We start from the raw sequence: 72,089 nt of genomic DNA, 5'->3' as shown, positions 1-72,089 counted from the left end.
GCCTGTGCTCCGCAACAAGAGAGGCTGTGATATTGAGAGGCCCGTGCACTGTGATGAAAAGTGGCCCCTGCTTGCCACAACTAGAGAAAGTCCTCGCACAGAAACGAAGACCCAACACAGCCAAAAATAAAAATAAATTAATTAATAAACTCCTACCCCCAACATCTTAAAAAAAAAAAAAAGAAGAAAAACTACAATGAGATATCATCTCACACCAGTCAGAATGGCCATCATCAAAAAATCTACAAATAATAAATGCTGGAGAGGGTGTGGAGAAAAGGGAACCTTCTTGTACTGTTGGTGGGAATGTCAATTTGTACAGCCACTATGGAGAACAGTATGGAGGTTCTTAAAAAACTAAAAATAGAACTACCATATGACCAAGCAATCCCACTACTGGGCATATACCCTGAGAAAACCGTAATTCAAAAAGAGTCATGTACCACAATGTTCACTGCAGCTCTATTTACAATAGCCAGGACATGGAAGCAGCCTAAATGCCCATCGACAGATGAATGGATACAGAAGATGTGGTACATATATACAATGGAATATTACTCAGCCATAAAAAGGAATGAAATTGAGTCATTTATAGAGACATGGATGGATCTAGAGACTGTCATACAGAGTGAAGTAAGTCAGAAAGAGAAAAACAAATACTGTATGCTAACATATATATATGGAATCTAAAAAAAAAGAAAATGGTCAGAAGAACCTAGGGGCAACACGGGAATAAAGATGCAGACCTACTAGAGAATGGACCTGAAGATACAGGGAGGGGGAAGGGTAAGCTGCGACAAATTGAGAGAGTGGCATGGACATATATCCACTACCAAACGTAAAACAGATAGCTACTGGGAAGCAGCCGCATAGCACAGGGAGATCAACTCGGTGCTTTGTGACCACCTAGAGGGGTGGGATAGGGAGGGAGATGCAAAAGGGAAGAGATATGGGGACATATGTATAACTGATTCACTTTGTGATAAAGCAGAAACTGACACACCATTTTAAAGCAATTATACTCTAATAAAGATGTTAAAAAAAGACAAAAAAATAAATCGTGTTGGGAAAACTGGACAGCTACATGTAAAAAAAAATGAAATTAGAACATTCTTTAACACCACAGCAAAAAGACCTAAATTTAAGACCAGATACTATAAAACTTTTAGAGGAAAATACTGGCAGAACACTCTTTGACATAAATCGCAGCAATATGTTTTTCAATCTATTTCCTAGAGAAATGGAAATAAAAACAAAAATAAACAAATGGGACCTAATTAAATTCAAAAGCTTTTGCACAGCAAAGGCAACCATAAACAAAACAAAGAGACAACCCACCGAATGGGAGAAAATATTTGCAAATGATGTGACTGACAAGTGATTAGTCTCCAAAATGTACAAACAGCTCATGTGGCTCAATATCAAAACAACAAACAACCCAATCAAAACATGGGCAGAAGTTCTAACTAGACATTTCTCCAAAGAAGACATACAGATGGCTGAGAGGCACAAGAAAAGATGCTCAACATTGCTTATTATTAGAGAACTGCAAAACAAAACTACAATATCACCTCACACCAGTCAGAATGACCATCATCAAAAAACCTACAAACATTAAATCCTGGAGAGGGTGTGGAGAAAAGGGAACCCTCCTACACTGTTTTTGGAAATGTAAATTGATACACCCACTATGGAGAACAGTATGGAAGTTCCCGAAAAAACTAAAAATAGAGCTACCATATGATCCAGCAATCCCACTCCTGGGCATATATCTGGAGAAAAACATGGTTTGAAAGGATACATGCACCCCAATATTCACTGCAGCGCTGTTCACAGCCAAGACATGGAAGCAGTCAATCGACAGATGAATGGATAAAGAAGATGCAATACATACATACAATGGAATAATACTCAGCCATTAAAAAGAATGAAATAATTCCCTTTGCAGGAACAGGGACGGACCTGGAAATTATCATACCAAGTTAGACAGAGAAAAACAAATATCATATGATATCACATATGTATAATCAAAAAAATGATACAAATGAACTTATTTACAAAACAGAAACAGACTCAGAGAAAGAATTTATGGCTACTGGGGGAAGGGTGGGGGGAGGGATAGATTGGGATTTGGGGATTGACCCATACACACTGCTGTATTTACAATATATAACCAACAAGGACCTACTGTACAGCACAGGAACCTCTGCTCAAAATTCTGCAATAACCTCAACGTGAAAATAATTTGAAAAAGAATAGATACAAGTATATATATAACTGAATCACTTTGTTGTATACCTGAAGCTAACACAACATTGTTAATCACCTATTCTCCAATATAAAATAAAAATCAAAAGAAAAAAGGAATCAGCCCCTGTATTGAATAATCCATAATCTATTTCAGAGCCATAGCAGAACTTTGTTTCCTATACCATCTACCTCAATGGAGCAGACTCAACTGAGGAACATTTCCATCAGGACTGGCCCCTAAAGTGGACTGCTAATGAGAACATGCATTTACTTTTTCAAGACAAAAAGTCATTTCTTCTTATGAGAAATTTTTTGTGTTCAAGCTAAAATGCTGTTTATGCAAATGCAGTTATTTTAGGATTTATCCATTTGTCTTCTCTGTTGCAAGTGACCAACACTTGGTTCCTGTCATGGACTAAATGTTTATGTCCCCCACCCCCCAAATCCGTATGTTGAAATCTAACCTCCAATGTGATGGTATTTGGAGGTGAGACCTTTGGAATGTAATTAGGTCGTAAAGGTGGTGCCCTCATAAATGGTACTAATGCCCTTACAAGAGTTCAAACAGTTGACCTGCTCTCTCTCCACAATGTGAAGACACAATGAGAATCTTTCAGTCTGCAACCTGGTAGAGGGCTCTGGCTCCTACCAGAAACCAACCATGCTGGCACCCTGACCTCAGACTTCCAGCCTACAGAAATTGTGATAAATAAATTTCTGTTGTTTGTAGGCCACCCGTTCGTGGTATTTTGTTATAGCAGCTTGAACTAAGACAATTCCAGTGGACCAAGTAAATCCATGACCTCTCAAGGCACAAACTTATGAACTCATCCTTACTTTTTTAGGATAAGTGTGTGTTTCTGAAGCTATTCAGTATCAAATAGTGAAATCCACTATAAATATTAAGTAGCTTGACTTTTCCAACACTCTCATCCTCTGCTTATTGGCCTTGTATGTATTCTGTACTAGGAGATAGGATGGTATGTGGTGAAGTGTAGTTTCTCGACCACATTAGCTGTCTTGTAATGCTGTCCTGTCATGTGATAACAATATGAGCTTGGGAAAGTTAATTAACCACTCATTATCTGCCCCTTATTATCTACCCTTGCAATTCTTCAAAAGCTGGTACACAAGCACACCATGTTCAGCCTTGCTTGTGAGGTCATGTCTGGAGCCTTGCCCTCCAGGACTCCACTATGCACCAGGAATAAGAGGAAGGTACATCATTTAATTTATATAAAAGTGACCCAAATAAGTGCCATAAGATGCACATAAAAATAAAGACAATGTTTGCCCGAAGCAGGAAGAGATTATCTTAGACTCAGGAAATTACAGAGGATAGATTCACAAGGGATGCTGCAAAGAACAGAGCTTTATCATATAGTGGTTAAAAGCAAGTATTTTAAAATTAGATATGGACTGGAATTGAATTTCTACTCCTAACTAGCTTTATGATCCAGAGCAAGCTATTTACTTTCTCTGTCCTATTTCCTTAAGTGAAATGTGAATATTATTATTTATTTCCCTTGTAAAGGGCTTGATACGGTGCTTGGCCCATAATTCATGTCTAAACCCAAATTGTTTTTTCTTCTTCTCCTTCTACATAGTTTTAAAATATTTGTTCTGCTTGGTTAAAAAGTGGAAGGATTCCAGGAAGAAATATACCAGCTGACACAAACACACCTACATACACTGGATGTCTCTTATCTGCCCTTGAAGATACTCTCTCTGTTTCTCTATTCCCCTTTCTGTACCCTGAAAGGCTGAAATGTATGGGCTACAACAGGATTCCTCATTCCTAGGTTTCATGATGGGTTTGGCAAAAAGAAGTCCTGAGAGGAGACAGGAGGGAGATAGGAGAGTTAATTCAGAACAATGATTACTCCAGCTCTATCCTGGTAGGTCTGCTTCAGTCTGTTAGTATCCCTCTTGATGAAAAGTTTTAGCTCTTGTCAAATGATCCTCTCCTTCAAACCATTTTTCTTTTTGCAGTGTAGTAATGCATCTTGTCTTTTTTTTGACTGCGTTGGGTCTTCGGTGCTGCACGCAGCCTTTCTCTAGTTGCGGTGAGCGGGGGCTACTCTTTGTTGAGCTGCACGGGCTTCTCATTGCGGTGGCTTCTCTTGTTGAGAAGCACAGGCTCTAGGTACGCGGGCTTCAGTAGCTGTGGCATGCGGGCTTCAGTATTTGTGGCTCGCAGGCTATAGAGTGCAGGCTCAGTAGTTGTGGTGCACAGGCTTAATTTCTCCGCGGCATGTGGGATCTTCCCGGACCAGGGCTCAAACCCGTGTCCCCTGCATTGGCAGGTGGATTCTTAACCACTGCGCTACCAGGGAAGTCCCTGCATCTTGTCTTAACTTGCCAAATAACTAATATCCCTAGCTTCATCTCTTCAGGACCAGGGGTCTTAAAGAAATCCGGTGTTACTAGCTTTTGGGTACAATACTACCTAATGTGGTGTCTGCATGGTCACACCTTTGAAAATAATCCTTTTATTAGCTCTTCTCTGAATTATCCTTAGAGTGTGCCCTTTGGGTTTTTTGGGACCCTGAATAATGTATGTGTACATGCATAGAAAAATGGGATTGCATATGTACTAAAAAGAAATGAGAATAAGAACCATACAAAAGAAGGACATGTTTTAAAAGAAAAACAAACAAGCCAAATGAATAATGAGGAAATGGTTGTAGCTATCTTTACAGCTTCCTGGAATTCCTCATATATTTTCAAGTATTGTTAGTACATAATTACAATGATTAGCATGAAGGATTCATAATAAGTTTTACATGTGATGTGGCTTTTATTTTTTGAATCAAATGTTTCTTAAGTTTTTGTGACTGTGTTTCTGAAAATTATTATGTCTACTTCTCTGTTTTCTTAAAGAATTTAGGGAATTTATTTTCACTGAGGTGGGATTTTAATTCTCTTAAATTATAGTATACTAGAGGAAATTGAATGTGATTTTCAAATGTAACCAGGCCATCAACTGGCAGTACTCTTGCGAGCACTGCTTTCTGTTAAGGCATGGGATTATAATCTATGAGTTTCTAGAATAACTAAAAATAAAGAAACATCAGGAATGAACTCCCCTGTTCATTATGGCTAATATTTTATTCTGTGGATAGTATTCAAGTTTTCTCCTTAAATATCTCATAAGACAAATACTATGTGTTTAAAAATAGACTAAATGGTAATTCGTATGAGTAACAGCCCAGAAAAATTAAGGTTGTCTTTGAAATAAAGTCTTTTCTTCCCACTTTCCAGTGGTTTGGCTATCATTCATACATTCTCAAGAGTAAAGCACAAGGAACATACAAGTTTTGAACCATACTTCTTCCTTTAATTATCATGTCCTTTCCTGCCTGCCTTGAGGAGTGAGGTCAACAGAGTCTCCAAAGCATAAAGGAGTTCCAAAGTCCAGTATGCCAGCAAAGCCCCAAATTCCCCACAATAAAAAGAGTCCTTGCCAAATTTAATTTCTTATGTTTACAATCCTTTACTTATCATCAAAGCAAAAGTCCTTTAATTTCTGTGAAAGTTGGGAGAGAAGAAATGTCCATTCTATAGTAACAGAAGATAACCACATACCCATTCCAATAACAGACATTTCTACACTGTTAGGGGTGCTGTGGATTTTTCTCATGACTTTTAAACACTTTTCATTTTTTGTCCTTGTCAACTACTTATCCCATCTCAGAAATAGATGAGATACATATCTGTGAGGAAATGTAGGGAAAAGGGTTTGATCCTAACACAGAAAAGGCATGCTTCTGAAGTCCGAATAAATGTCTTTGTTTCTAATTTCCCATCTAACTCAAATATATTTAGTCTATGTTTATACAACAATTCCTTAGGATCTGTTAAATAGTATATACTATTTCTTCTGTGAGTAGGAGGAATAATACAGTTAAAACAAAGCTCTAATTTAAGAGAAAAATAGCTCATTTAATAATTAGTAATTTGGAATATACTTCTGAATGATCGGGAAGTATTACTTTATAGACAAAAGTCTTCCCATCAAGAGAATAATTTCTTGGGCTGGGTTATTTAGAGGGTCAAGATATGGATGAACTGTAAATGAAGTAGGATCTAAATGAAACTAAATTTAGGAAAAGAGATCAGTAATATTATTTAAGTGATGCTGCTTTTTCTTAATCTCAGTCCAAAGATGAATGTATTATCTTCTAAAATTAAGGCTTCTCATTTCTAATGTTTTGAATTTGAAAGCATGCACGCTTCTTCTTTTCCCTCTTCTTTTTTTTTCCTCCTCCTTCAGCAGCGTATATATGTGGGTGTGTATTCATTTATTTATAAAATATTTACCTTTTTATTAAAAAATCAAAATTTCCTAGAATGATTTAAGAAATAATAAAGGAGGTAAAATTGGTAAAGACAGCCCAAAGCTCCAAGTATGGATTCACCTCTATCAGTTGGTCAAGGTTCAAGAATCAAATTGGAGGTTCAAGGAGAATGCTTAATCTGAGAAAGCTGGATTTGGAAACACATTCTGGAAGAGGGTCCATGGAAGGTGTAAGCACCAGCTTTTAAATCATTAATTTTAGTTAATACAAGGAGACATGAACAAAAACTATTGATCTTGGGGACTGGTAAGAACATTGAAGGTTGCACGGAATTACAAAGAAATTCCCTTTGAATATTGATACCATACATAGTACAAGAACTCCTGAATTACTAAGTTGCCTGGAGACAAGGAAGAGCCTGATGACCTCACAAGCTAATATATAATGTAAACATCTGGCTGGGCATTCCGAGTAGCTAAAATCAAGATAGATAGGAGCAAGGGCTTGCTTGAGAGATTAAGGTAGAAGTAGATATATTGTTATATATGATATTCTAAATATCTGATAAACATTTTGATCTTTATTAATATAAATCATTTTATAAGTAACTCATACTCATATATGAATTGCTAATCAAATTGTCAATGTTCTAATAATTCATTGTGTAAATTGTATACGCCTTTACTCTTTGACCTATGCTTATCCTGCTTATAGTAATGCCATTGCTTTCTCACTTATCTAATACCATACATCTATCAATCAATGAAAACAGAAAATTGCAAAAATAATTTACTTTGTCAGTGGCTATACTACTGACAGTGTGCCATAAAGACATGAACAGTAATTCATTTCCAAGAGGGAGCTGATTCAAGGTTTTACATTTTTGAGCTCATGCTTAAACTTTCCTCAAGTTTTGTCTTATATCTCTCTCTCTCTCTCTATCTGATAGATATATCCCATGTAATTTGACTGAAGGAGATATTTTTACTGGGATATATTAGAGAAACTAAAGAATAGGCATATGTAGTCAAGTATAACTTTTGCTTAAAATATCAAAATAGCATAAATCATATTTAAGAGAATTAATCTATGAATAGATAACAGAGTGTACGGTCTGGGCTTACTTCCACTGCATTGTCTGCTTTTAGAAATTGCTTTTTTTTAAAAACTGTAATGGGAAAATATAGTCAGGCTTTAGGTTTAATGATGTGTACTGAAAGAAGCTAATTTTCTTGACCCAAGCTTTATTTATTACAGTAACAATAATATGTAAGTTAGAACAAGCTCCAAAATGTAATTAGAAGACTTATATAAGTTCCTCTTTCAAACTCACCTGCAAAATAGTACAATTATTTTAATTTAAAATACAAATTTAATGAGTATTTTTGAAAAGTGCCCTCTTTAAAGAAAAAAAAACACACAACAACTTGCTGACTGCTAAATTGGTTAATGGAGAAAAGTTTGGTTTTGTAGTGCATCATGGTGATTTTCATGAGTTTATTATTCAGACTAAATGAAATAGTGCAGCACAGCCATGTTTGAGGCTCAGAACTTTGTTAGTTGTGTCTGGTTTTGATTCTAAAAATAACAGAACTAGCACTAGTGTTTGCTGTTATTTTTTCTACATTTTTCTTACATTTTCTGCCAATTGCAGAGTCAAGTGTGTTAAAATCTTCTTATCAATATTGAATTTGTCAATATTTCTTTGGAAAGAACTGCCTGTATTTTTTCCCTTCATATTTTTTGAAGCTTACTATTAGGTAAATAGATTGTCGTTGTCCAGGATGAAAACTAAGAAATATTTCCCCAGATTCTCTAGACAGTAAGTCCCAGAATAAATTCTTCCAACGAGAAGAACTACCACGAGTTTTGAAGATAGGCATGTTGGAGAAGTTGCTATTTTTCAGAAGCAACAGCAGGCAAGCACCTGGTCAACCAGGGCACAGTACGTGTGCTGCCAGCAGGAAGGTCCACCTAAGAATCTCACACATCAGTACTGTAGATGCAACTTTCATTTTTATAAAATGGCCTTTTTGAATTTAGTAATAACTTTGGTCTTTCAGTCTATCATTTCTAACATAAGTGACTATACTAGCTTTATTTTGTTTACCTGTTACATGTTGTTTGCATCCATTTTTCTTTCAATTTTTCTGTTAACTTTGGTTTCAGCTCTACTTTTACAAGCAAAATATAGCTAGATGTTTTTCCAGTAGATAATTATTCATATTTTGAATCGAGTAATTGGTACTGTTACATTTAGTCTTGTTTGTGATATAGTTAATTTATTTCATCTACTTAATTTTATAATTTTTTAGATAAAAATGACAAAGAATACAATACAAAGATGCTTAGTATAGGATTCAGTAAGTTTTGATATATGTTTATCCTTGTATAACCTCCACTCCAATGAAGATATAGGGCTTATTCACCACCTACACGTAACTGTAGACAATCATTATTCTAGTCTCTATCATCATAGATGAGTTTTACTTGTTTCTGAACATTATATAAGTGAAATCATAAAGTGTGTAATATTTGGTATCTGGATTCTTTCACTGAATATATTTATGAGATTCAATTGGGTTCTGACATGCATCAGTAGTTTAAATTCTTTTAACCATTTCCTAAAAATGTCCTTTGGGGCTTTTACAGTGTTTAGTTACTATGAATAAAATTTCTATGAATATTCTGTACAATGTTTTATGTTTTTGTTTCTCTTTGGTAAATATGTAGGATTGGCATGGATGAGTCATAGAGTAGATTTCTGTTTAAGTTTATAAGAAATATTCAAACTCTTTTTTCCAAATTGTTCTACCACTTGACATTCCCACAATGTACGAGAGTTCTAATTGTTCCACATCCTCATATGATGGTCCTTTCTGCCAACGCTCACTTGTCCCATCTGTATATAAAGGAAACAATTGCAATGTTGAGCTCTGAGCAGTCAGAGAAGTGGAGTTATTTCCTTGCATTCTGTTCCTGTAATCCTTCTAGACACCCTTTGGGAATGAAGGATACTACATTGCAGATGCCTGTGATCTGGGAGAAGTCCTCCAAATTGGAGCTGAATCATGTAGACACCTATTGTGGCAAAGAGTCCAACCTTCTTACTAAACAACCTTTGGAAAAAGCTAGCTAGTTCTCCACACATGCTCCCTCCATCCCCAAGGAATTTTTAAACAAAAATAATTCAGAAAGCATCTTTCTTGTGAATCTACATAACAGACTATTATATGAAATACTTTAATTTTCTGCTTATTTGTAACCCCCTGGCTCACTTGTGAAGGACTGACTACACAGACTAGACAAATATGAAATTATAAAATATTTTATTCATTGTTTATTAAGAAATTATGAGATAAATGCAGAGTTTAAAATTAACATATATGATGTGAAGTATCAAGTAGATACCTATGATTTCACATATGGACATCTTATATAAAGATCAAGAAGATCTCAGTCAACATGTATGATTACCAAACAGATGATAAGTTCTTTACATAATGGTAAAAATGATAAAGACCCTACTGACAAACCATATAGATCACTAGGAAAAAAAATATATATATATATATACACACACGTGTACTTTTAATACAAAACTTTTAGAATACAATAGAGAGGAGAGAATCATCTCTGATGCATTATAGTCTTTGTACACTAGATGTAAAATTGTTAATTTCCTTCAGGTTTATTGCAAACCATTAACCATAGGAGTGTCATGCACCTTTCCTAAAGAGTACAATAGTTTGGGGGCTAATTAGATCCTTCTCAGTCTCATGAAGTATAAACCACCAAATGTACCAAGTGTGTTCTTGACTTTGTCCACATCTATGTTATCTGGGTGAAAGCCTTAAAAGGGCCAAATAGAGCAGTTGCTAGCAAAGACAATATCAAAGAGTATGAAGCCAACCAAGAAGGAGGCAGATTTGCTGTGGGGGTCCCTATGATTGGTCTATTGTATGGTGTTTATAGAACCACCTGATATGCTATTAGAAGGCTCTGATCAGAAGGAAGCAGAAATTAGAAATAATGCAGTGGCTTCCTTTTAAATATGGATGCCTTTTATTTCATTTTCTTGTCTAATTGCCGAGGCTAGAAACTCCAGCACAATGTCAAAAAGAAGTGATGAAACTGGTTATCCTTATTTTGCTGTGATCTCAGTTTTGATGTAAATATAATATTAGCTGCATTTTTAAAAATGTAGATATGCTTATCAGGTTGAGGAAGTTTCCTTCAATTCTTAGCTTCTTAAAGAGTTTTTATGATGAAAAGGTACTGATCTTGTCAAATTTTTTTTCTGAGTCTATGAAGATAATCATGTAATTCTGTCCTTTATTCATTCCAATACTTTTGAGGAGAGAGGTTATGCTAAATAATTTATAGCTCTTAAAGTGATTAAAAGGCAGAACTACAATTCAAAAGAAAATTACTTTATCTCTGATTCAACCATTTAAATATTTTGTTTGTTTGTTTGATCTTCGGCAGATCCTAAGAATCAAAAGAAGTATAAAATCTCATTTATTCATTCTTTAAATAGATATTTGTAAGCACGTCAAATTATCCAGGCTTGTGCAAAATGCCAGGATGCATAAAAGAAACTAGAGACCCTGGCCTAAACCAATTTATTACCTGTTTTTTTATGGCCTGAGAATCAAAATTGATTACGTTTTTAAATGACTGAAAAAAATCAATAAGAAGTATAGTATTTCATAATAGTTTTAAAATATATGAAATCCAAATTCCAGTGTCCATAAATAACATTTTTTTGGAACACAGTCAATCATTTATGTACTGTCTATGGCTGTTTTGTGCTACAGTGGCAAAGTTTGATAGTTGTGACAGAGATAATGTGGCCCCCAAAACCTAAAATATTTACTACCTGTCCCTTTAGAGAAAGGGTCTGACATGTGACGTAGATCACTACAGGCCTTAATTTGAAATAGCCTCAAGGAGAAGACAGCCAAAGAAATACACAATGCAATGTAAATATAGGAATGCCAATGGCATTATCACGATGGCAGATAATAGAACAGAATTATAAAAGAAGGCTACCTAATACTGCCTAAAATTGGCAGAACATACCTCAAGAAGACATTTCTTGATCTTAAAGATTGAGAAGAAAGCTCACAAGAGAAAATAATTTTGTGGCAGAGAGGTCAGTTAGAACAAGTCATGGAAGTGGGAACTACTGTGGAATAAACAGGAGGTTTATCAGAATTATGAAGTGTTATAAGCAACAAAAAAACAGAAGAAAGAAAAAGTCATGACAGAATTTTGAAATAGATTTGAGAAAAAGTGATATCATGAAAGTATTTTAAATCACTCAAATGAATGTGGATTTCATGTATTTAAACTCTATGATTTTAAATTCACAAATAATGTGACCAGGTATATATCAATAGATTTGAAAGGCACTCTGGTGACTGGATTTACCTGCATAGTAGATTTAATTTGAGTAATGAGTGTTGAAAGCAGGTAAAAGTGGCTTGAGTGATTAATAGGAAGTGAGAAACAATATGGTAAGTGCACTGTAGGATATTCTTTGAGAAAAATTAGATGAGAAATGGGGGAAATGCTGTGGCGTTTCCATGGAGTTTTGTGAGATTAGGAAAGGATTTTTATGATGGGAAAGATCTGAATATATGTGAAGCTATGCATGAGGGTCAGTAGCGTTGGAATGAGTCACTACTGAGAATAGTGAAGTCGTAAGAGAAGGAGCAGTATGCCAGAGAAGACATGAAGAAATTCAATCAAAGACATATGATGCACAGTTTGATCTCAAATATTATGAATCACATGAGACTGTAAGAGTTGCGTGAAAGCATATACAGACCTTATCCAAAAATGAACTCAAAATGGATCTTAGACCTAAGTGTCAAACGTGAAAATAGAATATTGTAGGGCAGTGTGTCACCTTGCTGCTTAGCTGGGGAAGTGATCTGAGGGTCTGCCTACTCCTGATACAGACTATCAGCCAGTTCTGTGGTTTTTCAGCCTCTCTTCTCACCCGTGCCCTCAGAGATCCCTGGGCCTTAGATTCCTGGTGATCTGGGTCTGTATTTATGCTCTGCCAAGGAGTTTGGGGAAGGACCAGAGTTAAGTGCCTGTGTTCAATCCACCAAGTTGACTAGATTCATTGGTCTCATTCCAAACACAGATGTTGTGAACTTGCAAGACCTTCGAGTTTAAAGGCAGAATAGAAGTTTTCTTCCTCCAATTCTACTTCACCTTCTTTTCTTTCCTCCTTTCCCTCCTTTATTTTCCTTACACATATTTGTAAAACAAAGGAAGCTACAGCCATTAAAATTTTTTTAATAAAACTTTTTAAAGGACGTGGGATCCAGAGAATTGGCGAAGCAACACAAACAAAGACTAAAGGAATCCCTGGTATACTGTAAAGGGAGATCTCAAATTGATAACTTTGGAGCAGGCCTGAAAAGTGGACAGCCCAGGTTGGTGCTCTGGGAGAGATCTCATCATGAAACTGAAAGAATATCTAAGGTATCTGTGCTGACTCAAAGAAATTCATACAACCGGGCAAGAATGTAGAGGTCAATTAGTCCTAAGTACATAGACAACTAGGTAAACAGCAAAACAAGACAATTATTATCTCCAAGAGCAACAAAAGATTATGTAGGAATGATGAAATATTACATGACTCAAGCCTGAGAATTGATCCAAACAAAACTGTATGTCTAAAGCAGGATAAGGGGGACTGGACGCATGTACATGGAATCAGGGCAAAGAATCATTTGGAAGCGAGCACAATTTTCATCTTCCATAGTGGAGGCCAAAATTAATGCTAGAAACTGAAGAACTGGGAGGTAGCAATATAAGCATGTTGGAGATACAGAGGGGAAAAGGAAAATATTTATGAGTTCAAACATTTAAAAGTGATGGCCTCAGGGCAGGAGAAAATGGGGAAGACTTTTTAAAAAAACCAACAATCTTGTTAGAAATGTTTGACTCCTTAAATGTATATGCCTGTATAGCTTTGATAAAAATAAAAATTAAATATATAAAAAATATCAAAGCATAAGAGGAAAAAAAGGAGGGCCAAGAAGAGTACAAGATTTGGAATCATGACATTCAGAAATGGTTGTATAAACTCAGGGTTTTTAAGTTTAAACGTGCACACACAGACACACACACACACCTCGGCACACATTAAGGCTGATTTCAGTTGTTTTACCTTCAGTTGTTCAGTTATTCTATATATCTAGTGGGTGCAGAATCAGAACCAACAATAAAGTTACACGGACAGTGAGGTCAGCTGTGCCAGAAAGAAATTTCTCATAACTACCTGAAAGGAGAGTTAACTGTCTCAGGAAGCAGTGAGTTCTCCGCTGACGGAGGTATTTCAGCAGAGCCTGAATAAAACCACTTAGTGGACGTCATACCCTCGTAGGCTGGAATATAGGCCTCTAAGTCCCCACCAGCTGGGGGATTCTGTAAAAGGATTCCAGGTAATCATCTCCTTTGAATTAGTACCTTCTGAAGTGGGACTAGAAACACCGGTAGGTGAAGCAGCTTAGGTACTTAGGCCACATGCGCTTCTTCTTTCTACCCCACCTCCACCTCCTTTTAGCTTTCAATTGATTTTTCATTTCAGAAGTCTTAAATATATTTACATTTCATTAAAAATATTTTATATAATATGTTGCAAGCAGATGAGATATAAATACTTAAAGAGTAGAAAAGAAAATGCATGTCTGAGTGGGAGAAAACTGGAGGAGAAACGAGAAGATGGTGTGGTAGGTGGTAAGAAATGAAGAATCCACTCTGGGTCCTGCGGTTCGGCGGCAGTGGGACATTAAACAGGTCTCGGTGCCCAGTTAGGTAAGAGAGCTTGGGGCCATGGCGAGAGCACCTGGGCTTCCTGACAGGGTGAAAGGGCAGAGATCTGTGGCTCAGTCACTAGATGCAGATGAACTGCAAGAGAGCCACCTGAGATTAGAGAACAACAGCAAAGGGACACTTCATTTGTTCTACTTTAAATAAAGTTTCTAGAACCTTGTTCCATCAAAGAACAAAAATAATACCTCAGCTTAAATGTTGCTTATTTCAAAGTGGAAATTAAAATATTAAACACATAATAGGTCCCATCTCTTTTATGGGACCACCTCAAGAGTCACTGTGACTTGTCTATAAACCAGAGAAGCTTTATTTTCTACTCAAGGACAGTATTTTTTCTTTCACTCTGTGTAATAAAATAATGTCATGACTACAGGGATAATCTCAAAATTTACTGAACTCCATCCTTACCAGTTAAGAGTAGACATAGGTCAAATAATGTCTATGCTGCCTCAGGGCACTTTAGCATTTCTAGTTCCTAGTTTTAAAACTTATTTTAGAATCTACCAAGAAATTATCAGCACTTCGTACCTTGTAAACCATGTGATTTTTGGCTACTTAAGAAACAGAGACTCAGGTGAGCCCCGACACTCTGTGGACGCCCCTCTGCCTTCTCTCCCTTAACAGACTGCACACTTCTAGAGGGAAAGTCTCCTTCTTGGTTGAATCCAGTACTTAGCATCCTGAGCAGTGCACTGGTCTGTAAACTGAACCGAACCGAAGCATGTGACTGGCCTGGAATTTTCTCTTTATGCTACCAACATTCTTGATTCTCTTACTTTTTTTCTTTTCAGTGCCTTCCCCTCACCCTGAGTACCAGTCACAGGCACGGGTCACTGCTGCAGGCTGCTCTTCACCCTTCTGGCTGCACTTTGAACAAAGTAAGTCGGGTTTGTAGCTCTACCCACACTGCTCCCAGGCAGGCACTGAGAAGATGGGCCAGAAGAGCTTTCACTGTACATCCTGCACTGTGGGCCCATTATAAAAAAGAAAGAAGAGGGGCACAGGTGGCAGCAGGGAAGATAAACCTTCATTCTTATAAATCTACTGACCAATGCTGACTACCTAGCATACTTGGGTGTTTATGAGACCCAGAGGACTCCAGCTTATGATGTGCTCTTTTTTTTCCTGACTGCCTAGTATTAATGTATTCACCAAGAATTCATTATAATGTGGGAACACATGCTAACAAAGTCAGGTTCAAAATCACCAGAATTAACTTAAAACATATCTAAAAGTGGCTTATTTTAATTTTTAGGTTCATTCCCATTTCCCTCCATTGACAGGTTGTATATGTTTTAATAGTAATTCTGACAAGTATCATTATCATCATAAACTAAAATTCTAGTCTCTGAATACCCCACGTTCCCACCACATATATTCAACCAACATTTATTGAGGATCTATTATTTGCTTAGCCCCTGTAATACTATTGCTGTCCTCAATTCTTCCACCAACAAAAGATAGTCAGCGTTCAATCGCCAGGTCCCATCTCTAGATGTCCATTTGGAGTGCTGAGCAATAACTACAACTAGGAGAAGAAAACCCAAAGTGCAGATGGCTGCTTCCCTCTCTTGCTGCTGGCCCGGGTGGCCTCAGAGCAGTTCTGTTCTGAAGTTTCTAAGGCTAAGGATCCTTTTGTAAAACACTTACCCTTACCAACTTCTTAAATATCTCATGCTACAAATCTGAGAAACGATTCAATTAAAAGCCTTTTAAATTACAATATAATAGAGTGACTTGAAATTTATTTACATTATTTTGTCAATATTGTTTAAAAAAAAACTTGAAGTTTGTGATGTGCTCAAACTCAGTTTCAAATCTGCGGATCACTTCCTACTAAGGGTTACCTGATCAACAACATTCTTGCTACCACACACTTTTGTTCTCACTTAAGAGCGGGGAATTGAGAAGGAATATTTCAAGCACTTTTTCTCAAAGTGTGTTCTGTAGGAGAACAGCTCCTCAAGATGTATTGAAAAAATGTTAAGGATTCAGATGCAGGTAAACAAAGTGAAATTTTTTCCCAGGGTGTGGGGATGTGGAGTGTGGGACGATAAGCCTTTAATATACCGATAGGCACTGTGGCCCCACAAATGGGGGAGTATGGAATGAGCAAGAACTTCCCAAACTTTTCTGACCTCAGAACCCTTTCTTGGGGGACCATTTTTAGCCCTGGCAGTATGGGAATACAAACTTGGGGAAACCCTGCTTACAGTATTCTTACATAAGTAACATTTGTGTCCTTTAACGAGTTGGCATATGGAGCATCAGTTACAGAGCAGAGAGCCTGTTGAGTAGCAGGTCACGAGGAAGTGTTCCTTCCCCCCCCCAGCAGGCTCCCTACTCTGTTCACTTGTCACTACCACAACAGAAACATCTGCTTCCACTTGGTTTTGGTTTACTTCCTCAGATTAAACCACAGACCTTTAAAAATTATCACCAAAACTAGAATTCCATTCAGTTTTAAAATCAAGTGTCTCATTAAAATATTATTTCCATAACTTCATAACTGAAGTCTGCTTCAACCACCAATGTCTATTCCAAAATGTTTTTCTGATGTAAGAGTATGATTAGTTTAAAATGTATTTAATATGCTAGACTTTAAAAGCTGATGTTTTTAAAACTGTCTTCCAATACTTGATGTTTTTAAAATTGCCATGAAAATACAAATCACATGCAAAATAGATTTGTAAAAAAACTCCAGGGTCTAGGAAGCAAGGTACAAAACTCTCTTAAATATGCTGAGTTTTTAAAGTGTACAGACAGACCTCAGAGACATTGTAGGTTCAGTTCCAGACCACCACAATAAAATGAGTATAATGAGTATCAAAGTAAAGTGACTCGCACAAATTTTTTGGTTTCCCAGTTCATATAAAAGTTATGTTTACACTATACTGTAGTCTATCAAGTGTACAATAGTATTATGTATTAAAAAACAGTGTGCATACCTTTATTAAAAATACTTTATTGTTAACAGTGCTAACCATTATCTGAGCATTTAGCGAGCTGTAATCGTTTTGCTGGTGGAGCGTCTTGCCTTGATGTTGATGGCTGCGGACAGGTCTGGTGGGGTGACCGTGGCAATTCCATAAAATAAGACAACAGTGAAGTTTTCTATATCAATTGGTTTCTATATCAATTGAATCAATTGGTTTCTAATCAATTGGTTTCTATATCAATTGAATCAATTGGTTCAATATCAATTGGTTTTTCTTTCATGAACAATTTCTCTGTAGCATGCAATGCCATTTGACAGCATTTTACTTGAAGAACTTCTTTCAAAATTGGGGTCAATCCTCTCAAACCCTCTTGCTGCTTTATCAACTAAGTTTATGTAATATTCTAAATAAATTGCTATCATTTAAACAATTTTCACAGGTTCTTCACCAACGAGTAGATTCCACCTCAAGAAACCATGTTCTTTGCTCATTCATAAGAAGCAACTCTTCATCCATTGAAGTTTTACAATGAGATTGCAGCAGTTCAGTCACATCTTTAGGCTGCACTTCTAATTTCTAGTTCTCTTGCTATTTCCACCACATCTGCAGTTACTTCCTTCACTTAAGTCTTGAACCGCTCAAAGTCATCCATGAGGGTTGGAATCGACTTCCTCCAAATCCTGTTAATGTCAATATTTTGACCTCTTGCCATGAATCAGAAATTGTCTTAATGGCATCTAGAATGGTGAATACTTTCTAAAAGGTTTTCAATTGACTTTTCCCAGATCCATCAGAGGAATCATATCTATGGCAACTATAGCCTTACAAAATGTATTTCTTAAATAATAAGACTTGAAAGTCAAAATTACTCCTTGATCCATAGGCTGCAGAATGGATACAGTGTTAGCAGGCAGGAAAACAACATTGTTTTCATTGTTCATCTCCATCAGAGCTCTTGGGTGACCAGGTGCATTTAAATGAGCAGTAAAATTTTGAAAGGAATCTTTTTTTCTGAGCAGTAGGACAGGGGGCTTCAAATATTCAGTAAACCATGCTATAAAGAGGTGTGCTATCATCTAGGCTTTGTTGTTCCATTTATAGAGTACAGGCAGAGTAGATTTAGCATAGTTCTTAAGGGCCTTAGGATTTTTGGGAATAATAAATGAGCATTGGCTTCAACTAAAAGTCACCAGCTGAATTATCTCCCTGATAAGAGAGTCAGCTTGTCTTTTGAAGCTTTGAAGCCAGGAATTGACTCCTCCTAACTATGAAAGCCCTAGACAGTTTCTTCTTCTAATACAAGGCTGTTTATTTACCTTGCAAATCTGTTGTTTGGTGTAACCACCTTCATTAATTATCTTAACTAGACCTTGTGGATAACTTGCTGCAGCTTTTACACCAGCACCTGCTGTTTGATTTTGTACTTTTATGTTACGGAGATGGCTTCCTTCCTTAAGTCTCATAAATCAACCTCAGTTAGTTCCAAACATCTCTTCTGCAGCTTCATTACCTCTCTCAGCCTTCACAGCATTGAAGACAGTCAGGGCCTTGCTCTGGATTAGGCTTTGGCTTAAAGGAATGTTGTGGCTCATTTGATCTTTTACCAATATCACTAAAACCTCCATATTATCAATAAGTCTGTTTCACTTTCTTACCATTCACATGTTCACTGGAGTAACACTTTTAATTTCCCTCTAGAAATTTTCCTTTGCATTTACAGCATGGCTAACTGTTTGACACAAGAGGCCTAGTTTTGGGGTTCTTCTGGTTTTATTTTCTTTGCGGTACGCGGGCCTCTCACTGTTGTGGCCTCTCCCGTTGCGGAACACAGCCTCCGGATGCACAGGCTCAGCGGCCATGGCTCACGGGCCTAGCCACTCCGCGGCATGTGGGATCTTCCCGGACCGGGGCACAAACCCGCGTCCCCTGCATTGGAAGGCGGATTCTCAACCACTGCGCCACCAGGGAAGCCCAAGAGGCCTAGTTTTTGACCTATCTTGGGTTTCAACCTGCCTTCCTCACTAAGCTTAATCATTTCTAGCTTTTGATGTAAGGTGAGAGATGTATGATTCTTCCTTTCAGTTGAACACTTAGAGGTTTTCTACGGTCATTAATTGGCTTATTTTCAATATTGTTGTTTTTCAAAGAATAGGGAGGCCCAAAGAGAGGAAGAGAGGTGGGAGAACAGCTCATCAGTGAAGCAGTCAGAACACAGACAACATTCATTAAGTTCTCAGTCTTACTTGAACATGGTTCATGGAACCCCAAAACAATTACAATAGAAACATCAAATATCACTGACCACAGATCACCATAGCAAATATAAATAATAATGAAAAGGTTTGAAATATTGTGAGAATTACCAAAATGTGACACAGAAACATGAAATAAGCAAATGCTGTTGGAAAATGCCACTGATAGACTTGCTCGATATGGGGTTGCCACAAACCTTCAGTTTGTAAAAAATGCAATATCTGCAAATCCCAATAAAGCAAAGTGCAATGAACAAAGTTATGCCTGTAATAAAAAACCTCCCAGCAAAGCAGAGCTCAGTGATGCTTCAGGCTCCACTGGAGAAATCTACTAAACGTTTAAGGATGAATTAATACCAATTTTTCTCAAACTCTTGCAAAAAAAATTGAAAAGGAGGTAACATTTGCAAATGCATTTTAAGACCCAGCACTATACTGAAAACAAAACTAGAAACTAAACAAAGATACTATTAGAAAATTACAGACCAATATCCTTGATGAATACTGATGTAAAAATCTTCAACAAAATGCTAGCAAACTGCTTTAAAACAGTACATTAAAACCATTATACACTATGGCCAAATGGGATTTATTCCTGTGATGCAGGATTGACTAAGCATACAAAAAATCAATGTAATATACCATGTTAACAGAAGGGAAACACACACACACATACACAATTAACTCAAATGATGCAGAAAGAGCATCTGACAAAATCCAACATACTTTCATAATAAAAACACCAAAGAAACTAGAAATAGAAGAAACTTCTTTAAAAAAACAAAGGCAATATATGAATAGTCCACAGCTAACATCCTACTCAATGGTGGAAAACTGGAAGCTTTTCCACTAAGATCAGGAACAAGATAAGATTTCCTGCTTTTCCCCTTTCTATTCAACATAATACTGGAAGTACTAGCCAAAGCAATTAGGCAAAGATAAGGAATAAAATACATCCAAATCAGAAAGGGAGTAGTAAAATTACGTCTGTTCATAGATGACATGATCTTATCTATAGAAAATATCAAACATTGTACACACACACCAAAAAAAAAAAACCTGTTAGAACCAATAAACAAATTCAGCCAATTTGCAAGATATAAAATCAACACACAAAAATCAGTTGTGTTTCTACACACTAATAATGAACAATCTCAAAAGGAAATTAAGAAAACATTATCACTGACAATAGCATCAAAAATAATAAAATATTTAGGAATAAACTTAACCAAGGAGGGAGAAGACTTGTATGCTGAAAACTATAAAATGTTCCTGAAAGAAATTAAAGAAGACACAAATAAATGGAAAAAAATCCCATGTTCATGGATTGGAAGACTTAATGTTGTTAAAATGCCCAGACTACCCAAAGCAATCTACAAATTCAATGTAATTCTTATCAAAATCCCAGTGGCAGTTTTTGCAGAAGTAGAAAGAAATCTTAAACTCCATTCGAAATTTCAAAGGACCCCAAATAGGCAAAACAGTCTTGAGAAAGAAAAACAAAGCTTACAGGTCCTGACTTCAAATCATACTTCCTGATATCAAAACATATTACAAAGCTAGAGTAATCAAAACACAGTATGTCACTGGTATAAAAGCAGACATAAAGACCAATGGAAGAGAAATAAACTCTCATGAATATGATCAAATGATCTTTGATAAGGGTGCTAAGGCTACATAATGGGGAAAGGATGGTCTCTTCAACAAATGATGTTAGGAAAGCTGGATATCCCCATGGAAGAAAATGAAATTGGACCTTTGTCTTACACCATACACAAAAATCAATTCAAAATGGATTAGAGAATTAAATGTAAAACATTAAACAATAAAATTATTAGAAGAAAGCATAGGTTAAATCTTCTAGACATTGGGTTTTGCAATGTTTTCTTTGATATGACACCAAAAGTGCAGGCAACAAAAGTGAAAATAGACATGGAAGATTACATCAAATTAAAGAGCTTCTGCACAGCAAAGGAAATTATCAACAGAGTGAAAAGGCACCTACAGAATGGGAGAAAATACTTGCAAACTGTACATCTGCTAAGGAGTCAATATCCAAAATATAAACTCATGGCATCTCCCCACAACTAGGGTGCCTGCTGGATACTGGTGGGGGACCTCGACACCCAAGGAGATGGGAGGAAACCCAGAGAGACTGGGTAGGATGAGGTGGGAGTGAGGGGGGAAAAGAAGTGGAGGCTGGATAGCACTGGTGCACCTGAGAGGTGGCTGGGATGGAGGAGAGGTTCCCATGCCTGAAGGGACCCTCGGGGGGCTCAGAGGATGAGGGGGAGCATACCTAGCATCTCCCCTGCCCATTTGGGCCCTGGGAAGCCTGCAGGGCTCCCAGGCCAGTTCCTCTGCCCTCTGAGGACCCTTCCAGGCCGCTTTGGTTCTAGGGGGGTAGGAGGGAGGCAGGGGAGAAAGGAGAGGCAGGTGGGAGGGGCCCTCTAAGACGAGAGGATCGGGGAGGGTGACAGGTGTTTCCCCCACCCACTCAGGCCCCAGGAGGCCTGCTGGGCTTCCAGGCCTGGTCCTCCATTCTCTGGGGCCCCCTCCGGCCTCATGGGTCCTAGAGGTTGGCAGGGAAGGAGGAGGAGGGAAGATGAGGAGGATGGTAGGGAAGGACCCTCCAAGACCGGAGGATCAGGGGAGCATGGTGGGCATTTCCCCCATCCACTCGGTCCTGGGAAGCCTGCTGGGATCCCAGGCTGAGTCCCCCGTCCTCCAAGGACCCCTCTGGGCCACGTGGGTCCTAGGAGCATAGGCAGGAGGCAGGGGAACACGAGGAGAGGCGGGCAGGAGGGGCCCTCTGGGATCAGGGGATGAGGGAAGGTGCAGCAGGCATTTCCCCCCACCCACTTGTGCCCCAGGAAGCCTGCTGGGCTCCCAGGCCTGGTCCTCTGCCCTATAAGGCCCCCTCCAGCTGTGAGGGTCCTAGGGGCATAGAAGGGAGGGAAGGAGTAAGAGGAGGAGAGGTGGACAGGGGGGACCAGCCAGGGCTGGGGGAATGAGGGGAGGTGCTGCGAGCCTTTCCCTCACCCACTCAGACCCGGGAAGCCTGTTGGGCTTCCGGGTCTGGTCCCCTGCCTTCCAGGGTCCCCTTTGGCCATGTGGGTCCCAGGGGCATGGGGAGGGGGGAGAAGAAGAAGAGAGGCCAATGGGGAGGGGCTCTCTAGGATCGGAGGATCAGGGGGAATGCACCTAGTGTTTCCCTCACCCACTCAGGCCTCCTGGGGTCCTGGACCTGGTCCTCTGCCCTCCAAGGCCAGAGACACGCCTGGGCCCCTCCTGCTGCATTGAGCCTAAGCCCCACCCCCACCCCGAAGGGCCTTTTCCTGCCCTGTGGGTCCTAAGCATAAGTCCCACCTACCACCCACCACTGCCTAAGCCTCATCCCCCACAGCCAAGACCTTTTCTGGTTTTTTTTTTCCTTTTCTCCTCTTTTTTACTATTGTGGTTCTGTTTTACCTTCTGGTTGTTGTTTCATATATATTTTTATTTTTTAATTCTTTCTAACATACCTATTAGTTTTATAATCAAATTTTATTATTTACTCTTTATTATTGTTCTGCTCCTTCTTTTTTTTTTTTTTTTTTTTTTTTTGCCACCCCACGCAGCTTGTGGGATCTTGGTTCATGAGCCAGGGGTCAGGCCAGAGTTCCTATGGTGGGAGCTCTGAGTATGAACCACTGGACTAACAGAGAATCTGAGACCCCAGGGAATATTCATCAGAGTGAAGTCTCCTGGACTTCATGGAGGTCCTCATCTCAACACCAAGACCCAGCTCTACCAAACAGCCTACAAACTCCAGTACGTGAAGCACCCAGCCAAACAACCAGTACAACAAGAACACAATACCACACATCAAAAAAAATATATATATATATGAGATGACAAAAAAATATATCACAGATGAAGGAGCAAGATAAAAACCTACAAGACCAAATAAATGAAGAGGAAATAGGCAACCTACCTGAAAAAGAATTCAAAGAAATGATAGTAAAGATGACCCAGAATCTCAGAAATACAATGGAGACACAGATTGAGAAAATACAAGAAATGTTTAACAAAGACCTAGAATAACTAAAGTACAAACAAACAGAGATGAACAACACAATAACTGAAATGAAATATACACTTGAAGGAATCAATAACAATAACATTGGCAGAAGAACGAATAAGTGAGCTGGAAGACAGAATGGGGGAAATAACTGGATAAAGAGAGGATAAAGAGAAAAGAATTGAAGACAATCCCAGAGACCTCTGGGACAACACTAAATGCACCAACATTCGAATGATAGGGATCCCAGAAGAAGAGAAAAAGAAAGGATCTGAGAAAATATTTGAAGAGATTAGAGTTGAAAACTTCCCTAACATGGGAAAGGGAGGAGTCAATCGACTCCAGGAAGTCAGAGCATCCCATACAGGTAAAATCCAAAGACAAATATGCCAAGACACATATTAATCAAACTAACAAAAATTAAATACAAAAAAAAAAAAGTTAAAAGCAGCAAGGGAAAGCAACAAATAATATACGAAGGAATCCCCATAAGGTTATCAGCTGATTTTTCAGCAGAAACTCTGCAGGCCAGAAGGGAGTGGCAGGATATACTTAAGGTGATGAAAGAGAAAAACCTACAACCAAAATTACTCTACCTGGCAAGCATCTCATTCAGATTCGATGGAGAAATCAAAAGCTTTTCAGACAAACAAAAGCTAAGAGAATTCAGCACCATCAAACCAGCTTTACAACAAATGACAAAGGAACTTTTCTAGGTGGAAGAAACAAGAGAAGAAAAAGACCCACAGAAACAAACCCAAAACAATTAAGAAAATGGTAACAGGAACATACATATCGATAATAACGTTGAATGTAAATGGATTAAATGCTCCACCAAACGACACAGACTGGCTGAATGGATACAAAAACAAGACCCATATATAAGCTGTCTACAAGAGACCCACTTCAGGCCTGGGAACACATACAGACTGAAAGTGAAGGGATGGAAAAAGATATTCCACACAAATGGAAATCAAAAGAAAGCTGGAGTAGCAATACTTGTATCAGATAAAATAGACTTTAAAATAAAGACTGTTACAAGAGATAAGGAAGGACACTTCATAATGATCAATGGATCAATCCAAGGAGAAAATAACAATTGTAAATATTTATGCACCCAATATAGGAGCAGCTCAATACATAAGGCAAATGCTAAAAGCTATAAAAGGGGAAATTGACAGTAACACAATAAAAGTAGGGGACTTTAACACCCCACTTACACCAATAGATAGATCATCCAAACAGAAAATAAATAAGGAAACAGAAGCTTTAAATGACATGATAGAACAAATATATTTAATTGATATTTATAGGACATTCGACACAAAAGTGGCAGAATACATTTTCTTCTCAACTGCACATAGAACATTCTCCAGGACAGATCACATCTTGGGTCACAAATCAAGCCTCAGTAAATTTAAGAAAATTGAAATAGTACTAAGTATCTTTTCTGATCACAATGCTATGAGATTGGAAATCAATTACAGGAAAAAAAAAACTGTAAAACACACAAATACATGGAGGCTAAACAGTTCACAACTAAATAACCAAGAGATCACTGAAGAAATCAAAGAAGAAATTAAAAAATACATAGAAACAAATGACAAAGAAAACGCGATGACCCAAAACCTATGGGATGCAGCAAAAGGAGGTCTAAGAGGGAAGTTTATAGCAATTCAATCTCACCTCAAGAAACAAGAAAAATCTCAAATAAACAATTTAACCTTACACCTAAAGCAAACAGAGAAAGAAGAACAAAGATAACCGAAAGTCAATAGAAGGAAAGGAATCATAAAGATCAGAGCAGAAATAAATGAAATAGAAATGAAGAAACCAGTAGCAAAGATCAATAAAACTAAAAGTTGGTTCTTTGAGAAGATAAAAAAAATTGATAAAGCTTTAGCCAGACTCATCAAGAAAAGAAGAGAGAGGACGCAATCAGTAAAATTAGAAATGAAAAAGGAGAAACAACAAATGACACTGCAGAAATACAAAGAATTATAAGGGACTTCTACAAACAAGCATAGCCAATAAAATGGACAACCATAAAGAACAAATTCTTGGAAAGGTACAATTTTTCAAGACTGAACCAGGAAGAATTAGAAAATATAAACAGACCTATCACAAGTAATGAAATTGAAACTGTAATAAAAAGTCTTCCAACAAACAAAAGTCCAGGACCAGATGGCTTCACAGGTGAATTCTATCAAACATTTAGAGAAGAGCTAACACCTATCCTTCTCAAAATCTTCCACAAAATGGCAGAGGGAGGAACACTCCCAAATTCATTCTGCGAAGCCACCATCACCCTGATAACAAAACCAGACAAAGATACCACACAAAAAAAGAAAATTACAGACCAATATCACTAATGACCATAGATGCCAAAATCCTCAACAAAATACTAGCAAACAGAATCCAACAACACATTAAAAGGATTGTACACCATAATCAAGTGGGGTTTATCCCAGGAATGCAAGGATTCCTCAGTATACGCAAATCAATCAAGGTGATACACCATATTAACAAATAAAGGAATAAAAAACACATGATCGTCTCAATAGATGCAGAAAAAGCTTTTGACAAAATTCAACACCCATTTATGATAAAAACTCTCCAGAAAATGGGCATAGAGGGAACCTACCTCAACATAAGAAAGGCCATATATGACAAACTCACAGCAAACAACATACTCAATGGTGAAAAACTGAAAGCATTTCCAATAAGATCAGGAACAAGATTAGTATGTCCATTCTCGTCACTCTTACTCAACATAGTTTTGGAAGTCCTAGCCATGGCAGAGAAGAAAAGGAAATAAAATGAATACAAATTGGAAAAGAAGAAGTAAAACTGTCACTGTTTGCAGATGACAAGATACTATACATAGAAAACCCTAAAGATGCCACCAGACAACTACTAGAACTAATCAATGAATTGGTAAGTCTGCAGGATACAAAATTAATGCACAGAAATCTCTGGTATTCCTATACACTAACAACAAAAAATCAGAAGGAAAAATCAAGGAAACAATGCCATTTACCATCACAACACAAAGAATAAAACACCTGGGAATAAAACTACCTAAGGAGGAAAAGACATGTACTTAGAAAACTTTAAAACACTGATGAAAGAAATAAAAGATGACATAAACAGATGGATAAATATACCATGTTCTTGGATTGGAAGAATAACTATTGTTTAAATGACTGTACTACTCAAAGCAATCTACAGATTCAGTGCAATCCCTATCAAACTGCCAATGGCATTCTTCACAGAATTAAAACAAAAAAATTTACAATTTGTATGGAAACACAAAAGACCCCAAATAGCCAAAGCACTCTTGAGAAAGAAAAACGGAGCTGGAGGAATCAGGCTCCCCAACTTCAAACTATACTACAAATCTACAGTAATCAAGACAGTATGGTATTGGCACAAAAGCAGAAATATAAATAAGTGGTACAGGATAGAAACCCCAGAGATAAACCCACGCACATATGGTCACCTAATCTATGACAAAGGAGGCAAGAACATACAATGGAGAAAAGACATCCTCCTCAATAAGTGGTGCTGGGAAAACTGGGCAGCTACATGTAAAAGAATGAAATTAGAACACTCCCTAACACTATACACAAAAATAAACTCAAAATGGATTAAAGACCTAAATATAATAGGGGACACTGTAAAACTCTTAGAGTTCTCATAGGAAAAACACTCCTGAACACAAACACAGCAAGATCTTTTTGAGCCACCTCCTAGAGTAATGAAAATGAAAACAAAAATAAACAAATGGGACCTAATAAAACTTAAAAGATTTTGCACAGCAAAAGAAACCATAAACAAGATGAAAAGACAACACTCAGAATGAGAGAAAATATTTGCAAGTGAAGCAGCGGACAAAGAATTAATCTCCAAAATATACAAACAGCTCATGTCGCTCAATACCCAAAAAACAAATAACCCAGTTTAAAAATGGGCGGAAGACCTAAATAGACATTTCACCAAAGAAGACATACAGATGGCCAAGAGGCACATGAAAAGATGCTCAACATCCCTAATTATTAGAGACATGCAAATCAAAACTACAATGAGGTATCACCTCAAACCAGTCAGAATGGCCATCATCAAAAAATCTACAAACAATAAATGCTGGAGAGGGTGTGGAGAAAAGGGAACCCTCTTGCACTGTTGCTGGGAATGTAAATTGATACAGCCACTATGGAGAATAGTATGGAGGTTCCTTAAAAAACTAAAAACAGAACTACCATATGCCCCAGCAAGCCCACTACTGGGCATATACGCTGAGAAAACCATAATACAAAAGGATACATGTACCCCAATATTCATTGCAGCACTATTTACAATAGCCAGGACATGGGAACAACCTAAATGTCCATCGACAGATGAATGGATAAAAAAGATGTGGTTCATGTATACAATGGAATATTACTCAGCCACAGAAAGGAACGAAATTGGGTCATTTGTAGAGATGTGGATGGACCTAGAGTCTGTCATCCAGAATGACGTAAGACAGAAAGAGAAAAACAAATATCATATATTCTGCATATATGTGGAATCTAGAAAAATGGTACAGATGAACCTATTTTCATGTCAGGAATAGAGATGTAGACATAGAGAACGGACATGTGGACATGGGGGGAAAGGGGAGGGTGGGACAAACTGGGAGATTAGGTTTGAGGTAAATATACTACCATGTGTAAAATAGATAGCTAGTGGGAACCTGCTGTATAGCACAGGGAGCTCAGCTCGGTGCTCTGTGATGACCTAGATCAGGGTGGGGCAAGTGGGGAAGGAGGTCCAAGAGGGACGGTATACAGGTATACCTATAGCTGATTCACTTCATTGTACAGCAGAAACTAACACAACGTTGTAAAGCAATTTTACTGCAAAAAAAAAAAAATTGACAAAGACAAAACAAAATCATACATTAAATATTTATATATATAAACATGCAATTCAACAGAAAAATAAAAGCCTGATTTAAAAATTGTCAAAAACCTAAACAGATGATTAAATAGATGACTATGAAAAGAAAATGTAAAATAGTCAAGGCATCAAGCATATGAAACAATGCTCAATGTCACTAATCATCAGTGCAATGCAGATTAAAACTACAATGAGATATCATCTCACATCCTTAGAATGGCCACTATTAAAAAAACAAAAATTACAAGTGTTGGTGTGAATGTGGAGCAATAGGAACTCTGATGCATTACTGGTGGGAATGTAAAATAGTCTGAAACTATCACACACATAAAAGGAAGAATTAATATAATTTGACATGTCAGCTTAAATGAAATGTAACTTCAAAAAGGAACCACTCCCTCTCGTGCCCAATTTTACTTATAATATATAACAATTATTAGATGAATCGTAAGCATTCAATAACTGCTTAAATTTGCAGTTGCTATTTTCACAACACCTTCCATCTCCCCATAATTATTGCAGCGTTTAAAAACATAAACCAAGATTTTGACTACCCACATCTATATAAGCACATTGATTACTTCTGTATTTGGCATATGTAATGCAAACATACTTGGCTTAGTTGAAAATAATTATATTTTAACCAATTTTTTAAGATGCACAGAAGTAGGGTACAGAATTTTGATTTTTTAAAAATTTATATGTGGTTGTGGATAATTTCAAATGAAGTTTAAAAAGTTTTTAGCTGGTTGAGAATAAGTTTTATCCTAATTTTTTATGACACTTAATTTGAACTAATCTTTTCTTTGTAGAATTTAATTTCTTCCTGAACAAGTTCTTGATTAGAGCAATCCAAGAACTGATGAATAAATTTAACATTAATATACGCTTAAAAACATATCTTTTCTTGAATAGGCTGCAAATAAAGTATTCTTAAAATTGAGGAGGAATTTTATTTTTTAAGAAAAGTCCAAGATTATGACAATATGGAGAGGGAAAATGTTCTAATTTACTGATGAAATCAAATATTTGGTTTAAAATTTGGGACTGAATGTAGTACTTGAATACTTACACTTTAGCAGGTTAAGAAAAATAAATCTGAAAAACCTAGATATTTCAGTGATGAGTATTTGTGTGTACAACAGTATGATTATTAACGCTTATGATGTCAAATCCGTTACTATTTCTTTCTATATTACTTAAATAGGAGCAGCTTGCTGAAGTGTTATGCAAGTGCATAGACTTATGTGAGCCAACCAACTGCTAAATAATTTAAAGTAACATTCACAGCCTTCTAAAAATATAGGTATCCAGCCACCCAGGAGATTAGCCTATAGCTGAGAGCCTCTGTGACATGCTGTGATTATGACCAGCTCCGCTGCAAAGGGGTTGATGTGGAAATGCAACTGAGTACGATCTTTCCTTTGCCAAAGAAAAGGAATTCTCGTGTCTTGTTCTTTTCAGATTTCTGGTCAGAAAATCTGGAACTGATTTTATTTGGTACCAGCAGATGATTCTTATTGTACCACAGAGAGTGGGCAGCCTAAAAAACTGAAGGTTTGCTTCTAAAATACTTGCTATTATTGTTTCTTATAAGGTGCTGTAGTTCAAAGAATATGTTTCTTTACAATAATATCAGTCCAAAACCAACCAACCGACCGACCACACACACACACACACACACACACATAAATTAAGCTCTATAATTAAAAAAAATTGAAGCTGTGATACAATCTGTCCCTAGATTAACGTAAACTCACAGAATTTAGAAAGAATTCACCATTTCCCCCTTTTTTGTGGGGTTTTCACTCACCCTTTTTTACAGGGTAATTTTTTATTGCAGGTCTCTCCTAGTGCTGCCTAGCGAAAAACCTATCCCCAACCTAACAGATTACAAACATACACACAGCTGTTTCAACACTTTTCACAGTGAAAGGCTCTCTGACAAGATACGAGAAGATCAAGAAAGACTACAATGTTTTAACTGCTGGGCCTTAAGGACAATTCTGGTTGCATTGAAATCTCAGTGTCAAGTGCAACAAGCGTTCCCTGCTTATATTTGCCCCTTTATTCAATTAGTAAAGAGATCATAACAAGTAACTTGTTCTTCTAATTTTCCTTTCACTATCCCTCATCCAAATGAAACTATGGTAATGCCAAAATGAGTTATTTCCATAATTAGCTATAGGGATTTACGTAAGTTGCTTAACCTATAAATGACTTCATATCTCAATTGTAATTGGAGGATTGTGTGTCCACCCAGTAAGGTTGTTGTGATGATGGCATAAACAAGACTGGATGCACAGAACGTGCACATTTAAGCAAAAGCACTTCACAACTGCAATCACCTAAAGGAACTATATGATGGTAGAGAGGTACATAGACAGATAGATATAATTATCAGAATAAAAAAAATACCTTCCATATCTTTAAAATTATCATTTTTATGATAGCTAAAGATATGTTTTCTGAGACTTTTTTGGAAATTGTGAAGTTTAACTAACCATGACCTTTCTGTTTTAAACCTTAGAAGAAAATAACTGGATATGAGAAGCAGAAATGAACACACAAGGAACATCCTAAACAAAACTGATTTTATCACATCAACATATGTGACTGCAATACAAACGTTTTCTATCACAGGAAAATGTGTTTGATCAGTCATATCAATATAGCCTCACACCTCTAGCAACACTTATTATTAAACAGTTAAACCTAATTTAATTTCTCTATTGACACCAATCTCTAAACACGAAGCTAGGGCCAAGGTCAATTCTTTGTAAAATGAGAAAGAGCCCACTGTACGTTCAGACTTCAAACACATCTTTGTGCGATCCTGTATAAATCATGAATCCATGAATAAATAAGACTTTGGGTTAAAGTTACACAAAAGGTAGAGGAAAAAAAATTTTTTTGAGTTTGTTTATAGACTTTTAGTTTCAAGAAGTCAGACAAGTTTTAGATATAAAATACACATGTAATTTATAACAATTACATGTAGTAAAATATTTTAAGCATAGACCAAGAGAGGCGATAACATGAAGCTAAAGAAATTGGAATTTATTTAGTAACGATGAGCATTCAGAGATATTTTCATTGGATAGGGAAACTTCCATCTAAGTCTTTTTCCATTTTTATAAGAAATGACACATATTTACAACCAAGTAGCTTCTTCAGTCTGCTTTCTGCTCGTGGATAACTGGATTGCCAAGGATCTCTTTATATTTGAACTGTCCTTGCATGTTTTAGTAAATGCTGATAAAATTCCTTTAAACAGTTTGTGGGCTTTCTGTTTTTCAAATTATACAGTTCTTTTATTTCATTTTTTTTCTGTTTTATTTACTTTATTTATAGTTCATTTCTATTTATTGTATTTTAGGCAAAAAGAGAAGTTAGTTGGAAATTTCAGAATTTCTTAGAAAATCACTTATCCAGATCTGAGATCATTAGGTACCCTTCTAATTTTCCTGTTAATGGAGGCAAAAATGTTACTAACCATTCTGCAAGGATACTGAAACCAACGCTAGTTATCAGTTAGATCCATTAAACTATAACTTGCTTGATAAATGATGAACTGTAATTTGCATTCATGGATCAAGCTCACTGTTATTGTTGTTACAGAAACTTTGCATGTCCTCCAAGCATCACTAGCTTAAACAATAAGATGTCTGCCCAAGTTGTTTTTCAGGAACTTGGGGTCAGCTGTGTCCAGTTTGAGCTCAAGCCTGTTAAGACTAGTCAAGACCACCAACCCTCTAACTGGGCATGCTGGAGGGTCTACCCAGTGATCTTTTAACTTCAGAGGGCCAAAAACTCCACCCTCAGAACATGCTTACACAGCCATTTTCTGAACATGCTTCCCATGGAGAAGCATGTAGCTTCCTTGTGCCTGCACAGAACAACAGTTACCTCACCTTTTTCTTGTCTCCAATCACCTTTCCCCACGCTCCCCATGCCTCAGACAACCCTACTTATCCCATAAATATCCCCAGTTCCTTGTCTTTGCACGGGCAGATTTGAGGTTTGTTCTCCTCTCTCCTTGCTCAGCTGCCTTGTGAATAAAACTTTTCTCTGCTGAGAACCTAAAAGTCTCAGTGTTTGACTTGCTGTGCATTGGGCAAATGAAACTGGTTTGGTAACTGTACAACATGTGCAGTTTTTTCCAATCTCCAGTAACATAATCCTCACTATTATTCACTTAAGAGTTTGATCAAGGCTCTTCCATTCCTTCTGCCTTAACTTGATGCCAAAGCCAAAGACACATTTTTTTTTTTTTTTTTTTATAGCATCACCCCTTTTCCAATACTAAATTTTATTCTGGTTATCTATTGCTATATAACAAACTACTCCAAAACTAAATGGTTTGACTTCCGGGAAGATGGCGGAAGAGTAAGACGCGGAGATCACGTTCCTCCCCACAGATACACCAGAAATACATCTACGCGTGGAACAACTCCTACAGAGCATCTACTGAACGCTGGCAGAAGACCTCAGATCTCCCAAAAGGCAAGAAACCCCCCATGTACCTGGGTAGGGCAAAAGAAAAAACTAAACAGAGACAAAAGGATAGGGACGGGTCCTGCACCAGCAGGAGAGAACTGTGAAGGAGGAAAAGTGTCCACACACTAGGAAGCCCCTTCGCGGGTGGAGGCTTCGGGAGGCGGAGTGGGGGAGCTTGGGAGCCGCAGAGGAGAGCACAGCAACAGGGGTGCGGAGGGCAAAGCGGACAGATTCCAGCGCAGAGGATCGGGCCGACCGGAACTCGCCAGCCGAGAGGCTTGTCTGCTCGCCCGCCAGGGCGGGCGGGACTGGGAGCTGAGGCTACGGCTTTTGTCGGAGCGCCGGGAGAGGACTGAGGTTGGCGGCGTGAACACAGCCTGCAGGGCGTTAGTGCACCGCGGCTGCCCGGGAGAGAGTCCGGGGAGAAGTCTGGAACTGCCGAAGAGGCAAGAGACTTTTACGTCCCTCTTTGTTTCCTGGCGCACGAGGAGAGGGGATTAAGAACGCTGCTTGAGAGAGCTCCAGGGACGGGCGCGAGCCGCGGCTAAAAGTGCGGAGCCCAGAGACAGACATGAGACGCTAGGGCCGCTGCTGCCGCCACTGGGAGGCCTGTGTGCGAACACAGGTCACTAGCCACACGCCCTTCCGGGGAGCCTGTGCAGCCCGCCACTGCCAGGGTCCCGGGATCCAGGGACAACTCCCCCGGGAGAACGCACAGGCGCGCCTCAGGCTGCAACGTCTCGCCGGCCTCTGCCGCCCCAGGCCCACCCCACACTCCGTGCCCCTCCCTACCCCCGGGCCTGAGTGAGCCAGAGCCTCTGAATCAGCGGCTCCTTTAACCCCGTCCTGTCTGAGCAAAGAACAGACGCCCTCCGGCGACCTACACGCACAGGCGGGGCTAAATCCAAAGCTGAGCCCCTGGGAGCTGTGAGAACAAAGAAGAGAAAGGGAAATCTCTCCCAGCAGCCTCAGAAGCAGCGGATTAAAGCTCCACAATCAACTTGATATACCCTGCATCTGTGGAATACCTGAATAGACAACCAATCATCCCAAATTAAGGAGCCCTGTGGATGAAAGGCTCTTGGTGCTGCAGCCAGGAGTCAGTGCTGTGCCTCTGAGGTGGGAGAGCCAACTTCAGGACACTGATCCACAAGAGACCTCCCAGCTTCACATAATATCAAACAGCAAAAATTTCCGAGAGATCTCCATCTCAACGCCAGCACCCAGCTTCACTCAACGACCAGCAAGCTACAGTGCTGGACACCCTATGCCAAACAACTAGCAAGACAGGAACACAACCCCACCCATTAGCAGAGAGACGGCCCAAAATCATAATAAGTCTACAGACACCCCAAAACACACCACCAGACGTGGACCTGCCCACCAGAAAGACAAGATCTAGCCTCATCCACCAGACCACAGGCACTAGTACCCTCCACCAGGAAGCCTACACAACCCACTGAACCAACCTTAGCCACTGGGGACAGACACAAAAAACAACAGTAACTACGAACCTTCAGCCTGCAAAAAAGGAGACCCCAAACACAGTAAGATAAGCAAAATGAAAAGACAGAAAAACACAACGCAGATGAAGGAGCAAGATAAAAACCCATCAGACCTAACAAATGAAGAGGAAATAGGCAGTCTACCTGAAAAAGAATTCAGAATAATGATAGTAAGGTTGATCCGAAATCTTGGAGATAGAATGGACAACAGAATGGACAAAATGCAAGAATCAGTTAACAAGGACCTAGAAGAACTAAAGATGAAACAAGCAACGATGAACAACACAATAAATGAAATTAAAAGTACTCTAGATGGGATCAATAGCAGAATAACTGAGGCAGAAGAACGGATAAGTGACCTGGAAGATAAAATAGTGGAAATAACTACTGCAGAGCAGAATAAAGAAAAAAGAATGAAAAGAACTGAGGACAGTCTCAGAGACCTCTGGGACAACATTAAATGTACCAACATTCGAATTATAGGGGTTCCAGAAGAAGAAGAGAAAAAGAAAGGGACTGAGAAAATATTTGAAGAGATTATAGTTGAAAACTTCCCTAATATGGGAAAGGAAATAGTTAATCAAGTCCAGGAAGCACAGAGAGTCCCATACAGGATAAATCCAAGGAGAAATACGCCAAGACACATATTAATCAAACTGTCAAAAATTAAATACAAAGAAAACATATTAAAAGCAGCAAGGGAAAAACAACAAATAACACACAAGGGAATCCCCATAAGGTTAACAGCTGATCTTTCAGCAGAAACTCTGCAAGCCAGAAGGGAGTGGCAGGACATATTGAAAGTGTTGAAGGAGAAAAACCTGCAACCAAGATTACTCTACCCAGGAAGGATCTCATTCAGATTTGATGGAGAAATTAAAACCTTTAGAGACAAGCAAAAGCTGAGAGAGTTCAGCACCACCAAACCAGCTCTACAACAACTGCTAAAGGAACTTCTCTAGGCAAGAAACACAAAAGAAGGAAAAGACCTACAATAACAAACCCAAAACAATTAAGAAAATGGGAATGGGAACACACATATCGATAATTACCTTAAATGTAAATGGACTAAATGCTCCCACCAAAAGACACAGATTGGCTGAATGGATACAAAAACAAGACCCATATATTTGCTGTCTACAAGAGACCCACTTCAGACCTAGAGACACATACAGACTGAAAGTAAGGGGATGGAAAAAGGTATTTCATGCAAATGGAAACCAAAAGAAAGCTGGAGTAGCAATTCTCATATCAGACAAAATAGACTTTAAAACAAAGACTATTAGAAGAGACAAAGAAGGACACTACATAATGATCAAGGGATCGATCCAAGAGGAAGATATAACAATTGTAAATATTTATGCACCCAACATAGGTGCACCTCAATACATAAGGCAAATACTGACAACCATAAAAGGGGAAATCGACAGTAACACATTCATAGTAGGGGACTTTAACACCCCACTTTCACCAATGGACAGATCATCCAAAATGAAAATAAATAAGGAAACACAAGCTTTAAATGATACATTAAATGAGATGGAGTTAATTGATATTTATAGGACATTCCATCCAAAAACAACAGAATACACATTTTTCTCAAGTGCTCATGGAACATTCTCCAGGATAGATCATATCTTGGGTCACAAATCAAGCCTTGGTAAATTTAAGAAAATTGAAATTGTATCAAGTATCTTTTCTGACCACAACGCTATGAGACTCGATATCAATCACAGGAGAAGATCTGTAAAAAATACAAATACATGGAGGCTAAACAATACACTACTTAATAACGAAGTGATCACTGAAGAAATCAAAGGGGAAATCAAAAAATACCTAGAAACAAATGACAATGGAGACACGACGACTCAAAATCTATGGGATGCAGCAAAAGCAGTTCTAAGAGGGAAGTTTATAGCAATACAATCTTACCTTAAGAAACAGGAAACATCTCGAATAAACAACCTAACCTAGCACCTAAAGCAATTAGAGAAAGAAGAACAAAAAAACCCCAAAGTTAGCAGGAGGAAAGAAATCATAAAAATCAGATCAGAAATAAATGAAAAAGAAATGAAGGAAACGATAGCAAAGATCAATAAAACTAAAAGCTGGTTCTTTGAAAGGATAAACAAAATTGATAAACCATTAGCCAGACTCATCAAGAAAAAATGGGAGAAGACTCAAATCAATAGAATTAGAAATGAAAAAGGAGAAGTAACAACTGACACTGCAGAAATACAAAAGATCATGAGAGATTACTACAAGCAACTCTATGCCAATAAAATGGACAACCTGGAAGAAATGGACAAATTCTTAGAAAGGCACAACCTGCCAAGACTGAATCAGGAAGAAATAGAAAATATGAACAGACCAATCACAAGCACTGAAATTGAAACTGTGATTAAAAATCTTCCAACAAGCAAAAGCCCAGGACCAGATGGCTTCACAGGCGAATTCTATCAAACATTTAGAGAAGAGCTATCACCTATCCTTCTCAGACTCTTCCAAAATATAGCAGAGGGAGGAACACTCCCCAACTCATTCTACGAGGCCACCATCACCCTGATACCAAAACCAGACAAGGATGTCACAAAGAAAGAAAACTACAGGCCAATATCACTGATGAACATAGATGCAAAGATCCTCAACAAAATACTAGCAAACAGAATCCAACAGCACATTAAACGGATCATACACCATGATCAAGTGGGGTTTATTCCAGGAATGCAAGGATTCTTCAATATACGCAAATCAATCAACGTGATACACCATATTAACAAATTGAAGGAGAAAAACCATATGATCATCTCAATAGATGCAGAGAAAGCTTTTGACAAAATTCAACACCCATTTATGATAAAAACCCTGCAGAAAGTAGGCATAGAGGGAACTTTCCTCAACATAATAAAGGCCATATATGACAAACCCACAGCCAACATCGTCCTCAATGGTGAAAAACTGAAAGCATTTCCACTAAGATCAGGAACAAGACAAGGTTGCCCACTCTCACCACTCTTATTCAACATAGTTTTGGAAGTTTTAGCCACAGCAATCAGAGAAGAAAAGGAAATAAAAGGAATCCAAATCGGAAAAGAAGAAGTAAAGCTGTCACTGTTTGCAGATGACATGATATTATACATACAGAACCCTAAAGATGCTACCAGAAAACTACTAGAGCTAATCAATGAATTTGGTAAAGTACCAGGATACAAAATTAATGCACAGAAATCTCTGGCATTCCTATACACTAAGGATGAAAAATCTGAAAGTGAAATCAAGAAAACACTCCCATTTACCACTGCAACAAAAAGAATAAAATACCTAGGAATAAACCTACCTAAGGAGACAAAAGACCTGTATGCAGAAAATTATAAGACACTGATGAAAGAAATTAAAAATGATACAAATAGATGCAGAGATATACCATGTTCTTGGATTGGAAGAATCAACATTGTGAAAATGACTCTACTACCCAAAGCAATCTACAGATTCAATGCAATCCCTATGAAACTACCACTGGCATTTTTCACAGAACTAGAACAAAAAATCTCACAATTTGTATGGAAACACAAAAGACCCCGAATAGCCAAAGCAATTTTGAGAACAAAAAATGGAGCTGGAGGAATCAGGCTTCCTGACTTCAGACTATACTACAAAGCTACAGTAATCAAGACAGTATGGTACTGGCACAAAAACAGAAATATAGATCAATGGAACAGGATAGAAAGCCCAGAGATAAACCCACGCACATATGGTCACCTTATCTTTGACAAAGGAGGCAGAAATGTACAGTGGAGAAAGGATAGCCTATTCAATAAGTGGTGCTGGGAAAACTGGACAGCTACATGTAAAAGTATGAGATTAGATCACTACCTAACACCATACACAAAAATAAGCTCAAAATGGATTAAAGACCTAAATGTAAGGCCAGAAACTATCAAACTCTTAGAGGAAAACATAGGCAGAACACTCTATGACATAAATCACAGCAAGATCCTTTTTGACCCACCTCCTAGAGAAATGGAAATAAAAACAAAAGTAAACAAATGGGACCTAATGAAACTTAAAAGCTTTTGCGCAGCAAAGGAAACCATAAAGAAGACCAAAAGACAACCCTCAGAATGGGAGAAAATATTTGCAAATGAAGCAACTGACAAAGGATTAATCCCCAAAATTTATAAGCAGCTCATGCAGCTTAATAACAAAAGAACAAACAACCCAATCCAAAAATGGGCAGAAGACCTAAATAGACATTTCTCCAAAGAAGATATACAGAGTGCCAACAAACACATGAAAGAATGCTCAACATCACTAATCATTAGAGAAATGCAAATCAAAACTACAATGAGATATCATCTCACACCAGTCAGAATGGCCATCATCAAAAAATCTAGAAACAATAAATGCTGGAGAGGGTGTGGAGAAAAGGGAACCCTCTTACACTGTTGGTGGGAATGTAAATTGATACAGCCACTGTGGAGAACAGTATGGAGGTTCCTTAAAAAGCTACAAATAGAACTACCATATGACCCAGCAATCCGACTACTGGGCATATACCCTGAGAAAACCATAATTCAAAAAGAGTCATGTACCAAAATGTTCATTGCAGCTCTATTTACAATAGCCCAGAGATGGAAACAACCTAAGTGTCCATCATCGGATGAATGGATAAAGAAGATGTGGCACATATATACAATGGAGTATTACTCAGCCATAAAAAGAGACGAAATTGAGCTATTTGTAATGAGGTGGGTAGACCTAGAGTCGGTCATACAGAGTGAAGTAAGTCAGAAAGAGAGAGACAAATACCGTATGCTAACACATATATATGGAATTTAAGAAAAAAAAATGTCATGAAAAACCTAGGGGTGAAACAGGAATAAAGACACAGACTTACTAGAGAATGGACTTGAGGCTATGGGGAGGGGGAAGGGTAAACGGTGACAAAGCGATAAAGAGGCATGGACATGTATACACTACCAAACGTAAGGTAGATAGCTAGTGGGAAGCAGCCGCATAGCACAGGGAGATCAGCTCGGTGCTGTATGACCGCCTGGAGGGGTGGGATAGGGAGGGTGGGAGGGAGGGTGACGCAAGCGGGAAGAGATATGGGAACATATGTATATATATAACTGATTCATTTTGTTGTGAAGCTGAAACTAACATACCATTGTAAAGCAATTATGCTCCAATAAAGATGTTTAAAAAAAAAAAAAAAACTAAATGGTTTAAGAGAACAATGATTTGTTTTGATTTACATGTTTTTAAATCTCATATTTCTAGTTAAGAATCTGAGCAGGCAATTATTCTTTTCCCACTAGAGTCACTCAGTTTTAATCAGATTGGTAAAAATAGAATGCTAATACAATTAAATTAATCTAGCATGTATGAACTCAATATAAATAATATTAAATAAGTAATTAAGCATGTCCAAGGAATTTTTTTTTTTTTTTTTTTTTTTTTTTTTGCGGTACGCCGGCCTCTCACTGTTGTGGCCTCTCCCGTTGCGGAGCACAGGCTCCAGATGCACAGGCTCAGCGGCCATGGCTCATGGGCCCAGCCGCTCCGTGGCATGTGGGATCCTCCCGGACCGGGGCACGAACCCGTGTCCCCTGCATCGGCAGGCGGACTCTCAACCACTGTGCCACCAGGGAAGCCCCCAAAGAATGTTTTTATTAATCATTGCTAAACAATGACTACCTGCTCATAATATTTTACCCTTTAGTCTCAGTTTAGTAATGTAAATGGTTGGTTAAGAACATGGACTTTGCATTCACATAAACCTAGATTTGATTCCTAGCTCTGCAATAAACTGGCAGTGTAATTTCTGATGATGTAGTAAAATTTTCAGGGCTTACTTTCCTCTTCTAGAAAATGGAAATGATAACACAATATCCAGGGTCATTTCGAAAGTTAAACGAGATTTTTTTTATGCAAAGCACTTAATACCGTATCTAGCACTAGTGTCTACTCAATGTCTAAATAAACATCTGTTTTTAGAGATAAATCCTTATTCTCTCAGGACAGGTTATATCTAGAATTTACCAAGTGGCTTTAGGCCTTTTATGGTTGCTGTTATCAAAAGTGCAAGACTGGTTAGGTAAGGTGAATGAAAAAAGTTTCATTATGACCTCTGCTCACGGGCATTTTAGTACTTGGCAGGCTTGAAGCCACAGATCCACTGGATCACTGCCTGGCTTGTTACTTTCATTCCTCCCTTTTGTCTACTCATATAAGGAAAAAAAATTAGTTCTTCTGATTCATAAGATTCCAATTCAGCTGAAAATTTAGAAAAAAATATATTTTCTACTTTGGGGAAAAAAACTTATTTAGAAGTTCCTTCTCATGATATAAAGAGGGTTCATGAACACAGAGAGAAATATAGGACAAATCTCTTCCAAATTTAACTTTAATCATGTGATTAAATTGGGTAAGTAGCAGAGTAAAGAATAATCAGTTCTACACAATTCAGTCTACACAATTATCTTTCTTTTCCTTCTTAAAAAAACAAGAAAAGCATAAACAAACTGTACAAAACTTAGTGAAATAAATGGCTACTTTATTCACTTCACAAATACGTTAATTTGAAATATGTCTGCTTCAATTGCTATGGTAGTTTATAAAATCCAGAGCAGTAGTATCTCCTCAACACCAGAGCGAGGGCAACAGTACTTCAAAAAATAATACTGGGCTTCCCTGGTGGCGCAGTGGTTGAGAGTCCGCCTGCCGATGCAGGGGACACGGGCTCATGCCCCGGTCCGGGAAGATCCCACATGCCGCGGAGCGGCTGGGCCCGTGAGCCATGGCCGCTAAGCCTGCGCGTCCGGAGCCTGTGCTCTGCAACGGGAGAGGCCACAACAGTGAGAGGCCCGCGTACTGCAAAAAAAAAAAAAAAAAAAAATACTTTCCTAATATTCAAAAATATTTTATTTTCCTTGTGAATAGATAAAAACTGAGTAGGCTCTGATGTGCCTCACTATCCACACTGACCTTGTACCAAAGTGTTGATAAGACGATGCAATGTGCCAAGAAGGAGGAATGTGGACTGCCCCACGTGGAGAAAATTCTTCAACACTAAGTGCATTCCTATAGAGACGGATTGAAAGGAAAACTGTTCAGATCAACACAGCAGGAATGCTGTGTGATACCCTGAAAATTTCTCAAAGGTAGTTTTTCTTACTTTCAATAAACTACACTGCTAGTTTGTCTTCAATTTTTATAAAGATGTACATGTTCCAAATCTATATTTAAAAGTTATATAATAACTTTATGTTAAAATAGCATTAAATTTTCAGATTTTAAAGCACTAACAGATCTTCCCATTTAAGGTGGAAAATAAGCTGCCGACTGGAGCAGTGAGCAGCCTTGCTGAGCATCAAAAGAGTGACCTAATAGAACCAATCTGCAAGAACTGGAAAGTGAATTACAACAGGAAAAAATCAGACTTCTATGCAGTGGATGCTTGATGCATTTTTAGAAGCCTAAGATGCGCTCCTCCAGCGACTGGCCTTATGTCACTTCCGCCAGCTCCAGGTTTCCCGCCTCTGGGGCCTGATCATCTCCTGTGTCACACTATCAAGGCTGAGCTTTCGACCTTTGTACCAAAGCCTTGTGAGCGGCTTACCTAGAGCCCCAGGCCAGGAGTCATCGGGTGCTGTAATCCTTCAACTGGAATCCTTGGCTCTGTGAAGCCGTGTGGCTGACAGGGTCTTTGTGCTCTGGCCCGGTGTCAGGCCTGTGCCTCTGAGTTGAGAGAGACAAATTCAGGACATTGTTCCACCAGAGACCTCCCGGCTCCACATAATATCAAACAGTGAAAGCTCTCCCAGAGATCTCCATCTCAGCGCTAAGACGCAGCTCCAGTCAACGGCCAGCAAGCTCCAGTGCTGGACGCCCGATGCTAAACAACCAGCAAGACAGGAACATAACCACATCCATTAGCAGAGAGGCTGCCTAAAATCATACTAAGTTCACAGACAGCCCAAAACACACCACCAGACACAGTCCTGCCCACCAGAAAGACAAGATCCAGCCTCATCCACCAGAACACAGGCACCAGTCCCCTCCACCAGGAAGCCTACAAAACCCACTGAACCAACCTTAGCCACTGGGAGCAGAAACCAAAAAGCAATGGGAACTACAAACCTTCAGCCTGAGAAAAGGAGACCCCAAACACAGTAAGTTAAGCAAAAAGAGAAGACAAACACAGCAGATGAAGGAGCAAGGAAAACACCAACCAGACCAAACAAATGAAGAGGAAATAGGTAGTCTACCTGAAAAAGAACTCAGAGTAATGATAGTAAAGATGATCCAAAATCTTGGAAATAGAGTGGAGAAAATACAAGAAACGTTTAACAAGGAACTAGAAGAACTAAAGAGCAAACAACCAATGATGAGCAACACAAGATGAGAAATTAAGAATTCTCTAGAAGGAATCAAAAGGAGAATAACTGAGGCAGAAGAACGGATAAGTGAGCTGGAAAATAAACCGGTGGAAATAACTACCACAGAGTAGAAGAAAAGAGAATGAAAAGAATTGAGGACAGTCTCAGAGACCTCTGGGATAACATTAAACACACCAACATTTAAATTATAGGGGGCCCAGAAGAAGAAGAGAAACAGAAAGGGTCTGAGAAAATATTTGAAGAAATCATAGTTGAAAACTACCCTAATATGGGAAAGGAAATAGTCAATCAGTCCAGGAAGGACAGAGAGTCCCATGCAGGATAAATCCAAGGAGAAACATGCCAAGACACATATTAATCAAACACTGAAAAATTAAATACACAGAAAAAATACCAAGGGAAAAGCAACAAATAACATACAAGGGGATTCTGATAAGGTTAACAGCTGATCTTTCAGCAGAAACCCTGCAAGCCAGAAGGGAGTGGCAGGACATATTTAAAGTGATGAAAGGAAAAAACTTAAAACCAAGATGACTCTACCCAGCAAGGATCTCATTCAGATCCAATGGAGAAATTAAAACCTTTACAGACAAGCAAAAGCTAAGAGAATTCAGCACCACCAAACCAGCTTTACAACAAATGCTAAAGGAACTTCTCTAGGCAGGAAACATAAGAGAAGGAAAAGACCTACAATAACAAACCCAAAACAATTAAGAAAATGGTAATAGGAACATACATATCAATGACTACCTTAAATGTAAATGGATTAAATGCTCCAACCAAAAGACATAGATTGGCTGAATGGATACAAAAACAAGACGCATATATATGCTGTCTAAAGGAGACGCACTTCAGACCTAGGGACACATACAGATTGAAAGTGAGGAGATGGAAAAAGATATTCCATGCAAATGGAAATCAAAAGAAAACTGGAGTAGCAAATCTCATATCAGGTAAAATAGACTTTAAAATAACGCCTATTACAAGAGACAAAGAAGGACACTACAGAATGATCAAGGGATCAATCCAAGAAGAAGATATAACTATTGTAAATATTTATGAACCCAACATAGGAGCACCTCAATATGTAAGGCAAACGCTAACAGCCATAAAAGGGGAAATCGACAGTAACACAATCATAGTAGGGGACTTTAACACCCCACTTTCACCAATGGACAGATGATCCAAAATGAAAATAAATAAGGAGACAACTAACTGCTAAACAATCATCTACAGGAAGACACTGGAAGTCACCAAAAAAGATACCCCACATCCAAAGACATAGGAGAAGTCACAATGAGATTGTAAGAGGGGCACAATCACAATAAAATCAAATCCCATAACCTCTGGGTTCGTGACTCACAAAATGGAGAACACTTACACCACAGAAATCCACCCACTGGAGTGAAGGTTCTGAGCCACATGTCAGGCTTCCCAACGTGGGGGTCTGGCAATGGGAGGAGGAATTCCTATAGAATCAGACTTTGAAGGCTAGCAGGATTTGATTGCAGGATTTCAACAGGACTGGGGGAAACAGAGACTACACTCTTAGAGGGCACACACAAAGTAGTATGCCTGTCAGAGCCCAGGGGAAGGAGCAGTGACCCCAGGGGAGACTGAACCAGACATACCTGCTAGTGTTGGAGGGTCTCCTGAAGAGGCAGGGTGGGGCTGTGTCTCACTGTGAGGACAAGGACACTGGCAGCAGAAATTCTGGGAAGCACTCCTTCATGTGAGTGCTCCCAGAGTCAGCCACTAGGCCTACCAAAGAGCCCAGGTAGGCTCCAGTGTTTGGTCACCTCAGGCCAAACAAGCAACAGGGACGGAACCCAGACCCAACCATCAGCAGACAAGTGGATTAAAGTTTTTCTGAGCTCTGCCCACCAGAGCAACAGTCAGCTCTACCCACCACCAGTCCCTCCCATCAGGAAACTTGCTCAAGCCTCTTAGATAGCCTCATCCACCAGAGGGCAGACAGCAGAAACAAGAAGAACCACAATCCTGCAGCCTGTGGAAAAACATCCACGTTCACAGAAAGACAGACAAGATGAAAAGGCAGAGGCCTATGTACCAGATGAAGGAACAAGATAAAACCAGAGAAAAACAACTAAATGGAGTGGAAATAGGAAACCTTCCAGAAAAAAAAATACAGAATAATGATAGTGAAGATGACCCAGGACCTTGGAAAAAGAATGGAGGCAAAGATCGAGAAGATGTAAGAACTGTTTAACAAAGATGTAGAAGAATTAAAGAACAAACAAACAGAGATGAACAACACAATAACTGAAATGAAAAATACACTAGAAGGAATCAATAGCAGAATAACTGAGGCAGAAGAACAGATAAGTGACCTGAAAGACAGAATGGTGGAATTCACTCCTGTGGAACAGAATAAAGAAAAAGAATGAAAAGAAATGAAGACAGCCTAAGAGACCTCTGGGAAAAAATTAAACGTAAAAACCTTCACATTATAGGGGTCCTAGAAAGAGAATAGAGAGAGAAAGGACCTGAAAAAATATTTGAAGAGATTATAGTCGAAAACATCCCTAACATGGGAAAAGAAATAGCCACCCAAGTCCAGGAAGTGCAGAGAGTCCCATACAGATAAACCCAAAGAGAAACATGCCGAGATACATAGTAATCAAATTGGCAAAAATTAAAGACAGAGAAAAATTATTGAAACCAGCCTTGCTGGAAAAACAACAAATAATATACAAGGGAACTCCCATAAGGTTAACAGCTGATTTCTCAGCAGAAACTCTACAAGCCAGAAGGGAGTGGCATGTCATATTTAAAGTGATGAAAGGGAAGAACCTACAGCCAAGATTACTCTACCCGGTAAGGATCTTATTCAGATTCGATGGAAAAATCAAAAGCTTTACAACAAGCAAAAGCTAAGAGAATTCAGCACCAACCAAACCAGCTGTACAACAAATGTTAAAGGAACTTCTCTAAGTGGGAAACACAAGAGAAGAAAAGGACCTACAAAAACAAACCCAAAACAACTGAAAAAATGGTAATAGGAAAATACATATCGATAATTAACTTAAACGTGAATGGATTAAATGCTCCAACCAAAAGACACAGGCTCGCTGAATGGATACAAAAACAAGACCCATCAATATGCTGTCTACAAGAGACCCACTTCAGACCTAGGGACACATACAGATTGAAAGTGAGGGGATGGAAAAAGATATTCCAGGCAAATGGAAATCAAAAGAAAGCTAGAGTAGCAATACTCATATCAGATAAAATAGATTTTAAAATAAGGAATGTTACAAGAGACAAGGAAGGACACTATGTAATGATCAAGGGATCAATCCAAGAAGAAGATGTAACAATTATAAATATATATGCAGCCAACATGGGGCACCTCAATACATAAGGCAACTGCTAACAACTATAAAAAGAAAATAGACAGTAACACAATAATAGTGGGGGACTTTAACACCTCACTTACACCAATGGACAGATCATCCAAACAGAAAATTAATAAGGAAACACAAGCTTTAAATGACACAATACACCAGGTAGATTTAATTGATATTTATAGGACATTCCATCTAAAAACAGCAGATTACACTTTCTTCTCAAGTGCTCATGGAACATTCTCCAGGACAGATCACATCTTGGGTCACAAACCAAACCTCAGTAAATTTAAGAAAACTGAAATCATATCAAGCATCTTTTCTGACCACAATGCTATGAGATTAGGAATGAATTACAGGGAAAAAAACGTAAAAAACACAAACACATGGAGGCTAAACAATATGTTACTAACTAACCAAGAGATCACTGAAGAAATCAAAGAGGAAATCAAAAAATGCCTAGAGGCAAATGACAATGAAAACACGATGATCCAAAACCTATGGGATGCAGCAAAAGCAGTTCTAAGAGGGAAGTTTATAACTATACAAGCCTACCTCAAGAAACAAGAAAAATCTCAAATAAACAATTGGACCTTACACCTAAAGGAACTACAGAAAGAAGAACAAACAAAACCCAAGGTTAGCAGAAGGAAAGAAATCATAAAAATCAGAGCAGAAATAAATGAAATATAAACAAAGAAAACAATAGCAAAGCTCAATAAAACTAAAAGCTGGTTCTTTGAGAATATAAACAAAATTGATAAACCATTAGCCAGACTCATCAAGAAAAAAAGGGAGAAGACTCAAATCAATAGAATTAGAAATGAAAAACAACAAGTAACAAGTGACACTGCAGAAATACAAAAGATCGTGAGAGATTACTACAAGCAGCTCTATGGCAATAAAATGGACAACCTGGAAGAAATGGACAAATTCTTAGAAATGCACAACCTGCCAAGACTGAATCAGGAAGAAATAGAAAATATGAACAGACCAATCACAAGTAATGAAATTGAAACTGTGATTAAAAATCTACCAACAAACAAAAGTCCAGGACCAGATGGCTTCACAGGTGAATTCTATCAAACATTTAGAGAAGAGCTAACACCTATCCTTCTCAAAATCTTCCAAAATATTGCAGAGGAAGGAACACTCCCAAACTCATTCTATGAGGCCACCTTCACCCTGATACCAAAACCAGAAAAAGATACTACAGAAAAAGAAAATTACTGACCAATATCACTGATGAATATAGATGCAAAAATCCTCAACAAAATACTAGCAAACAGAATCCAACAACACATTAAAAGGATCATACACCATGATCAAGTGGAATTTGATCAATTTATCCCAGGGATGCAAGGATTCTTCAATATACACAAATCAATCAATGTGATACACCATATTAACAAACTGAAGAAGAAAAACCATATGATCATCTCAAGAGATGCAGAAAAAGCTTTTGACAAAATTCAACACCCATTTATGATAAAAACTGCAGAAAGTGGGGATAGAGGGCACCTACCTCAACATAATAACGGCCATATATGACAAGCCCACAGCAAATATCATTCTCAATGGTGAAAAACTGAAAGCATTTCCTCTAAGATCAGGAAGGAGACAAGGATGTCCAATCTCACCACTATTGGTCAACGTAGTTTTGGAAGTCCTAGCAACAGCAATCAGAGAAGAAAAAGAAATGAAAGGAATACAAATTGGAAAAGAAGAAGTAAAACTCACTGTTTGCAGATGACATGATACTATACATAGAGAATCCTAAAAATGCCACCAGAAAACTAATAGAGCTAATCAATGAATTTGGTAATATTGCAGGATACAAAATTAATGCACAGAAATCTCTTGCATTCCTATACACAAATGAAAAATCTGAAAGAGAAATTAAGGAAATACTCCCATTTACCACTGCAACAAAAAGAATAAAATACCTAGGAATAAGCCTACTTAGGGAGACAAAAGCCCTGTATGTAGAAAACTATAAGACACTGATGAAAGAAATTAAAGATGATACCAACAGATGGAGAGATATATACCACGTTCTTGAACTGGAAGAATCAATGTTGTGAAAATGACTATACTACCCAAAGCAATCTACAGATTCAATGCAATCCCTATCAAATTACCAATGGCATTTTTTACAGAACTAGAACAAATCATCTTAAAATTTGTACAGAGACACAAAAGACCCCAAATAGCCAAAGCAGTCTTGAGGGAAAAAAACGGAGCTGGAGGAATCAGACTCCCTGACTTCAGACTAGAAAAGACAGTCTCTTCGATAAGTGGTGTTGGGAAAACTGGACACCTACATGTAAAAGAATGAAATTAGAACACTCCCTAACACCATACACAAAAATAAACTCAAACTGGATTAGAGACCTAAATGTAAGATCAGACACTAAAAAAACTCTTAGGGGAAAACAAAGGGAGAACACTCTTTGACATAAACCATAGCAATATCTCTTTTGGTCCACCTCCTAGAGTAATGGAAGTAAAAACAAAAATAAACAAGTGGGACCTACTGAAACTCAAAAGCTTTTGCAAAGCAAAGGAAACTACAAGCAAGACAAAAAGACATACCTCAGAATGGATGAAAATATTTGCAAACGAATCAATGGACAAAGGATTAATCTCCAAAATATATAAACAGCTCATGCAGCTCAATATTAAAAAAGCAAACAACCCAATCAAAAAATGGGCAGAAGACCTAAATAGATATTTCTCCAAAGAAGCCATACAGATGGCCAAGAAGCACATGAAAAGCTGCTCAACATCACTAATTATTAGAGAAATGCAAATCAAAACTACAATGAGGTATCACCTCACACCGGTTAGAATGGGCATCATCAGAAAATCTACAAATAACAAATGCTAGAGAGAATGTGGAGAAAAGGGAACACACTTACACTGCTGGTGGGAATGTAAATTGATATAGCCACTATGGAGAACAGTATGGAGGTTCCTTAAAAAACTAAAAATAGAATTACTCTATGACCCAGCAATTCCACTACTGGGCCTATACCCAAAGAAAGCCATAATTCAAAAAGATACATGCACCCCAATGTTCACTGCAGCACTATTTACAATAGCCACGTCATGGAAGCAACCTAAATGCCCATCGACAGTCGAATGGATAAAGAAGATGTGGTACATATATACAATGGATTATTACTCAGCCATAAAAAGGAACAACATTGGGTCATTTGTAGAGACATGGATGAATCCAGAGACAGTCATACAGACTGAAGTAAGTCAGAAAGAAAAAGAAATATTGTGTATTAACGCATACATATGGAACCTAGAAAAATCATACAGATGAACCGGTTTGCAGGGCAGAAATTGAGACAAAGATGTAGAGAACAAACGTATGGATACCTAGGGGGGAAGCGGCAGTGGGGGGGGGGGATGGTAGTGCTGTGATGAATTGGGAGATTGGGATTGAAATATATACACTTATATGTATAAAATGAATAACTAATAAGAACATGCTGTATGAAAAAAAATAAAATTCAAAAAAAGAAAGAAAATAAATAAGGAAACACAAGCTTTAAATGATACATAAAACAAGGTAGACTTAATTGGTATTTATAGGACATTCCATATAAAAACAACAGAATACACTTTCTTCTCAAGTGCTCATGGAATATTCTCCAGGATAGATCATATCTTGGGTCACAAATCAAGCCTTGGTAAATTTAAGAAAATTGAAATCGTATCAAGTATCTTTTCTGACCACAATGCTATAAGACTAGACATCAATTACAGGAAAAAATCTGTAAAAAATATAAATACACGGAGGCTAAACAATACACTACTAAATAACCAAGAGATCACTGAAGAAATCAAAGAGGAAATCAAAGAGTACCTAGAAACAAATGACAATGAAAATACAACAGCCCAAAACCTATGGGATGCAGCAAAAGCAGTTCTAAGAGGGAAGTTTATAGCTATACAAGCCTACCTCAAAAAACATCTCAAATAGACAATATAACCTTACACCTAAAGCAATTAGAGAAAGAAGAACAAAAAACCCCCAAAGTTAGCAGAAGGAAAGAAATCATAAAGATCAGATCAGAAATAAATGAAAAAGAAATGAAGGAAACAATAGCAAAGATGAATAAAAGTAAAAGCTGGTTCTTTGAGAAGATAAACAATATTGATAAACCATTTGCCATATTCAACAAGAAAAAAAGGGAGAAGACTCAAATGAACAGAATTAGAAATGAAAAAGGGGAAGTAACAACTGACACTGCAGAAATACACAGGATCATGAGAGATTACTACAAGCAACTATACGCCAATAAAATGGACAACCTGGAAGAAACGGACAAATTCTTAGAAATGCACAACCTTCCGAGACTGAACCAGGAAGAAATAGAAAATATGAACAGACCAATCACAAGCACTGAAATTGAAACTGTGATTAAAAACCTTCCAACAAAAGCCCAGGACCAGATGGCTTCACAGGCGAATTCTATCAAACATTTAGAGAAGAGCTAACACCTATCCTTCTCAAACTCTTCCAAAATATAGCAGAGGGACGAGCATTCCCAAACTCACTTTATGAGGCCACCATCACCCTGATACCAGGGTGATTTAAGCAATTATACTCCAATAAAGATGTTAAAAAAAAAGTAAGAAAGAACACAATGTGGAAAAATATAGAGTATTTAAATATAATTTCTTTATTCAAAAATAATTTTCAAATTCTTAATATTTTATAATTCATGTAAATATAAATGTTTTTATGCAATTAGTATCACACTATATATACTGTTTTGTACTCTTTTTATGTACTCTTTAATCTCTTCTCCTAGTACTATATATGCATTTCTCATTATTTTTCAGAAGTATAATATTAATATTTAGCTATATAGCATACCACTATATGAATTATTATGTTTAAGTGATTTATTCTTGGACACTTTTTTTTTAAATTTTACTATTTAACTATAAAACTTTTCTATTTGTTTTGTATAACTGCAACTTCATTCCTGAGGATATGAACCTCCAGCTGTCCTATGCATGTGATTAACTGGGTCCTTTCCAGCTATTAAGGAAGCCCCACAGCGTTTCTATGTTTTCTGGCGAAAACAGAAGTTAGCTTAACATACATCTTGGCAAACAAGTTGCTGGCACAGAAAGGCAAAATATGCAAATTGGCAAGAAAAATACCTGTGTATGAAATTCCAAAAACAGCAGGTGCAAAGCCAAATTTACCTTACCTAGTCCTGTTATAAGCACAAATTTATGTAAAAAAAAAAAGAAATAGTTGTCTAACAATATTATTCTGGATATTATTACTCTTGTTTTCATCTTCTGGAAGAGGAAATACTTATTTAGGATGCAGTTTGAAAAAATCTTTGTCTCTGAATAAGAAGAATGATGGCTCTGCCTTCTGGTGAATGGAATATTGTTGTTTGTTCGTTTATTTTCTGGTAGTATATGCATATTTTTTTCATGAGTTATAAGAATCTCATCCCATTTCCATGAAGTTGTGGCTTTTGAGAACCGATTTCTCACTCTCAGTGTCCTCTGACTCCTAGGGTGTCCTTTATTCCAGCAAAAAGAATTACTGGGTTTACTGTAGGTGCACACATGGAAGCCACTTTGGGCTATTATAATAATAACATGGGGTGTGTGTGTGTGCTATTTTACATATAAATTATGATCATTTTATGGTTCATTAATATTCCCTTTAAGTGAAGTTTTTGTTATGTTCACATTTTGTCTGCTTTCCTTATAGAACATGTTAAGGCATGAAGAATAATTCTACAGTTAGCTTCTTCCATACATTCTGATCTCAGTGAATTTGCCATTCATCCAGACATCAACCTCAGAATCTGACAGATGACTTTCCCTCTCTCACTAACCCTTATTCAATTGTTAAACAGGTTCTATTGATTTTCCCTTTTTAATATTGTTTATATCTTCTTCATGAGTATTAACCCCCATTGAGACCTTAATAATCTCATGTAATACAAAACTTCACTTGTCTCTCGTTTTTTTTTTTTTTTTGGCCTCTACTTGCACATACTTTCAATTGATTTAACACCGATGCTAGACTATCTTTTCCCAAACAAAATCATGTGTGTACCTTATTTAAAACAGCCCTTCAACATCAACATAATTAAATTCAACCGACTATGACATGAAAATCTCTATGACCTTACTACTGCCTACTCTTGAAGACTTACCTAATAAAATTTATACTTCCTCCTGACTCTTGTGCACGTCAAAACAACTTTTAGATGGAAAAATGTGACAAACTAGAATTCCTTGCTTAGAAAATAAGACATTTGAGACTTTTTAAAAATCGCCATTAATTTCCAGTGCATGTCTGGAATCTTTGAGTCTTCTAAAGAGAAAACTCCATGGCCCTTCTACACCTTTGTGCACATATAATTCCATCATGAAAAGTATACAGTCGAGTTATTTTAACTGTTCTTTTCACATGTAACACTCAATTTAGACGTAAATTCCTTGATAGAATAACTTGATTTTTGTATCCCTAAAGAATATTTATACATGGGATGAATCCTGTCCTTTAATTAAGTTTACCAAGCATTTTGAATTATGAGGGTTAGTCCACCTTTTCTAACCATACCTGATCGACTCCTACCAAAAAGAAAAATAAAGTCCCTAACCCCCAAATCATTGCCAAACATCACTACACATTCTCTCACCAACATTATCCTCAAATGATTGAATTCCTGAACCACAAATCCATGAGGTATAAGAAAATAGTTATTGTGTTAGAGTACTAAGATTTAATTAGTTTGTTATATAGTATTAGGTAACTAATATTCCTGTTAATCATATAAACTTCTATAGCTTCATTGGAAAATTACTTAGCACTATCTGCTAAAGTTGAATTTATGTATGCCCTATTACTTATCATTTCCATTCCTAGGTGTATACCTAAGGGAAATGTGTACTTATTTATAACAGCATTAGTTTAAATATCCAAAAAATGAAAACAATTCAAATGTCTAACAACAGAAGAATGCATAAATGAAGTATGTTCTATTCACAAAACATAGTATCATATGGTAATAGAAATGGACATATCACAGCCAAACACATCAATGTGGATGAATCCTGCAAGAGGGAAAGAAGCCAGGCACACCATAATGCATACAATATAATTCCATCAAAACAAAAACAAACCAGGCAAAACTACTATATCGAACAGAATTCAGGAGAGCAACCAATTTTGTGGAAGAAGCAGAGCATAGTGATTGGGCATGGACAGAATACCACCTATAGTTTTCTATTTCTCTGGGTAGTGGTTATCTACGTGTGCTTATTAGGTGGCAATGTATTGGGCTGTGCACTTAAGATCTATGCACTTTCTTCTTATATGTTATACTCCACAAAAAGCTTAAGAACAGGAGAGTATTTCTAATTTTGTTCTCAAGAAGATTCTAGTGGATATTGTATCTGTTTCCAGAATTAAACAATCACTGTGAAGAAATACTTTGAGATGAGGAAAGTTGAAAAACATGGAAAACATGATGCCCAAATAAAATGAAATTAAAAATAAAAAAGAATATAAGGAGCAGGTAGAATATTAAAAAAAAATGCAATTGGTAAAGTAAAAGCAAGATTTTTAAAATTCACCCAGAACTAACATGTTAAGCTCAGAAGTAAATAAGAAAAAGGAGAGACATGGAGACAATGACATTAACTCCATCAATTTCATTATCAAACAGGATTCCTAGGAAAAAAGATCAGATCAGATGGAACAGAAGCAGTGAAGAGATAGAGTGAGAGTGAACAAGAAGAGGGAAAGGGGAAGCGAACGGAATTTATAATATTTAGAAAATTATCTAATTGGAAATTAAAAGAAGTTCTGATTATGGCAAAATTCAGTAAAAATAACATCTTCATTGAAAAGATTAAAAAAAATAAAATAAAATCCCAAAGGAGGTAATGCTGGTTTCTTCTAAAGACTATTGCTTTGTATTTTGAACTAGCAAAAGAAAACTGAACCTGTGGGAAACAGACTGAACTCTGAGTTTTATGCTCAATTTGCCACTCCTCTGCAAAGTAATCAGAAAGGTGTTATATACTCAGGGAGTCAGAAAGTTTAAACCCACAAAAGTCTTACTGAAAAAAACAATGTACTCTTAGACATTCTTTGACCAACCAAACTTTAAATCAATTTGAAGAAACAGTGACTGGAAAAACATTAAAATGGTTTGATAATGAACAATTAAGTGACTTAAATTACAATTGCCTAAATGATAATAATTAATATACTTAAGAAATCATTCAAGTAAAAAATTATCATCAAAAGATCAAATAATAAATTTTATCAAACTGTTCAATTATCAGTAGAAAGACAGGACAAAGAATATAAGAAATTGAGAGTAAGAGGTAAGAAAAATAATGCTAAATTTTTCATATTAACATATATTAATATCATATTGATATATTATGTATAATAAATAAAACTTTAATAAAGAAAAGTAAGTTCACATAAATTTTACAAAAGTTTATGACTATTCATTAATAGAAGAAATAATTGTATATAACTTTAAAATCAATGGGCCAAAAATTCAAATAAGCAATATAGATATTGCACATTAAAATACATGAAATTAGACAAATAATATAGTGAATGTTAAAAATTAAGAATCAGAAATAAAATAGAAAACAAAACTTTCAGGGACAAAAAAGCAATAATGTAAGAGCTTTGAATTAGCACACATTATATTCTCATAACTTATCTCTCCACATATAACCCTTCATACAACTCAATTATGTAGGTGAAATTATACTCATTTTGCAAGTAAAGAGATTTAGGCCCCAAGAAATTCAATATATAAAACTACTGAGCTAGAAGTACTGAGACATGATTGACACAAGGTCTACATAATCTCAAAGCCTGCACTCACAGCCACTGTACTTTGGTTCCTTATTCAAGTTATTTACAATTAAAAGACAAAATGACAGTAACTGGTTAACCGTAAAATATTGGGCAAATGTTGACAAGATGGATACCAAAAGCTACACACATAGAAAGTTATAAAGTCTAAGCTATTATTACATAAGTTGGATTAAAATAGAAAATTTATGCAGTTACTTTTATACTAATAAAATACAGTATTCATATTTGATATGTACAGTGATTAAACATTATTTTTCTGGAAATAGTATTAATAATACAGAAAGCTAAAACTGTGGCTAAAGAGAAATTGACAAAAAGATATTTCTTGCAACTTGAAACACATTTCCAGTAAAACATTAAAGAAGCAGGCACAATAAACCGACAGAAATTTATAGTGATGAAAAATATTAAATGAAATACACACATACATATAATATTACATGTTTGTTATAGTACACCAGCATTTTCTAGGATGTTACCACTCCTGTTCTTTGCCTATAGAGTGACTATTCCTTGCAAAGATATAAATGTAAAAAATTAAATTATCACAGGATATTCCCCATTTTGTTTATATTTTGATCCTGGTGTGCCTCTCATTAGTGCCAGAAGGATCAGATTTCTTTGCAATTGTATGTTCCCTCTGTCACTTCTTTAGTTTATTTCCCAACCTGTGAAGTCCTGCTGGGAGGTAAGCACAGTATTCAAAATAATACAAATGTCATCTTTGGGTACAGTGCTTTTTTTCACTGCTTTTGGATTTTCCCTCCATTTACTGTTAGAAAATGTGATAGGATGAGTAACAGACCATAAGTACTGTGCTTATTTATATTGTATCTCCATATCACACAATGCACTTGGAACTTCTTGAGGGTCTGACTTGTGTTCTATCACAATTTCCATACCTCAGCAGGAAGACCAATATCTGGAATACATCAGAGCTTCAGTAATGTTTGTTGTTGAATGGATCTAAATGCAGGGGTATATACTATAAAGTGAACTTATTAAAATATAATATCAATTTGGAGATTTTCTTCTCAATTTAAACTGAAGTACAAAGAGCTTTCCACTGAGATATTGAAAGCATTCATCTTTTTAATCAACAGCATGAAAATCAAAGCAAACTGAATTTAGATAAATCCAAGCATACAATCAGCACAATTTTTGTGAAAAGAATATTCCCATATTTAATAATTTTTGTTAATGAGGATTGTTAGAAATGGATTGTAGTTAGGGCTCTTTCTGTAATAACGTAACAGTTCAGGTTTAAAAAAAAGAAAAATCTACCATAAGCAAACAAAAACACACTTAATGTTGTCTAAACAGGAACAAGCAGAAGTTGTTGACTATAGCACTTGACCTCTCTGTTTCTTCTAATTCTGACATTCTGTGATTTTTAAATTCCTTTTTACTTATCATTTGTCTTTATATAATTTGAAGGCTTTTGCAGTCTCTGAAACTGTGGACTTTTCTTGACGAAAACACATGTTGCTATTCACCCACTCTGCCATTTATGTGAATAGTTTGATTTTCCTTGAATGAAAGAATGACCTTATGCTAATCAGGTCACACAATTATATCCAGTTCATGTTTTGACCAGCCAAATATGCTCATGAAACAATTATGAGGCTGAACAGTACAGTATGAATCTATGGAACTCAGAGACCTCAACTGCCTTATACAGAAATACAATATTAAACTTAGCCACATTGATGTATACCCTAGTACATTTCAAATACATAAGCTGGAGGAATGATATAAAGAAATTTAAGGGAAAAAAGATGAACTTCATAAAATAATCAATAGAATATTCAATGTATAGAATTTTAAACCCCCTTATATTTTAATTTCTTCATATATTAGGATGTTCTATCTTTTTAGTGACATCTGCATAAAAGGAAATAATCCTCCTTTGCACAAGGGAACAGTAGAGAGCAACACCACACTTTGTAGTGAATATAACATTTTTCTGGAGTCTATTCAGTATGAAAAAAACTCTTCTATCTCCCTTTTGTAAAACAAGGTTTAAATAGTAGTGTAAAATTTTTATCAATATTGGTAAAAATGTTGAAGAATAAAAGTCCATTACTTACTCTGTATATAAGGATTTTTGTTTGTTTGTTTTGCTATCTTGCTTAATATAAAATAGTAACAACACTGAGTGCATACTCACATATTGGTTGAGTAAATCAAGTTAGATCATGTGACTAAGTATACTTTCAGCTCCACTCAACATTTGCAGGGCTCTTTAAGAACACTTCATATGCGTTTTATAATTTAACCTTCACAATCTTCTCTATATTCTTTAAATATAGGCAACAGGCAAAGATAAGTAAACTAGTCTATAAAGTGGCAAAGCTGTAATTCAGATCCAGTCAATCTAACACAGTAAGATCAGTGTGCTTGCCTTACATTTGCAATCCATTTCACAATTTACAATTGGCTTTGACTTGCTTTGATTCTCACAGCAAGCTGGTAAAATAAGTGAAGCTGCCATCATTTTAACCTTTAAGACTTTGGCAAAATCAAGGTCACATAGCAAAATGATGGACTCAATATGAACAAAATCTTCTTATAACAAATTCAATTTTCCCTGTATCACCGAGATTATAAGCAATGCTCTCCATCTCATTCTTCCTTCATGGGTTACCTTTCCTTCCTTTCTTTGTCTTTATCCTTCTATCAATCTTTCTTTCCCTATTCCTCTGCCCCTCCGCCACCTATTTTCATGAGTTTCTGAGTGCCTAATATGCCATATTTGGCTTTTCTCTCATACAGGAAGAAAAAGGACTTTAAATTGAAAAAGAGAACCACCAACATTAAGTGAAAATAGATGAGCAGATGTGAGAGAAAATAGTAAGAGTTAAACCTGTGCTTTCATGAAACTTGAGTAACTAGTTCCAGTTGAATTAAATGATAGAATTCTGAAAGCTGCAGTTAGATGCACAAGTGATTAAACTCAACTGTTGAATCTAACTCAAAATATTGAGTAAGAGACTTCCTTCAGTCTGGGGGAAATGCCGAACATTCTGGTCATCAATCTTTCTCTGATTTGGATAAAATTTTACAATGCTTGATAAGTATGTTTGTATTCCCTAAAGATGAAATCAATATTTTATCTACAGGTTATAGTAATACACTCACTACTGAAAGATAAATCACAGAAAAAAATAAAGTTTTACATCTAGGTAGCCAAAGATGGTATAAGAGTTCAGAATAGGGGAGGGCAGTTGGAAACTGCTTTTATTATTATACTGTACTCAAAATAGTTGCAGTTCTCACATGAATTTTCATTCATCAAATATTTATTGGCACATTTTATGTGCCAGACACTTTCCCAGGCACGGGAGATATCAAAGAAAATAGAAACAAAAATATTTGCATAATAAAATAACATTAGAATGTTAGAATACTTTTCGATTCAAGAAAGATTTGTATCAGAAAATTTTCAGCTAAGAGTTTTTCAAAGGAAAGGTGCATTTTTAAAAATCAACAAATTATTTAGATAGTATGAAGAGTTAATTCTCAATGAATATAAATGCCTAGGTGAAATTAAGTACTAGTAGCTTCAGTATTAATAGAATTTTAAACAAGGCTATTTAGAGCTAAATGTTTTCTGGGAGAAATTTACTTGTTCTTTTAAACTTCATTTTTTTTTGTCAATGTAGCTTTTAGTAATAAAAAATATTATAGCTTAGTAATAAAGAAATCATGGTCTGGAATCTTCCAGATTTGGTTCAAATTCCAGCCCTGTCACACATCTTTTCAAGTGATATTGGTCTGATTAGTTAACCTCTTTAAATCTTAGTTTTTTACTTATAAAATGACCTAATTATAGGATTTATTTCATTATGTTTTTGTGAGGATTAAATGAGACATTTAAAATATGGGGACTATATTTTAAAATACCTCTTCAAAACTATCACGCGTATGGTGATCTCAGACTGAACACTGAGCTGAGCATGTCATCCAACCTAACATATAGAAGAATACAGCTTGCTATCTATAGGTGGTTAAAAGCATATTCTTACTAGATCATGTGAGAACTTTGTTTCAAGTGTATGCAGAAAAAGCTGTCAATGCAGTGACTTGGTCTAGGCAATGATATAGTTCAAAAGTTGATGGACATCCCTTAAAAAACTAAAAACAGAACTACCGTATGACCCAGCAATCCCACTGCTGGGCATATACCCTGAGAAAACCATAATTCAAAAAGAGTCATGTACCACAATGTTCACTGCAGCTCTATTTACAATAGCCAGGACATGGAAGCAACCTAAGTGTCCATCAACAGATGAATGGATAAAGAAGATGTGGCACATATATACAATGGAATATTAGCCATAAAAAGAAACGAAATTGAGCTATTTGTAGTGAGGTGGATGGACCTAGAGACTGTCATACAGAGTGAAGTAAGTCAGAAAGAGAAAAATACCATATGCTAACACGTATATATGGAATCTAAAAAAAATGGTCATGAAGAACCTAGGGGCAAGACAGGAATAAAGACACAGACCTACTAGAGAATGGACCTGAGGATACGGGGAGAGGGAAGGGTAAGCTGGTACAAAGTGAGAGAGTGGCATGGACATATATACGCTACCAAACGTAAAATAGATAGCTAGTGGGAAGCAGCCGCGTAGCACAGGGAGATCAGCTTGGTGCTTTGTGACCACCTCGAGGGGTGAGATAGGGAGGGTGGGAGGGAGACGCAAGAGGGAAGAGATATGGGGACATACGTATATGTATAACTGATTCACTTTGTTATAAAGCAGAAACTAACACACCATTGTAAAGCAATTATACTCCAATAAACATGTTAAAAAAAAAAAAAAAGGTTGATGGAGTAAAACATGCAAAAACTGCAGTGTCTTTCCAGACGTCATAAGATACTAATGCTCTGGAAGAGATATTCCTTAATCGTATTGACTTCTCTGATACTATTTTAGATGTTTCAAATTTCAAACCTCAAGTGTGTTGCCCCAAATGCTTAGCATAATGTCAAGAACTCAAATGATAAAGGCCACAGTGCATCTTACCTGGGCTAAAGTTTATTCCTGGTAGTGGATAAGCCTGTGTAGATTATGAATGGATATAGGAGATCATTCCAGAGAGGTATGAAGAAGAGACCGATAGAACATACAGATTCATAATGTACAAAGAAGAATGTCTTGATGTCTATAAACTTATTTCTGAAAATTATATTTTTTAATTGTGGAATAGGGGAGTTTAGCAGAAATGGAAAAGAAAAGAGGAAAAAGTACAATCAGCCATTTCTACAGAAATATAAATTAGAAAATAAAGTTTAATTTCAGGAATTTGTTGGTTAAATTACTCTTTATAAGATATCCGCAAACCAAAAATCTTTTAAGATATTGTTGCTATTGATAAAGAAATTTCAAGTTTACTAAATGTCTTAGAAATTGTGATACAGAGTCCTTTTGCAAGTTGGGGCTGCCTACATACTGTAGTGATTATAAAATAGCAATGAGTCCAGCTTGCTCACGTAGTAAAAAGCTGTCTTTTATGTTCTTTTAATTAGAGTAGATGTTTCTCCCTTGATACTTAAAATTATAGATTATACTGGTACTTGGAAAGCCATAATGAATTTCTGATGACAGGAAAGAATGTGGGACCTTGGGAGTAGTTGCCCTCAGCAAGAAAGCCAAAATTGTTTGTCAGTAAATAGATGAACATAAATTTATGTGTTCTTCATGGTATTATTACTAACTGGTAATAAAACCTTATTAGGGATTCACTGTGTATGAAAATTTTAAAAGATTTTATGATTCTATATGCACAGTCACATTTATGGTTTGTTTACCTTTTGTGCAAGTATTTGCCAAGTACTCTTCATTTATCTTTTCGTATCGGTTAAATATTATTTTGCCCTCAAAGAAATGACTAGGAGTTAGGTAGTGCTGTAAAAAAGATGTTTTATCTTAATTCTCAGAAGAATAGAATTTCTTCATTACTTGATTTTCTCCAGAATTAGACACCAGACTACAAATGTATGGAATTACTTTAGATCCGAAGGAGAAAGCAGTCAACATGCAAATCATGTTGTAGAATATAATTTCATCCTCTCCTCAAGGAAGATAATCTCAAGACCTATTCGGTCATGCTATTTGTCCTAAAGATCAGCATCTCTAGATGATGAGAGTGATGTGTAACTTGCTTTTCTCACTCAACACTTTTAGAGATAATTAGATATAATTAATTTAGATATAATTTAGATATAATTTATTCATTTTACTTCCTACACTGTATTTTCCATACATATAAACAATGTCTTCATTCATTTTCCTACTATAGACATTTATGTTGTGTCTAATTTTTTCCTAATAGAGACCATACCTATGTGGGCATCCTTATATAAATTTCTGGTATAAACATGTAAAAGTTAATCTGGACAGAGAATATATTTAGAAACAGAAGTGCAGGGTCTTAGTTTATTCTTTAAGGTGTTGCAATATCTTGACACGTGACCTGCAGTTAATTTCCAACTTATTTATATTTTGACAAAACGTGATATTGTCAAACTTTCTGACTGTCCCCAATAAAATTCAGGTAATGATATTACATTGTTGGTTCAATTAGCTTTTCCCTTACTACTAGTGACATAAGAGGATTTTTTTTACATTCTTAATGGAAGTTTACTTTTCCTCTTGTGGAAATTGCATGCTTGAAATACTAATCCAATTACTACATTCTTTGTCATTTTCGTGGTGATTCGCTGGAATTCTGTATGCATTGTAAAGCAATTTTGTGCATAGAATACTTTTCTTCCCTGTGTATAGCATGTTCTTTAACTTCATTTACATCATCTTTTGATCTTATATCTTTGTCCTCCCATATGAGTCAGTATGTCTAGTTATAAAAGGGATTGTATCTCAAGGAATGTGATAGAGAAAAACGTGAAGTGATCACCATCACTCACTTCCCATAAATCATAGAGATAATTTGGTATCATTCACAGTGAAGGTTACAAGACTATTAAATTATGTTAAAACAAAAGGAAAGAGGCCAGATAGTAAACACTTTAGGCTTTCCATGCCACATACATCTCTACTGCTGGTAAATTAATGATTTTTAAAAAATAAAGGCATGATAGCTGCATATATGTTAACTATGTAAAAAGCCACTTAAAATTTTTTTTTCATAATTATACTGTGGAAAAATCTCTGAATAGGCAGCAAACTAAATTAAATTACAGTTGAAGTGCTTTCTATTTCCATGTAAACACATTTTCTGGTGGAATTCTTTTAACAATTTAACAATAAACAATTACTTAGAAACTACCAGAAAGTGTGAAGTCCTAAAGTTCATTAACCAAGAAATATTCCTAAGTGAAATGTAACCAGCTTGTTTATACCTTGTATAGTCTGAGCACAGTTTACTGTTTTTTCTTTATTCTAATGTAACAAATACAATCATTATTAGACTGATGTCACACATGGAAACTCTTAAGGCTAGAGAGGGGAAACAATGCAATGAAATAGGTTTTTGGAAAAGAAGGTGGTTTGCATCAGTCATGTGCAATTAAACCAGTCCTATAATCAAAGTACAATAAACCCCAGGAGTCCAGCCCTGATTATCTGTGAGTTACCGATGTGTGAGATGGAATATTCAAGGTGGTAATGTGAAGTATAACCCTTTGATAAAAGCCAAGAGCACTCACAAGGAGCCTCTAGTGATTTAACGGAAAGTAATATCTCACTATGGGATTCTAGTGCAGTGAGGGCCAATATATAGTGATTTTACTATGTATTGTCAATGATATTGATAGTGGAGTTGTTTATTCATGGGTCAAATTTAGATATTACCCCTTGTGTACACAGTTTCAGTCTACTTTTAAAGTAAAACCTGGAAACACTATGTTAGATACTATTTTGCTCAGAAACCCTGAGTATTGTCATACAGATGCTGTTCAAGGCAGCCCACCTGAGGAAGGGTATGAGTTCTAAAATTCAGCCTCTTTGCCAAGCCATGCACCTTGGCACAAGGCTGCATACACTAAAAAGAGGTGCCTTTTTTATAATTATCACAAAAATGCCATATGAGCTAAGTCTGACCTCATTTAGTTTTCTCCATTATCAACATAATCTCAAAGTCTCTTTGTGTTGCTAATCAGTATTGAGTCAGTAGTTTAGAGAAAGATGTTTGTGATAAGGTTAGGGAAGCAAAACTGTGTCATTGTAAGTTAATTAGCATACTCAGGAACAATACTGTCATCTGAAAAATGTCATTTCTCCCAAACTTCTAGGCCACATTTCAAAATACCTGCTTTATAGTTTCATCCCAATATTCCACCAATGCCTCAATTCAGTACAAATTTATTACCTATCCACTCCAAGCTGCTCCCCCTCTATTTCTCTATTTAAATAATCCCGTTTTATATCAAATAGCTTAAAACTCCACCAGCATTACTTACCCTTTGCTCTCACACCCACTTGTCACTTTCCCAGAACACAATCTTTCTTAGTACCTCCTCACTCTAATTTATCATGTATTGATACTTACTGCTACTTACATGTATCAGAGATACAGCTCCAGTTTTATCATTTCCCAGGTCAAATATCTTTAATGGCTCTTCATTCCCTGAACAATTACTTTTAAACTACTTGCCCTGATATTCAAAGTCATCCATAAACTGCCCCATCCTGCCACTTTCCATTTTACTTTCCAGGATTTACGCCAGAGAAGCTGTTTTCCCATAGATGAGCCATGTAGAAGGAAAATGCCTTGCGCAAAATGTTAATACCAACACATTCTTCTGAATTCCCAGTATCTTTCATGAACTTATTTTTAAATAATAGCTTATTGAGATAAAACTCACAATTAATTCACCCATTTAAAGTGTACAATTCATTGGTTTTTAGTATATGCACAGAGCTGTGAAACCATCGGCACAATCAATTTTCATCACACTAAAAGTTAACACTATATCTGTTAGTAGTCACTCCTCAATTCCTCCTAATTTCCCCAGTCCTAGGCAACTACAATATATCCTCTGGACACTTCATATAAATAGAATAATTCAATATGCAGTATTCTGTGACTGACTTCTTACACTGAGTATAATATTTTTAAGGTTTATCCATGCTGTAGCATGTGTCAGTACTTCATTTATCTTTATTGCTAAAAAATATTACATTATAAGGATATACCAAACTGACAGTTTTCCAAAGTGGCTGTACCATTTACATTCCCTTTAGCAGTGTATGAGAGTTCCAATTCTTCCATAATCTCATTGATACGTGTTATTATCTGACTTTTTGATTATAACCATCCTAGTGGGTGTGAAGTAGTATGTCACTGTGGTTTTGATTTTTATTTCCCTGATAGCTAACGATGTTGAGGATATTTTCATGTGCTTATTTTCAATCTACATATTTTTTCTGGAGAACTATCTATTGTGATCCTTTGCTAATTGTTTAATTGGGTTACTTTCTTTGACTGAGTTTTAAGAATTCTTATTCTACATTCAAGGCTGTTATAAGGTAAATTATTTTCTCCCATTTTTGTGGGTTGTTTTACCCTTTGTGATAATATTCGATTTATTATTTTTCTTTTGTTGCTTGGGCTTGGTGTCATATCCAAAAGGCTTTGCCTAATTCAAGGTTATAAAGAATTACGCATAATTTTCTTCTAAGAGCTTTACAGTTTAGTTCCTACATTTAGGTCTATGATTTCTTTTGAATTCATTTTGTGAATAATGTGAAGAAGAGATCCCATCTCATTCACTTGCTCATGAATATCCATTTGGCCCAGAACCATATGTTGAAAATATTTATCTTTCCTTAATACATCTTCTTGAAACCCTTGACAAAATAAATTCATCATAAATGTGAGGGTTTACTTCTGGATTCTTAATTATATTCAATTTATCTATATGTTTAACCTTAGGTCTGCACTGCATGGTCTTGATTATTGCTTTGTAGTACAGTAAGTTATGAAACTGGGGTATGTGAGTCCTCCAACTTTGCTCTTCTTTTCAATATTGTTTTGGCTCTTCTTGGTTGCTTGCATTTACAGTTTGAGGTTCAGGCTTGATTTCTGCAATGAAGTCACATAAGCTTTTGATAGGAGGTGTGTTGAATCTGTAGATCAATTTCAGGAGTATTGTCATCTTAACAATATTAAGTCTTCTGATCCATGAACATGGAGTGTCTTTCGGTTTAGTTCTTCTTTAACTGCTTCCAACAAAGTTTTATAGTTTTCAGAGTACAGGCATACCTTAGAGATACCATGGGTTCAGTTCCAGACCAATGCAATAAAGCGAATATTGCAACAAAACAAGTCACACAATTTTTTTAACTTTCAAGGCATATGAAAGCTATGTTTATACTATACTGTAGTCTATTAAGTGTGTACTAGCATTATGTCTAAAAAATGTACATACATAATTAAAAAAAAAACTTTGCTAGAAACTGCTAATCATCATTTGAGCCTTCAGTGTGTCATAATCTTCCCAACAGTAACATCAAAGATCACCAATCACAGATCACTATAACAAATAAAAGTTTGAAATATTGCAAGAATTACTAAAATGTAATACAAAGTCACAAAGTGAGCAAATGCCATTGGAAAAATTGCATTGATAGACTTGCTTGATACAGCATTGCCACAAACCTTCAATTTTTAAAACACACAGTATCTGCTGCGAAGCACAATAAAATTAGGTATACCTGTATAAGTTTTGTCCTTATTTTGTTAAAATTTATTCCTAGGTATTTTATTCTTTTTGATGATACTGAAACAGAATTGTTTCCTTACTTTTAAATTTGAATTTTTCATTGCTACTCTATAGAAATAAAACTGATTTTATTAGAACTCATTTATTAGTTCTAATACATTTTTTTAAAGTGGATTCTTTAAGAATTTCTATATACAAGATTAGGTCATCTATGGATACACATAGTTGAACTTTGTCCTTTCCAATCTGAATGCTTTTTGTTTTGCTTCTTAAATTTCTTGGCTAAAACCTCCAGTTGAAGAGAAGTGATGAGAGTGGCATTCTTTCTTGTTCCTGATTTAGGAGAAAACATTTCGTTCTTTCAATATTAGATATTACATTAGCTGTGGGTTTTTCATACATGCCTGTTATCAGGTTGAGGAAGATCCCTTTTATTCATAGTTGGTTGAGTGTTTCATTATCAAGTGATATGGGATTTTTATCAATTTTTTCTGAATCTATTGAGATGATTATGTGGTTTTAAAAAAAATTGTTTAGTCCACTGTTATACTGATAATGGCATACTGCATCATTTGATTTTCAGATGTCAAACCAACCTCGTATTCCTGGATAAATTCTACTAAGTTATAATGTATAACTTTAAAAATATTTTGCTGGATTTGGCTTTCTATAATTTTGTTCAAGATTTTGCATTTATATTCATGAGATATTGGTCTGTAGTTTTCTTTTTTGTGCTTTGTCTGGTTTTGACAAAGAATGAATTGAGTTCACTCTCTTCTATTTTTTGAACTGTTTGTATAGAAGTTATATTATCTTTCATACGTTTGGTAGAAATCACCAATGAAGCCTGAGCTTTTACTGTATGGGTAATTTTTGATTACTAATTCCATATCTTGTTATAGGCTTCATTCAGATTGTATATTCCTTCCAGTCAGTTTTAGTAGTTTGTATCTTTCTATGAATTTGTCCATTTCAACTAAATAGACTAACTTGTTAGAATACAATCATAGTATATTCCCTTATAATAATATTTAATATAGTATAATTTTTTCTGTAAAGACAGTAGTAATATCACTTCTTTCATTTTTGATACTGATAATTTGAATGTTCATTTTTTTTCTTGGCCAATATAGCTAATGGTTTGTCAAATTTATTGAAATTTTCAAAGAATCGGCTTTTGTTATTTTTATTTTCCCTATCATTTTTTATTGTCTTAATAATTAATTTCCATTCTACTTTTTTTTTTTGGCGTTATGCAGGCCTCTCACCGTTGTGGCCTCTCCTGTTGCGGAGCACAGGCTCCGGACGCACAGGCTCAGCGGCCATGGCTCACGGACCCAGCCGCTCCGCGGCATGTGGGATCTTCCCGGACCGGGGCACGAACCCGTGTCCCCTGCATCGGCAGGCGGACTCTCAACCACTGCGTGCCACCAGTGAAGCCCCCCATTCTACTTTTTAAAAACTGTTTCTTTCTGCTTGCTTCAGATTTAGTTTGTTGCTCGAATTTCATCATGTACTAGCCAGCAGGTAGGATGGGGGAGTAAGGAGGCATGGAGTGCACACACATTTGTTTAGGGGTCACAATGGATAACTGGTGCTTATCATTTTTACTCACTTATATTGTCTAGCAATAATTATACAAGCTTTAAAGGGGGCTGGGAAATGTAATCTCTACCTGAGGAGTCATGCACCCAGGTAAAACTTGATATTACATTATTACAAATTAGAATATAAAGATCAGTGGATAATATTAGGTAAGACCTAGAAAATATTAGAAATTATTAGGATGATTTGAGCAAATCAATGTTGGGAAGAATATTTTCTTTCTGATATGGAAGAAAAAGTATTAAAATACCTCGCAAAGGAGGAAATATAACTACATACAAAAATATAATAATATGAGGGAATATGCTAATTTTGTTGTGAGAATATTATATAAAAAATAAGATGGATAAAATATTTTAAAAATACAGTGTATTGGACTTGTGACTATTACTGTAATCTACCAATTAGATAAATTATATTAAATGAACTAGAGTGAGCAAATCTACAGCTATACAGCTAAGGATAATGTACATAGTTGAAAGAACCATTATATGACTAAAATTTTTTGAAATATTGATTGAAATATTAAATAGTATGGATTCAATCTTAATAAATATTTGTTATTCTAAGTGTGCTTTTGCCAAGTAAAACTGCCAATACCCTGCAATTCTCACATGAAAAGAAATGATTATTAGGGAGTTTCTCTCATTTCAAATCAGAAATCATCTCTGTAGAAATGATTGCATTCTCTCTATTTACAAAAGCAGCAACCCATTTATTTGTATTCCCCAAATGAATTCTAGGTACTGCATTTTGTTACACTATAGCTCTTTTTAAAAGACCTATGAGTCAAAAAATAATAATAAATACAATTGTCTCTACTTATATTTATTATTTTCTTTCACTTTAAGATGCTCTTCTTAGTCAACTGCAGCTCTTTTTTTGTTAAATATCTTTAAAGTCCTTCTTTTCACATGGTTTTCCACTGGCATTGTAATTGATTTTAAGGTTTTTATATATTAATTACCATCACTATATATATATTTAGCAAAACACAACACAGGATCTTAGAATAAAAGAATGGGCTAGTGTGCATTACTGCATTATTTACAACATAAATAAAAGTCAAAAAGTCTAGTTTAGAGAAAAGGGAACCCTTGAACGTTGTTGGTGGGAATGTAAATTGGTACAGCCACTGTGGAAAACAGTATGGAGATTTCTCAAAAACTAAAAATAGAACTACCATATGACCCAGCAATTCCACTCCTGGGTAGATATCCAAAGAAACCCCCGAAACACTAAACGAAAAGATATATCCACCCAATGTGCATAGCAGCATTATTTACAATTGCCAAGACATGGAAACAACCTAAGTGTCCATCAGTGAATGAATGGATAAAGAAAATGAGGTATTTATATATTTACACACACACACACACACACACACACACACACACACACACAGGAATACTACTTAGCCATAAAAAAATGAAATTTTGCCATTTGCAGCAACCTCAATGGTCTTGGAGGGCATTATGCTAGGTGAAATAGGTCAGAGAAAGATAAATACTGTATAATATCACTTATATATGTGATCTAAAAAATACAACAAACTAGGGAATTCAACATAAAAGAAGCAGACTCACAGATATAGAGAACAAATTAGTGGTTACCAGTTGGGGGTGGGGCAATATAGGGGTGGGAAAGTGGGAAGTACAAACTATTGGGTGTAAGATAGGCTCAAGGATGTATTGTACAACACAGGGAATATATCCAATATTTTGTAATAAATGTAAATGAAAAAATTGTATGAAAATATTTTTTTAAAAAAAAGGGAAGGGAGGGGGATTTTTATAGAATAAGAGACTTAAGGGACATAACAACCAAATGTAACATGTAGATCTTGTTAGGATCTTGATTTAAAAAAGAAGCAACTCTAAGGCATTTTTACAGATAACCAGAGAAATTTAATTATAGACTACGTATAATAAAATATCACGGAATTATTATTATAATGTGATAAAGGCAAAACATTATTATAAATATTTATCTGTTAGAGATGCATATGGAAGTGTTCACAGATTTTAAAAATATGATATCTAGTTATGCTTTAAAATATCCCAAGAATAGCATGGGTGAAGAATACATGGAATGAAATTGGCAAAACAGTGATATGTATTCAAGCTACATAGTAAGACATGAGGATCATTATAGGTTTCTCTCTCCTTATATGTCTGAAATTTTTCATAATAGAAAGTCTTAAGGGATGAAAACAATTGTAAGTAAATAAAAGGGTACCTAGTCCATTTGATCATCCCTTATCATTGAGCTTTGAAAGGTTGGTATATTTGTGCTAGAAATTTTTTTTAGTTTTCTACACATATTTTTCATTAGCAATCCGATTTCTATTACTGTAAGATAGAACACCTTCCATACCTCATATGGAAAGGAAGTTTACAATTGACCACATTCTCAATCTATATAACCAAGGTTAAAATAAATTATCATAAATAAAATATTACTTCTAATGCTCAATAAAAAAAGCTGTTTATATATGCAATAAACATCTAGTTTAGAAATGTACTGATTTTTAAAGTGATAAACCATACAATGGACAAAGTGTACGGCCAGGCAATTCACAAAAGAGGTGTTTAAAATAACCAATAAAAGCATGGAAAGAAAGTCAATGTCAACAGTAAACATAAAATTGCACATTTAAACCAAAAAATGTATTTCCAAACTTCAAATGGAAGAAAATGAAAAGAAAAAAATTCTTACTTCAGTGAGAAAGAGAAAATGTAACTCTCTTACCTTGACGGTGGACTCTAATCTCAACAGTCCTGTTAGACAGCGATATGACAGCATCTAGTAAAACTGATAATGCAGAAAAATACTCATTTCCACTTCAAGGTACATGCAACTGAACATTTTGTTTTAATTTCAAAAGCAGTTATGTAAAAGAATGTTTACTGCAGTATTGTTATAAATGATGAAACTTTGAAGTAAACTAAATGCGTCAGTACAGGAATTAACACTATGTAATAGTTAAAAATGAATGAGTAGGGCTTCCCTGGTGGCACAGTGGTTGAGAGTCTGCCTGCCGATGCAGGGGACACGGGTTCGTGCCCCAGTCTGGGAAGATCCCACATGCCGCAGAGCGGCTGGGCCCATGAGCCATGGCTGCTGAGCCTGCGTGTCCGGAGCCTATGCTCCACAACGGGAGAGGCCACAACAGTGAGGCCCGTGTACCGCAAAAAAAAAAAAAAAGAATGAATAAATTACACTTCCTTGTATATATAAACCATGGATATGTAGTTAAAAATAATTTTAAGAGGAAAATGCAAGCTTTATCAATGGCATATTGTCTCAACTACAACATAAGCACAAAATAACTATGTTTTATGCATGCATATATATACATCTAATAAAATTGACTGTAGAGATACACATCAAACTCGTGACATTGTGAATTGTGGATTTTTGCGGGAATAAAAGAGGTATGGAAGAATAATAGGGTGTGGTGAGTTTCTAAAATAAAAGGCAATGGCTACTACATATGACATAAGCAATTCACTAAATGAATACAAAATAGCTTCATATAAATTTACACATGAGCATATTAATGGTATCATTATTTTAAAATGTGAAATAGTGGAAACAACATAATATACAATGAATGGGAATTAGGATAATAAATTATGGTATATCTATATTATGAAATAATATACAGCCATGAAAATTATATTACATGAACATTTAGTGTTTTAGGAATTGCTCACAGTATTGTGCTACATTAAAGAGCATGTGATAAATTTTAATGTCATTATCCTAGATATGAAAAAATTAGCATCAAAATATAATACATTTACAAACACAGTGCACAATCCCACAAAGAAATCAGTCACATAATGTTGGAAAGGACAGAAGATGTTTCTGAGAGGCTTTTTTTCAAACAAGAATTATTTCTCAAAGCCTAGAGGAGTAAGTTTCTCGGTCCTGATTGTGATGTTAGTGAAACATATTAGAAGCTCACATTATGGAATGTGATATGATGGGCTTGGCATCAGAAGGATAGTTTTAGACTCAATGCCAATATTACTATTGTATTTTAAACTTTTTATCTTGAGGCAATTTCAGCATGTTGAAAAAGGATTTTTTTTCCCCTAAGAACTGAAATTTAGGAATGCTTATATCTGAACAACTCTGCACTGTACTGCACTACACTCGCCATACTCTTTGCCTAAGCTAAATTTAGTGCACTAAATAAAAATGTGAAAAAAAGTATAAAATGTTTCCTAAAGCCTTTTCAGACAACCACTGCTATGTAATTCAAGCCTGACAAATGTAACAATCCTTTACATTTTAAAGCACAGTTAATTGAGGAGAAGCCAGAGGTCTGGGAAATAGAGCATATTATTAAAGATTAAAAACATTCAGTAAATATATGAATGAATCAATAATGTTTCAATGATTAGTAACGGGATGTACTAAAATTTTCTATATACTTTTGAAATGAGTGTGTATACCCCTTAATTGAAAATGTTGTATAT

The sequence above is a fragment of the Pseudorca crassidens genome, chromosome 7 (assembly GCF_039906515.1).
Source record: "Pseudorca crassidens isolate mPseCra1 chromosome 7, mPseCra1.hap1, whole genome shotgun sequence".
Lineage (NCBI taxonomy): Eukaryota > Metazoa > Chordata > Mammalia > Artiodactyla > Delphinidae > Pseudorca > Pseudorca crassidens.
This window is presented reverse-complemented; position numbering follows the sequence as displayed.